The sequence below is a fragment of the Stegodyphus dumicola genome, chromosome 10 (genome assembly GCF_044657685.1).
Source record: "Stegodyphus dumicola isolate Sdum_Otavi_A_Nest chromosome 10, ASM4465768v1".
Lineage (NCBI taxonomy): Eukaryota > Metazoa > Arthropoda > Arachnida > Araneae > Eresidae > Stegodyphus > Stegodyphus dumicola.
The window spans coordinates 125,664,757-125,731,544 of record NC_140777.1 but is presented as its reverse complement, the minus strand read 5'-3'; the positions used below and the strand labels follow the sequence as shown (position 1 = coordinate 125,731,544).

Below are 66,788 nucleotides of genomic sequence, written 5' to 3'. Positions count from 1 at the left end.
TTCCTCGTGTTTAACTACAGTGAGCGGCGTTAGGCTGGTTTTAAGTGCTCTCAAGGATTTAATTTAATTTTCAGGTGCCTTCTTGACCATTAAGCGTGGACTTATTGATAGTGTAGCTAATTTCATTAAAACCGCATAATTTCTGTTTAGGATATGTTTTTTGCATATTGAATGCCAGTATTTTGGAGATCAAGTAAAATATGATTTAATATATGAAATTTTTGGTAATGGTTATATTATAATTTTTAAGTTTTTGATATTGATTAACACTAGAAGCACCAGAGCAGTCATTTTGACTGCTTTTGTCATTTGACCTTGGATTCCTTAAAAACCCTTTATCTTAAGAAGTCACAAATTTTGGTATTTTCCTAAAATATGTCGAAAATTATTGGTACCAAATATAAATCGAATGAAATTAAAATTAACGGAGATATTATTAGTTATACCTAAAAGCACCACGAACAGTCATAATGACTGCTAGTAATATTGAGTAGATTTATATGGTATTCTCGCTCAGAAAATATTTTTCTTGGAAAAACAATGGAGTTTATGCAAGAGGAGCATATGGTTGCAATGATATGGATTATGATTTTTGTGGAATAGTACATGGGGTCCTCCTTTTTTTCTTTTTCCGAGAAACAATGTCTCGCAATCGTTTTCGAGACATTATGAAATATCTAAGATTTGACTTGAAGTCAACTAGCACTCAGCACTTAGAAAGTGATAAGTTTGCACTTTTTTTCCAATATTTGGAATAAATTTATACAGATCTGTGCGATTTCCTATAAACCAAGAGAAAATCTAGTTGTGGATGAGCAGTTATTTCCATCCAAAGCCAGGTGTAAGTTTATACAGTACATGCCGAATAAACCTGGTAAATTCGGTATCAAATTTAAGGGTAGGCTGAAATTTATAATAAAATATCCTCTATTTTTTATTAAAATAATCTGTTATTCTTTAAAGTTCTTCAACAAATGTAATTAATATTCTTAAAAGCATTTACATTTGAATATATACATTAATTCGTTGAGCAGTCAATTTGACTGCCATTGGCGCTTCTAGTTAGGGAGAAAGCTTGGCGCTTCTAGTGTTAAATTTATTCATTTTGTTTTTATTTTTTTATATATTGTTAATAAATTGGTTAAGTTTAAAACCTTTTATTGTCTTCAATGTCTGCACAGCACATAACCTTAGGGAGCTTTTATTGCTACTCTTGTTAAAAGTTTATTTTTACAACTTTAAACTTTGCTTTTGCATCAAAGAGGAACACGGCAGAAGCTACATATGAAACACGTTTCACTTCGCACTCTTTTGACTGCGCATGTGCGACATTGTCTTTGTGAATTTTTCTTCTTTCTGGCACCAACAACTTTCTCCAATACGTGTTTGCGCATATCCATGGACAATCTTCCAGGAGGGTCGCATTTTGATATCGTTTGCTGTGGTTCTTCAGTACTGATTTCAGGTAGTTCATCAGTAACCCAATGTCGTGCAAAAATTTCTTATATTTTATTTTTTGCGTCTTTATCGAATTGTATACTACATATGCATTGAAAAATGCACAAATCATCATATACATAGCTAAGCGCTTTGTCCACTTCACTGTTTTACGCAAAATACTATAGTAGGACAAATACTGATCGGCCTGATCTATTCCTTTCGTGTACTCGTTGTAGTTGATCAAAGCATTTGGCTTTATAATTTTTTGCCTCTTGATACGATCAACATTACTCCTTTCTTTCATTTCCGCAGAATGGATTGAAGAGATGAGACTGACTGCTTTCTTGGATTGCCAAACTTGTACCAATATATCATTTTTTCTTCGAAAGATTGTTTCTCTTTTTTTCAAATTAGTCTTTTTCAGGCACTCTGGTAGACCTCTATTGTTCCGCAAATTCATAATTTTTTTTTGTAAAAGGGCTTCCGTGTTATCGACGCTGTTATAGTAATTGTCCATGTACAAATGGTGGCAGACATCAGTATATGGCGAAACTACTGTGAGTATCGTTTCGATCAAACGTAACCCTTGAGCTGCATAAACTTCAAAATTCCAAATATAACCAGTGTCAGATAGTGTCTTTCAGATATTATTCGTATGAGTATGGCGTATTTAAAATTTTTTCCGCCGTTATAAACTCTAAAAAACAATCGTCCTCTCTAAGATATTATGCCCTCATCTAATGATACTTCTTCTTTCGGTTTGTAAATGTTATTGAGTTTTTCAACAAAATAATTTAGTATAGGCCTGACTTTGAATAATCGATCAGAATCGTCCGTGATGTCTTCATTGTTATTGAAATGCCAGGCCTTTCATATTTGGTGAAATCTATTCCTTGACATAGTTTTTGAAAAAAACTGTGTACTTGTGCACACATCAGTTGACCAATAAACGTCTCAGGCGTCTTTACAAATTTGTCCCATGAAATTAATAAGCCCCAACATTTTTTTCATCTCCGGAATCGTAATATCTCTCCAATTCATGCTTTTGGGAGAGAGATATTTTAAACTGATTCATATTTTGATAATAGTTCCTGTTTGATTCTGCGACTAAATATGCAAAAAAGTCATCGCCTATAAATAACTGTACTGCGTCAGCTGTGGATTCAGGAACATTAGCCATGTTAGTTATCCCAGGATGATCCAAAAACTCTTCAAGGTCTGGAGGATTGTCAATCGATGACCATTCATCCGCTTCTTCATCAGAAGTTTCAGAACTACTAGAAATTCTTCTTCAGACGAACACTCGAGAACGTATCGTTGCTTTCTTTGATATCTTGACTTTCAGAATCACTATCATACGAAAAGTCTGATAATCTGTCAGCGCATATTTCTTCATTGCTATCTTTGTCACAACGGTTCATTTTATCAATTTATTTAATCAATAATAAAAAACCAAGCTTCAAATTGACAAAACATACCTTGTACGTTCTGGAGCTAAGAATTTGATTGAAGACGAAATAACTCAACAATCATAACTTGTTGAAAGAAAAAATGGAAAGCGTTGCCTAGCAACGCAAACAACACCCATATAATGTCACACATACATATAATTATACGTATTTAATAGATTTGTGGTGGTTAGCTTGTATTCACCACAAATCTACTAAATGCATATTTTTACGTGACACGCGCTCCAGTGATAGACTGCAAAAAACGTAAACATACGTTGACCGCAAGCCAAGTGTTAAGATTTTAAAAAACTCCATCGATATTCTTTTTATATATGTATGCTGTTTGCAAATTATCAAAGCTGTTAATAAAACTTACGAAATTTGCTTTTTTATTGAAAATGCTTTTGAACAAGACACGGAGTATTTATTTGATATTAATGATATATATTGGGTCAGTCCATAAATTCGTGTGCATTTTTTGATAAATTTTTAAATAATATAAAAAAACACAATTTAACACATTTATCAATTATATATTTTCCATTCTACAGTGTCTCGCCATCTTAGTGTCAGCTTTTTTATGCCATTGCTGTAGAAAGACTGGTTTTGATGCAAAAAAAAAAAACTTGAAATTTCATTGTGTATATCCTGTTTAGAATTAAATTTTTTCCCCAGTAAAAAATTTTGTAATGCACAAAATAAGTGAAAATCACTTGGGGCAGTATCTGGGGAGTAAGCAGGATGTGGCAGAAGCTCCCAATTAAATTCACTAATTTTTAGCGGCGTTGTTCGAGTTGGATGCGGTCTAGCGTTATGATGAAACAGAACTTTTGTGATATTCACCAATCGTGGGTGTTTTCTGATTAATTCCGAGTTTAGACGGCAAAGTTGTTCACTATAAACTTCTGAATTAATCGTGTGATGTGGTTCATCATCAATGCTGCTTTTTCCAACTTTGAATTTTTTAAACCATTTCTGGGCAGTCCTTACACTAATAGTGTGTTCACCATGTACACTATTAATTTTTATCACTGCAAACCCGGCAGGTTCACATAAATAAAAAATGTAGCACAGCATGTTTGTACTGATTATCTGTATTCATCTTCTATGGGTACTAAAATGCGTTTGATATTTATGAAAGTTGGCGATGAACTGAATAATATGTTAATCAAACGATGACAAGTTTTAACAGGTTCAAAATTTTATTGTTTTAGTAAATGCGCCATAGTGAATTCCACGCATACTCTTAATGCACACGAACTTATGGACTGACCCGATAAGAATCGACCAGTGAATGTCGGAGTTGTTTTGAAAATGCTTTTAATTTTTTTAACCTGTTTGAGTTTAAAGCATAGTTCTCAGTTGACGCTAAAGAATTTTATGTTCAGAACTTCAAGAAAAGTTACTTTTAAGGAATAATATCTGCAATATCAGTAAATTATGCATTTATTAGTAAAGAAAGACTAAAAAATGCATACCATCAGTAAATATGTTTAACAAATCTGTTCTGTAACACTAGAAAATTCTGTGTATGGACTTGTGTGGTATTTGTTTCTATTAAATCTAGTATTTGTGAAAAGTAACTTAAGTAGGGTTCGTACAGTCTTTAAAAGTCCTTGGGTTTTTTGGAATCGATTTGTGGTCCTTAATTTTAATCATCTAAAATTTCTGTTTGTTTTTACAACTGCCATTTTGAGTGTGAATAAGAATTTTCGAGGAATATTTGCGGCGATTCACTGACAAGTATGATTATCTTTTGAATGAGTTATAATTTGTTCCTATTTCTAATATAAACAGTGCAATATCTGAGTTTCTGGGCAAGAAATAAAAGAGAAGCATTTCATTTTTTCTAATGAAGAGCTCTTGAACAATTTTTCTCTTTTGCGGATGTAAATTCTTTTCTTAAACGGGTCTAAATTTGGGGATTTTAAGGTAAATTTCTATAGGAAATTTTTAATTCCGAGATTTTGTGAATTTTTCGATGATTTTTTTAGAACATTATAATAATAATTTTCATCAAAATAATGATAATATAGTAAATAAGTTTTTCGAGATTATTTCATTTTTTCTAATGAAGAGCTCTTGAAAAACTTTTCGCTTTTGGGTATGAGAATTATTTTATTAAATGATTCTAAATTTTGCAATTTTAAGATAAGTTCCTCTAGAAAATTTAAAATTCAGTAATCAGGGAATTTTTGACAATTTTTTTAAACATTATAACATTGATAGATTTCATTAAAATAATGGTACTGTATTGAAATTATATTTAAGAAATAGCATTAAAATGAAACATTTTTATTTTTTGCTTTAATATTATAAAGTGACGTTACTTTCCATTTTAGTGACTTATTATACAATATTTTGAATGAAAAATAATCAAGGTAATAAATGCTATAAAGCATAATTTACGAGAAAAAAAAAAAAAAAAAAAAAAAAAAAAACAGTTCTTAGCAAAAGCAAAATAGCTATGTAATTAATTAAAATGTCTTTTTAATTTCTTCATGGTAAAAGTTATTCCCATTTTATTGTCTCAGTATGCACATCAGTTTTCTGTATAAAATTAATTAAAAATGTCTTTTTAATTTTTTCATGGTTTTACTCTTAAATGGCGTTTCATTTTTCAAATTGTTGCCACCAAAATATTAGAGCCCTGCATTATATTTAAAGAAATTAAATAATGAAGAATCTGCATGAATGTATGTATCTCCTGTTGTGAAAAAACAACAGTTATTTGGAGACATCAAATTTTGAATAACATAGTTGTCCACTCGAATATTAGTATCTGGAAACCCAAATTTATAATTTGTTTTATTTTCTGTTTCATATTTCTATAAAACTTAACAAATTTTTAATTAACAAACTTGACGATTTCAAAGTGAGCAGTGGCAACACTATACGAAAAAATGCAGCATTATCTCCAGCATGCAGGGCTGTGTATCGAACATTCTAAAGATATGCTCTTTTTGAATGTTTTCGATATAGCTGTTCAGTTGAACTTTATGGTTAAGTGTGAAGAACATTATATTTAATGAATAAAGGCAACACACAAAACGTTAAAAAATACCTTTGGAGCATAATATAAAATTTTAAAACTTTCAGATTTTTCAGAATTTTTTTTTATATATTACTGTTTATAGCTATGTTGAATATAGTATAAAATGTTAGCAATGATGATTACATCAATATGGAATGGAATTCATTGCTGCTTTGTAACTGACTTTCACCTATTTCGTGCATTGAACAATTCCTTCAGTTAGAAAATCCTTGATGCTGTGAAAACTGCCATCGAAGACTTTTTTGATCGAAACTGCAAGAATTTTTTATGTTGTGGGATTCATCTCCTACCAGAAAGGTGGCAAGAGATCATAGATAACAATGGGGATTATGCACAATACAGTCAAAAGTCGTTAATTCGGACACCCATAATTCGGAATGATCTATAATCCGGACCTCAAAACTAAAAACTTTCTGCGCATGCGCCGCGTTGACACATGCGCATAGGCGTTTACGCGTGCGCGTAAGACATTTTACGACTGCGCATGTGAGTGTGCGCAAGTGCAGAATACGTTTTCGCGTGCGCGTTTTATGTATAATAGACGTATAAGCTAAAATTATCTAATTATCTATTTCAGTTAATGTTGATGATTGCGTTGTTCCTTAATTTTCGAATTGGATCCGGCTTATTATTTTTTGCAGACTGTAAGAGCAATTTTATAAAAGTAAGTTTAAACTTTCGATTTTATCAAATAGAATTTCCGATATATATTTGTTAATATGTAAAGGATCTAAAGCGAAAGTATGTTTTGAAATCCGAAATCTGTTTATCAATTTCACGCTGCTAGGCGGAGGGAACGCCGCGGCGGGCCGCGTAATGAATTGGAAGTTGATCTGCCAGCACTATCCTTATCTTCAGCGCAGATGTTTTTATTTTATTTGGCTTATAATTCCTTACCAAATGTAGTATTTCATCTCGATATGCTCCCTCTTTGATATGATTTAAATCAAATTCCTCGTCATTATAATTCGCTTCTGATAGTGAAGAAAGTGACACAGAGGTTATTGAAAACGAAAAAATTTCGATTGACAAATTAGTCGGTGTTCTCGACACAGCAATTATAGGACTTGAACAGCGGAACTTTGTAACTGAACAAGAAATTATGTCTGTTCAATAGAATTAAAGAGAAAGTATTATCACATGAAACGAAGCAAAACTTAAACAACTTACATTGAAAGAAATGTTTAATAAAGTAAACAAATAAATATTAAGCTTTTTCTTTTTGCAAATTTTGATACCCTTTAGATCATAATTGTTCTTTATTTCATAAATTAGGGTTTCATATTTTTAATTTTAGAATTTCTGCATGCCATCTTACGAGATTTAAACTGATGATCTATAATCCGGAATCGCCGAAGTCCCGACGAGTCCGGATTAACGACTTTTGACTGTAATAGGTACTGTTTATTTGCTCTCTTCTTTATGGGTAGAACTTTTGCACTTACTCAATATTTATAGCAGTAGAAAACGTCTGATGCAGTGAATGCATGAGATGATGCAATCTGTTAAAATACAGGAAAATGGCTACTGGTCTTAAACTTTTGTGTTTGACTGTAGTCTACCAGGATCAATGTATGCCCATTGCCTCTGTTGAAGGCTGTTTTATTATTTTTTCACAGACAAGTATCAGCTGAAAGGAAGTTTTCCACCTATAATGGAATATTAATTTTTTAAAAGAGTTTGTATGAGCACAAGGAAAGTTACTGGGTATGTGTCATAGGATACAGTTTTGTCAAGAATTGCATTCAAAATATAAAGCTAAAAAAGCAAGAGTTAAATCTGCCTTTTAAGAAAATAGCAAATGATAAATTTGCACTAAGGAAAGTAATTTTAAGTGCCCAATCAGTTATTATTAAAGAAACTTGACATGCAGAAAGGTTTTTAAATGAAAATGCATAAAGAAAACAGCTTATGCTCTTACAGACACTGGAAATAAGAGACTGCAAACAATGAAGAGTTTATAAAGAATTGGTGGTTTATTGAAATAGAAGGAATTATAAGAACTGGCAGATGCCAGAGCTTATGATTCATATAAAAAATATGTCTCCCATGTTTTAATGTTTAGCTTTTATTAAAAGAAAAGTTTTCCAGCAATATATGAAATTTATTGAATTGATAAAACTGAAATTGTGCAAATTCCTTTCCCTTATACTGAGTGATTTTTCAGCTTAGTTTTTGTTATTAAATTTTATTAAATAATATTTGGGAAAAAGTGGGAATCCTGCTTGCTAGGAAACATTGATACGAAGATTAGGACCACTTTTTTGGACTTCGAGTCGTTTTGAGGGGGTTAGCATTTTTCTATCTGACTTAAACAATAAGAGAAACCTCAGCTATGTTTACTTGGAGTGAGATGTTGCTCGTATTGGCTTCACTAGTTGGTACTGCAGTGGGGAAGGGTAAAGAATTGGATTCCAGAGAACTTAAATGCAGTTAATAAGCAAATAGCACCCTCTACTTTCTAATTTGATCTAGCTTCATATTACAGGTCTCTTACAAAAATTAAAAGTTTGAATTTTGGGTTATATAAAAAAAAATCCTAATTTTAATACAGCTACAACAGGATCATCAAGCAAAGAGTAGAATTTTTGCAAAAAATTTATAAAGGCATATCCATCTCAAAATTATGCATTAGAAAATCAATAGTATGAGAACATTAACCTCTTAACATCACATTTTCAAGAAAAGAGTAGAAAAAGTGTCTCTTTTTTTTTTTTAAGAAAATTTTTTATAAATAAGTGTATATGTAATATGTGTATTCATTTTTAATTTTAGGAATGTCTTTAAACTTGAAATCAAGAAAATTTATTTTTTCAGAAATAAATCAGCAATCAGTTTGTTATTTTCCCTGAATCTTGGTGTTCCAACCAGAAATTAGTTGTTTTCCTTGCATGTTGGTGCTCCAGTAAGTAGGAAAAAATATGTATTTGAAGCATATTTTTTCTACTTACTACATAACGAATTTTAAGAAACTTAATGCATAATACAAAAAGTACCTAATTTTTTCTTGTATGAGAAATTTCAAAGCATGAGATGCAAATTTCACTTAACAATCTAGACAGTAATACCGAATTTTCTCCCTTCATCTCTTCTCAAACAGTTTTGAGATTAATCAAGAAAACTTTTGCATTGATGGTTACCTTTTCTTATCAGATGAAGAATTGGTCTAAGAAAATGTCTTTCAATCAAACAGTTAAGTAACCTTAAATGTAACCTTATCATCCAAGCTTGGCCAGCCTCTTTTTGGGAGGGTGTCTGAGGGCTGATTCTTTTCAATAAGTTCATCCATCTACTAAAGATAAGTGAAACATCAGATGGGATTCAAAATAGTAGTTTGATCAATAACAGATGAAAAAATATTTTCTTATAATCTTTTTTTCAAGTAATAAAGTAATCTCCAAGATAGCTATGAGAATCATCCAGAAAATGAACGCCACTACAATAAAAACCACAAATATTTATTAAAAACAATTCCGTTATGTACCTGAAGGTTCTTTTACTTCTTTACATAACCACCTACTACATTTAAACATGTGTCATACCTGGTCACAAGTTTCAGAATTCCCATATTAAGCCAGGTGGTCACTGCATTCTCCAACTGTTCCTAACTTCCAAAACATTTATCACCCAGAAAATCTTTCACTTTAGGAATCGCTGGAAGCAACGTACGAACTTCAGGATGGATAATAAAAAGTTTGCCATTTAAATTGATCCAGCAATTCTTGAGTTGCAGCAGCAGTGTGAGTGTGGGCTTTGTGATAAATAATACAATTCCTGCAGAGAGCATTCTTCACATGTTTTGGATGGCTTGCCGTAGTTTTCTGGAGTCTCACAATAATGATTTGCATTGATCATAGTGCTTTTGGCATCAAATTCACTGAAAGAACACTTTTACGATCCCAAGGACGACTGCCATGACAGAATTTTCTTGTTTTTTGGGTGATGAGGGATGATACCACTTAAGTGATAGATGCTTGCTCTCTGGGGTGATATTACACAAACAGGTCTCATCATCAATCCCAATCTGATCAAGAAAGACGCCTCCACGTGTTAAGAATGTCAGTGCTGATCTTCGAGTGCAGTAACCATTAGGGTAGAGCGAAAAACCTTTTTTTGAAATTCATATTGCCTGAGTCATTATATGGTTTTAAATGAGCTAGAACAAATTGTGTTCAAATTTCAGTCCAAATTATGGGAGGTTTGACACCTCAAGTGAATATCTGTACTAACGTTTTGGTTGTTGTGCCCGAAAATATCGATGTTGTGCATGACTTGATAAAGCAAGATCGTCATGTGACATTCCGTGAGATTGAGACATCTTTTGGGCATTAGTATGACAAGCATCAATAAGATATTACGTGAACATTTGGGGGCCATAAAAGAGATTTGTTTGAGTTGGATCCTGAATAATCTGACTAATGTTCAAAAGAAGGCTCGTGTCGATTGGTGCAAGAAAATAGTGCAAAATTATGTTCAAGGTGCATCAAAGGCTGTGTATAACATCTACATAGGTGACAAATCATGGATCTATGCTTATGAGCCCGAAACAAAACAACAGTCGACTGTATGAGTTTTCGAAGATGAGCCAAATTCAACGAAGTTGTTTGTGGAAGAAGGATAGTGGCATAACTGGTCACATGGCATTAGAGCAATGCAGGACGGTCAATTCCAAATGGTACCCGACTATTTGTTTGCCAGAAGTCATCGGGGAAATTTTAAAAAAAGCAGAAAATGTGAATCATTCATTATCATGACAATGCAAGCTCTTACACATCGGCTCAAACAAAGGAATTTTTAATGGGTCATCCACTGTAGAGCCCGGATTTGGCACCCAATGACTTTTTTTAATTCCCCGCACATCAAAAATAAATTACATAGTCAGTGATTTGTGATAAAGCAGTTGATGCATTCAAAGCGCATGTTTTTGAGTTACCTCAATCAGAGTGGAGAAAGTGCTTCGAAAATTGGTTCATACGTATGCAAAAGTGTTTTGAGAAACAGTAAAACCAGCGTCGAGCATAAATATTTGTTTTTTCATTATTAGGCCAGATAATTCATTATAGTAACCCTTGTACTGTATTTGCTGCTCCCATATTTTTGTTGTAATTCGTTATTGTTGTAGGTTTTTCATGCTATGGCACTTTACATCTACCATGTCATTTGTATGGACAGTAAGTAACATCTTTCCACTTCATGACAAGAACTTTGCCGCAATGAAAAGCAACAATTTCACCTTTTGCGACTGACTTTTTTACCGGTTCCTGAGGCATTTCTTTTTAATTTAACAGTTCCTTAAATATCTGTTTGAAATTTTAGAAGCATGTCTGCCAATTCTGGTGAGGTATAAAATTTATCCGTTATCAGAAAATATTCTTGTTTTAGCAGTGGTTTGACGGCTGACATAACGACTTGAATTGAATGGGGTAGTTTTTTGTATTTCGAATCAAAAATCGTACCTTTTCCAGTATTAATAATTTGAAAACATTTATACCAAGTTGGTTCACATAATGAAACTTTACTCCAAAATGACATAGTATATTGTCGCCATACCAAACACCTTTGAAGAGCGTAAGTGTTTCATCAGTTACAGTATCACATTAAGGAGTACAGCTCTTTGAAATGGTTCATTCAGGGGCTCTAACACTGGCCAAATTTAATGCAGTTTTGTTATGTAGAGAATTTGTCTGATAGCGTTATAAAAATTATGTGAATGATTTTATGATTTATGGAAATCTTAATTTTTATTTGATTATGAATTATTTATTTTAAGGCTTTAATTTTGGGGAAAAACAGATGCTTCTGGAAATATTATTTAGTTTAAAAGAGTATTATTTATTTTCCTCTATTTGCAAATCTTGTACAAACTTTTATTCATTGTGAAAGAAGCAGGGAAAGGGAGGCAATTTTTGCCAAGTCATGATTTTGCGCGCTTTGTCCTTTAGAATGTTCGAGAAAGAATTTTCATTGTTAGTTGACCTTAAGAGAGGAAAGTACGTGACAGAAAGGTCAAAGGTTGCTACTTGTCTTTCAATGTAAGTCATTCAGGTTTTTGGCGATTGAGGGTCTGGTTGTTGGCTAAGTGAAGAAAGGCGCGCATGCGCGATCACCCTTATTTCCGCATTCTGGAGTTGAAAACGAAGATTTTGCCATAATTAAGGGGGCGATAAGTGAAGCCATAGTGGGAGCCCGTTTTGTGAAGGAGACGATGGAAATTCGAGTTGGATTCACACTTACTCTTGACTCACTCACTCTCGGACTGACTCGCTGATTTTCGGGCTTGCTGGACAAAATGTAATTACGAAGAGAGATGTTTTCCGGCGGGGAGCGGCAAATATGCTCCCCGGCCGCGTTTGGTTAAGAGGCGAGACACTCTCACTTCTGGGACTCACTTTTGGACTCGCGCACTTACTGGTTGGCTGGACTTGTGGATGTTACTCTTGAAAACAGGTTGAAAAGCGAGAGATGTAATTACGAAGAAAAATGTTTTCCCGGCGGGGAGCGGCAAATATGCTCCCCGGCCGCGTTTTGGTTAAGAGACTCTCTTACTGACTTACTTTTGACTGACTCGCTGATTTTTGGGCTGGCTGGACTAGTGAACGTTGCTCTTGAAAACTGGCTTGAAGGAGATAAATGTAATTGACTACGAGAGATGTTTTCCGGCGGGGAGCGGCAAATATGCTCCCCGGCCGCGTTTTGGGTTAAGAGGCGACTCTCTCTTGCTGACTGGCGGGTGGAACTTACTTGGGACGTTACTCGTGAAGCTTGCTCTTGGGATGAGTAAGAACAGGCGAGCCGTAATTGCCTAGAAAAAACGTTTCTGACCTGAAGCTGAAAACCCTCTTCCTTGCGGCGTGCTGGTAAAGAGGCGAAATTTGAACGAGTTACCTGCGTGTTGACATAGGACTTTCAGGACCAAGCAGATAGCCGTCCTGGGCAGCAGTGCTCCTGTTTCTGTTCTACAGTGGTGAAGTGGCGTCGACATCATGAGAACCAGTGTAAAGATGAGCCCGGCCGACATCAACGCTTATTAAGATACGAGTTCCCCCCACTTCAAGATGTCCTGTCCAAGATAAGTTGTATTTTTTTTTTTTTTTTGTGTTTATTCGACCCTCTCACGGCACGTCTCAATATAACATTTGGTGCCGTGACCTCTGCTTAGTGGGGGATCGGATCGAGAATTGAACTTGAAATTTGAATTTACCTATTTTTAGTAATTTACTGTTTTAATGAAGGAGTTAAGTCTATGTGCTAGGATTAATTAAAGTTTTTGATTTGTGTTTGCTTATTTGTTAATACGAGAGTGATAAATTTTGAAAATGTGTGTAAATTTCAGGAATTTTGGACTTTAACGTTAGGCAAACAGAATTGAACTTTAAAATTAGGAAAAAATATTTTTTTAATGTAGCAGAATAGGTACTGTACATTTTCACTGTTGAAAATCCTTGAGTGTTTTCTAGATGTGTATTTTTGGATTTTCGACGTACTGATTTATGATAAAAGATGGAAAATGAATTATTTCACGATAATCCTATGCTATTTGTATATCCTTGTAACAAGTTTCGAGTGCTTGTCTTTAAAAACTGGACTCATTTTTTGAGCACTTCGAAGAGAAAGAGATTAAAGACTCTAATTATTTTACTGAATGAGACAAGCCATAGCTATGCGTAGCTAGAAATTTTTTTTTGTGTGTTTTTGCTAATTATTTAACCTAGAATCTTGTGAAATGTGTAATTGTGAGGGGTAGCGTTAGAGAAATTTTGATTTTTTTGACTTAATTGAATAATATTTTGTGAAATGTATGTAATGTTTTCATGATTCTCTAGCGTAGTATATTATTGATTTTTGATTTACAATGTTTTGTTATGATTCCAGTATATTGTGTAATGTGTTAGAAAATTTAATTTAGTATTGAGCAATGAATTTTATAAGTTCTGAAGGCATAATGATACAAATGAATGAGTTAGAAAAATTGAAGGTTATTTTTTCAATTGAAAATTCTATTTTAAAGTTAACATGGGTTAGATTTGAATTTTTGCCTGAGATCAGCAATAGTGATGTTTGCATATTTAATTTTTTTTGGATTGAATTCTTCAGCTTGAGTGAAGTTCTAAGTAGTTTAATGAGTCAGAGTAATGGAGATTAGTTATCTTCTGAGTTTTAAGTTTGTGAAGAGTTGTCATGTGAGAATTGTTTAAACAGTAGAAATTGAGTTAGTCTTGTGAATTGTAGAAAGTGAATTTTAATGAGAATTTTGTGACAACGGGAATTTGTTTTGTGAAAATGTTTGAAATAAGTTTGAGAAGATTAGTTACTTTTGCTCTGTACTCATGTGTGGGAATTTCCTGTTGATTACAAGTAGTTTGTCTTGAATTTGCTAGTGAATCGTAATAGATTTGATTTGAGTTACTGAATTTTCTTTCTTGGTTGGACTTGTTGCTGAATTTGGGGTCAATTCTTGTTTTGGTTTGACTTGTTAGTATCAAGATAGTTGTATCAAGTTTTTGTTTTGTTTTTGGTGGTTACTGCCAAGGTCCGTAAAATGTAAGTTCTCTGATGTTTAGTTTCTGTGGAAGAATTGAGATTTCTGTGGTTATAGGAAAATAGTAGAATTTGAGTTATGGATTTCATTTGTGTGATTTTTAGGGATTTTGAGTTACGAGTTATGAGTAAGTACTTTTTTTAGTTTAGCACTTTTGAGAACTTTGCATTTGTTGCTTGCAGTTAGGTCTTGCGTGAAGTTGTAATGTCCTGAAAGCTCGTCTTCTTGTAAATACTTGCACTTCATGGTGGCACTTGACCTCTTACACCGGGGGCAAACAGAAACTTGTTATCTGAGAAATCTAATGTTGTATCTTTTTCATTGTGTTGGTTCAGGATTGTAACGTTTCAGTTAGCGCACTTTTCTTTCCGAGATAAGAGATCTTATGTTCTCTTTCAACGTGTCTGGGGTTTGCTTGATACGTAAAGTTTGAGTCTGTCATTTATAATACGGCGCTTTTCTCAGCTTACATGGACGCGGTAAAGAGTTACTTTGTTTCTTTTGTTTGGGTGGAGGTGTGCTGAAAGCTATTACTTAGGTTACTATACAACATTTTGGAAGAGTCTGATGCAGAATAGATCTCAGTTTTTGCCTAAAATTGGGGGGTTTGTTTTGAACACTTTTTTTGATTTGTGATATTTTATTTAGTGTTCTAGTAACGTGCTTCAGTTCAGCTTTGATTGATTTCTTTGACTAGTTGAAATTTTTTTTTGTGGGGACCTAATAGATTTTTAGAATTACTGCATTTTTTTGGTGTTGTCTTACTAAGGGGACTTAAGTTTGGTGTTATTACTCACTGGTGTTTACCTTGAGGTTTGAAAAATGTTTTTAGCGACACTTCACTCTTGCTGGTTGATTTTTTTTGGCTTGATTTGAATTACAGTGAAATATTTTTGACTTGATATGGTTTAACGTAATGATTATGTGTGTATTTGTTTAGGTAGTGCAGTTTAAAATTTTTTTTTAAGTATTACGGATCTCATTGCTCATTTGATTTATGTACGAAATTTTTACAGTTTAATTGTATTTTCATTTTTATGTGTATATGTGTATCTTGGTGGTATCTGTTTGTAAATTTTTTGGCCAGACGTATTTTGTATATGCATTAGGTTGTATTATTATTATTATTTTTTTTTTTTTGTGCGTGTCTTGGATAAAATTCTAATTGGTATTTGCACAGCGTATTCTGGATGTTATTTTCGGAATTGATTTTGGTTGGATTGAATTTTTGGACAATCACGTTTTCTTTCTTTCTTTTTTTTTTTGTGTGTGTGTGGGGTATTTTCGGCTGGTTCCGAGGTTTCTTGTGTTGTAACGTTCTTTTCTTTTCTAATGCTTGGCCCTGATCAGGCCGCTTCTGTTCTTAGACGTGATTGTTTGGGATTCATTCTGGGAAGTTATTCAATTTCGTAGTACTTAGGGGTCTTTACTCCTTATTTGAATACGTTCATGTGACATATTTTATCTGGAATTGTTTGAATTATTAGTGTGTTATTTTCTCAGGGATGTATTTTATGTATCTGCGGCGCGTTAATTATCTTATTTTTATTTATTTAATTTTTTTTTTTTTGGTGTGAACAATTGGATTAGATTATATCTTTCTTCGGGTGTGAGTATCCGAACACATTCAGTGGCTTATCTATCGTAAGGGAAAAATTGAAAGATAAAGTCTTCTTCAACTTTGAAAGAGTGATTGTTCTTCCTTGGTCGAAGGTGAGACGTAGGAGGGTGAAATCTGGTTTCTTTTAAGGTCAAGTTTCTCTACTAAAGCTATTGTGGTGCTGAGTTCACATTACTGGGTTGTTGCTTTCAGTTTCTCGCGTTGAAGGCTGCAGGGGGGAGTTGTTAACACAATGATTTCTAACTACAGGGTTTTCCCTCGCTTGCATTGACAACTCCGTACTCATTTAATGTACTCCATGATTGTGCTCAGCAGAAATTGTCACAATAGTAGAATGTGCTCGACCTCAGGTGAAATTGTTTACATTAATGGACTGAAAAGGAATGAATAGATAAATAAACGTTCAGGAATGTGGCCACACAGAGACTGCAACACTAGTGTGATGTAATGAACTGGAAGAAAAAAAAAAAAAAAAAAAGGGAGAAATTCTTTTTGTCATAAAATTATTGACTGATCTTAGACTTATCTTGTTTGTGATTAACGCCTTATTTTATATTTTTATTTTTGTATGTGTTCTGAGTATTTCTAGGTTTAATTAATTAAGTGATTTAATTGATGTTTTTGATTAATTGTTTTTGATGATCTTCCTTGAGTATTTTAATTAGTAATTGCTTTGATTAATCTTGTTGTTTTACTTGCACATTTTGGGACTTGAAATTTAATGTGTCAGTAACGTCACTGTTACCAAGGAGTCGTGTGAAATATTGTTACATTATGTTATCCTTTAGCCTTATTGCACAGTATGAGTCATGGTATTTCAAGAAGTGTCTGTCTGCTAAATTTTGGTAAACCAAAATTTAATTCCTTAGGGGAAAGGAATGTTATGTAGAGAATTTTTCTGATAGCGTTATAAAAGTTATGTGAATGATTTTATGATTTATGGAAATCTTAATTTTTATTTGATTATGAATTATTTATTTTAAGGCTTTAATTTTGGGGAAAAACAGATGCTTCTGGAAATATTATTTAGTTTAAAAGAGTATTATTTATTTTCCTCTATTTGCAAATCTTGTACAAACTTTTATTCATTGTGAAAGAAGCAGGGAAAGGGAGGCAATTTTTGCCAAGTCATGATTTTGCGCGCTTTGTCCTTTAGAATGTTCGAGAAAGAATTTTCATTGTTAGTTGACCTTAAGAGAGGAAAGTACGTGACAGAAAGGTCAAAGGTTGCTACTTGTCTTTCAATGTAAGTCATTCAGGTTTTTGGCGATTGAGGGTCTGGTTGTTGGCTAAGTGAAGAAAGGCGCGCATGCGCGATCACCCTTATTTCCGCATTCTGGAGTTGAAAACGAAGATTTTGCCATAATTAAGGGGGCGATAAGTGAAGCCATAGTGGGAGCCCGTTTTGTGAAGGAGACGATGGAAATTCGAGTTGGATTCACACTTACTCTTGACTCACTCACTCTCGGACTGACTCGCTGATTTTCGGGCTTGCTGGACAAAATGTAATTACGAAGAGAGATGTTTTCCGGCGGGGAGCGGCAAATATGCTCCCCGGCCGCGTTTGGTTAAGAGGCGAGACACTCTCACTTCTGGGACTCACTTTTGGACTCGCGCACTTACTGGTTGGCTGGACTTGTGGATGTTACTCTTGAAAACAGGTTGAAAAGCGAGAGATGTAATTACGAAGAAAAATGTTTTCCCGGCGGGGAGCGGCAAATATGCTCCCCGGCCGCGTTTTGGTTAAGAGACTCTCTTACTGACTTACTTTTGACTGACTCGCTGATTTTTGGGCTGGCTGGACTAGTGAACGTTGCTCTTGAAAACTGGCTTGAAGGAGATAAATGTAATTGACTACGAGAGATGTTTTCCGGCGGGGAGCGGCAAATATGCTCCCCGGCCGCGTTTTGGGTTAAGAGGCGACTCTCTCTTGCTGACTGGCGGGTGGAACTTACTTGGGACGTTACTCGTGAAGCTTGCTCTTGGGATGAGTAAGAACAGGCGAGCCGTAATTGCCTAGAAAAAACGTTTCTGACCTGAAGCTGAAAACCCTCTTCCTTGCGGCGTGCTGGTAAAGAGGCGAAATTTGAACGAGTTACCTGCGTGTTGACATAGGACTTTCAGGACCAAGCGGATAGCCGTCCTGGGCAGCAGTGCTCCTGTTTCTGTTCTACAGTGGGAATTGGCGCCTACATTTTTAGAACCAGTGTCAAGATGAGCCCGGCCGACATCAACGCTTGATAAGATACGAGTCCTCCACTTCAAGATGTCCCCTCAAGATAAGTTTTATTTTTTTTTGGTGTGTTTGAACTTTAGGCAAGTTTTTCAAAAACGTCCTTAGCAGTAAAAACAACGTCGAATCTAAAATTTAACTCTCAGGCCTTAAATTGTTTCCCTTTCCTTTCTTTAAATTACCAGACAACCTTAAGTTTTTTTATGAATTTAAATGAAAAGACTCTCAGATGAGGTTAAGATTTTTCTTATTGTGATGTAATTGAATAAACTGATATTTAATCTGGAACCTCTTACAGTATGTTTTCTTTATATATTTAATATGAACTTTTCCTTTATATCTTGTATATGTTTTATGTTTTCGATCCTCTCACGGCGCGGTCCCGGGATGCATTTTTTTTTTCACAACGCAAAAATGCTGTACACGTTTCACTATACGATCACTAAAAGTTTGTTAGTTGTCAAATTCTTAAGAGTTTAGTTTTCCTCCCTAAAAGTAGAAACCTTTTCACGGCAAGTAGTTTCATATTTAACCTTAACATAGAGGAATTTCAGATATAACATGGTACCTTGAAGTAAAGCTATTTAACATTGGTGCCAGGCGTCTTTACCAGATAAGAATTTTTTTTTGGATTGAATTCTCACGTTAATCTATATAACATTAGTGCCGTGAAGTAAGATTCATAACATTATTTCCCGGCGTGAACTTAAGCAATTTAACAGTTTGAGATTTGGATGTGTGTCAGTATCAAAAGTTACATTATCTACAAAGTGCAGAAACATCTGTTATCTCGTAAAATCTATTTACTAGGCATCCTGAAAAAAGGTATTGAAATTGAATTTTTTTTTTTTTTTTGTTTCAATACATTTTAGTATCTCGTTCTGTACAACACTTTGTAAGATTAAAAATGTCAAAATTTCTTCTGTGACAGGTATCTAAGGTTTTCTACTCCTGGATTGTCGAAATCATGGAGAACTTTGCACTGTTCTTCATATCTGTTATTTTCCAAAATGATACTTGCTAATCGTCATTCACAAAATATTGTAAGAAACCAGAATTTATATTTACCTTTGGTTACCTTTATATTTACTTTTGGTGTTCCCAAAAATTTAAAGCGAGAGAGTGCACAGTCTACGGAATTATATACCATTTTAGTCCATACTCATCCAGGCAACAGTAGAGCTCCATCATCCTTATCGTCAGGTTTATCTGAACTTTCATACAAATCAGTTATTTCAAAATCGCTCTCAGATCCGTGTATACTAACATTCGAATACAAGTCGCTTTCTGACTCGCTTCACAATGTACGCAATATTACAAAAATATATTTTATTACAGAACAAAAACCTGAGTAGATGTAAAGTGACATAGTAGTGTAAACCTTAAACATTACAAAATATGTATTTGGCTAATAAAAGTTTAAAATAAACAAACTATCTCCCAACAACATTAAAAATAACTTGGTACAAAAAATAAAGAAAATTTTTTTCTGGGTATAAGGTTAGGTTACGTTATTTAATTACGGCAAAGCCTCAAGGGCATCTGCCTAACGGGAGAGATGCCTTCGTGGAGGACTTCCTAAGGGAAACTGGCTCGTATACACGTTACACATGGGGAAAACCACGAAAACACCCATGCAGCCAACCCATTTGCGGGATTCGAACCTCGGACCGAACTACCAGTGTTCAGCGACTTTACTGCTCGGCTGCTGGTGGGCCATTTTTGGGGTATAAGAAATCGATTGTTTTTAATCTTTTTGGTGTTTCCTCATTTCAACAGGCAAAGGTGAGAAGGAAGGTATTAAAAGGAAACTTTTTGAAATTTGTATTTGCTGATCAGATGTTGCCACAATAGATATATATTTCTATAAGGTGAGACTTCTTTATTCCTAAAGCTAAATAGGGTCAGCATATATACAGATTAACTAATCTTGCAATTTGTCTATTACCTGGCGCAAGAGATACACGCTAAATATCACACTTTTTAATTTCCTGAATTCATGAAAAAAATTAATTTTAAAGGAAATAAATGATTTGTTTCACTTTTGAAATTGTTTATAATTCAAATTTGTTGTGTTGTAGTCAAAACAAGCTAAGTTTGTGCACAGCTTAAACTTATTTTTCATTTACAAAGAAATGCTGAGCAGCCGTAGTGTTAGAAAATCAGCAAATGCCCTACAATTTGAAATTCGCCACATATGAATTTCAGTTCCCACTAACATTTTAGACCGGAAGAAAAAAGGGTACACAGATCATATACAACAAATGAATGTGCTAGCTTCAGATAGGGTTACCAGAGTTAAAACGATCATTGCTGGCATTTTACTTTACAGTGATTTAACTGTAACTGTATTCCAACCATTTTATCCTCATGGAGACATGTTTGGACATTACATAATTTTTTTTTCCCCATTTCAGTTTACATACAGGTTTTGAACTTTGATTAATTTTTAAAAAACTAAACTCCCTTTTGCCTTATATTCGGAAGTTTCGCAATGAAGATATAAGCACAGTAACTCAATACATCAGCTTAACATCCAAAAAATTATCAAGAATTGCCAAACATAAAAAGTATATCTCCAAGCTCTCGGTCAACCAGTTCATCCAAGAAAATAGCATATCTGCATCTAAATAACAGTATGGTGAAAGGCCCAAATCATTACCGAACCCCAGCATAAAAACAGTCTCAAAACTACAGAAGCATTTGAAATCACTACCAAGCCATGCTGCAGTATCTCAACATATATCTGGAATGACTGGATACAGCAATCCTGAGGACACCAATAAGAGACTTTGATGAAGAAGATAGTCATCTACAAAAAGCATCTGTTTAAACATGGTTCCAGCGTGTCAATATAGATTATTTTCTGTCATTTTTAACAAAGGTATGGTATACTGTGAATTATTGCCACAAAATCAGATACTTAATTTGCAAAAATACTGTTCCTAAATGAGTTTTAAAAACAGAAATTGAAGCAAAGCTGCTAGCTGATCATTGGTTGAGGTATTTCATCATGACAGTGCTCAGCCCTACATATTGATGAATGTCGGACAAAACTTAATTCTGTATAGCTGAGAACTTTTCGGGTTTCCATGCCTTCAAGTCACTTTAGAAGTCTCTGAATGGCCTGGAGTTCACTTGTTTGGAGACGGTCAAACAGTACTTCGATAACATTTTTATGAATAAACCCATTGACTTTAGAGAGATGACAAAAATGTTTATGTGATGCAATGAAATTTTCTTATGATTTTGTATTCTTCATTCGTATCTATCATCAAAGAACTGCAGAACTTTCCAAACCACCAGTAACAGCATTTTGATACATGTAGAAATAAAATTTTTGTATGTTCATCATTTCCTTATTTTTTAATCTATCATTTTTATATCTGGTGTATAACGTGCACTCGTAAATCATGATTTCATTTTCTTAATTAAAAGTGTGTGTTATATGCTGTAAAATATGGGAATTACCGCCATTCAGTAGGAATTCTAGTATTGTTTATTTTTGAAATGTCATACAGTGCAATAAGTATTCAAAAAAGTTCATAAACTACTGTAATAGATGTATTCAATATATCTATTGAAGTAAAGGATTCAGTCAAAGTATGTCTGTTTAATCTAAAATTTGGAATGAATAACGTGTAGAACTTCCCATATATAGTATAGTATAATAGGCTCCTTTATTATGATAATGTAATGCAACGATTTCAAATACAAATCTTTACATGCTGTGCAAGTAGCCAGAAAGAAATGCACCTTTTGCAAAGCTTTGGCAAACAATGAACTGATTATTACTTTCATTCTTTGTTAGTTATCTTCTATATGTGTTTGTAAATGTCTGTGAACATGAAAAGTTTCAAAGAGATCAGTATTTTATACGCATTAGTTTGAAACTTAATTATTCCTTAATTGACTTCATAAGAAATTACTCATTAAATCTCTATAAAAATTTAGTTTATAAAAATCACACAAACACATACTTTTTATCTATTTCATTATTACATAAAAGTGAATTGCAATACAGTCATAAGTCTTAAATCCGGACTCGTCGAGACTTCGGCGATTCCGGATTATAGACCATCAGTTTAAATCTGGTAAGATGGCATGCAGAAATTATAAAATTAAAAATATGAAACGGTAATTTATGAAATAAGGAGCAATTATGATCTAAAGGGTATCAAAATAAATAAATAAATTAAAAGAAAAAAAAAAAAAGGGGGGGGCTAAATATTTATTTGTTTACTTTATTAAACATTTCTTTCAATGCGCGCATGCGTACAGCATACGTTACACATAGTCGAAATTAGAAAATTGCAACCAGAAAACTATTTGATGTGTATTCATGATATTTATAATGCCGAGGAATTTGATTTAAATCATATCAAAGACGGAGTACATCGAGATGAAATACTACATTTAGTAAGGAATTATAAGCCGAATAAAATAAAAACATCTTCCCTGAAGATAAGGATAGTGCTGACAGATCAACTTCTAGTTCATTGCGACCGCAACGTCCCCCCCCCCCGGCAGAGCAGCCTGAAATTGATAAACAGATTTCGGAATGGTTAGAGAAACAAAGGATATGCCTTTATCCATTTTTTGCAGCAATTCCACTTTTTGTTTGATCGACATCGAAACATGCTTTCGTTTTGTAGATCCTTTGGCAGTTCCAGAATCGAAAATTCTTTTTGACATAATTGAAAGTTCAATTTTACTTTTATAAAATTGCTCTAACAGTCTGCAAAAAATAATAAGCCAGATCCAATTAGAAGATTAAGGAACAGCACAATCTGGAACATTAACTGAAATAGATAATTAGATAATTTTAGCTTAGCTTATACCGTCTGTTATACATTAAACATGCATGCATTATGCGCAAGCGTAAACGCATATGCGCATGTGTAAAGGTATTATGCACAAGCGTCAACACATTATGCGTTGTCGCATGCGCAGAAAGTATGCAGCTTTGAGGTCCGTATTATGGATGTCCGGAATGATTAAAGACTTTTGACTGTATAATGATTTTTATGACATAGAAATGAATTGCAAAATAATGTTTTTCACAAACATTGATCTTTTTAAATAAAAAAATTTATAAAAAAATTCTAAACAAACTTATCATACAGTTTGAACAATTGAAGTTATGATTTTACTCTCTGATAGAATAAAAATACAGTTAATTTTCTTTTCAAGATTCTGTATAATTCACTTAAATTTTAAACATAATCAAATTCTACACAAAGCACAGATGGACTATACCTTATATTTTATCATATTTTAAACACCTACATAGTAATTTTCACAGAAAAAAAAAAAAAAAAAAAAAAAAAATATCAATTAACCCACTGAAATTATTTAATTTAAAGAATGCTAATCTTAACTGTGTATTTCAAAACATCATAACTGAACAACATTCTTCATTTTTATGTATTGTAGCTCATGCATCAGTCTAGTATTTCACCATCTTCTAGATCTTCTTTTGTTGGATTAACAGCATGATTGTCTAATATTGCAGAACTAAGCTTATCTGTTTCTATGGAATTGCCTACGGCATTTTGTTCTAAAAGTGATTCTTCTTCCATGTCTTTTGAATCCATATCCATTTGTTCATCAAGCATCATTTCTCCAGACTCCTCCAATTGTTTAGTATTTTTATCACCTAAATAAGTAAAAATTTATATTTTATGTACTGCATTTGTTTTAATTGATGATCAACACCTCAAATTAAATATTCTCAGTATTTTGAACCAAATGTTGTAGCCTTTTTATATGACGCATATTCAAATAGCATCTTCCTTTTTAATAAAACAAGATACATTTACAAACAAGATTTAGCATGAAATTTGACACTAAGCAATTACCTTGCCCCCCCCCAAATTTTTTTGTGACCCAGTCAGCACTTGTACCACATGTACAATAACATGCTTCGCCCCCTTAATTTTTATTTGCTTGTCAATATGGAAGTCAATGATAATTATACATCTTTCAAGTTATCACTGTTATCTAAATGCTGACAGTCTAAGACTAGGAATTTGTTGTAAAAAGTGCTGAATGTTAACAATTTGTTCGCATCTGACATAGAAATGATAGACCAAAGTCTGATCAGCAAAGTGCATCCAAATATTGTCTCAAAACAAAAGATTGTTAGCATTTAACATCATTTTTTTTAAAATAAAAATTCTATACTCGGAGTGGCTAACAAGTCGATCATAGCTGAGAGAAGATTATTTCAACATGCAAAGGCAGCTTAGTCAAGACTCACAAAAACAATGAATCATGATGAAGAGCATGGAATTTTTTATTGCAAGTCATGAGATAACTTATAATATACTAAAACAATTTTAAACAAATTTTAGGATTTTGCAATTATGTGAAATCCTAACCATCCTAAATCATATCTATTGTCTAAATCTACATCATATCTATTGTCTAAAGACACGCATGTCACCATCTAATTTATAAAGCCAGTTGTTAGAATTGATTTGTTAAATTATTTGTACAGGACAATTGACTATTTTCTCCAGAAAAGTCACTAGCCTGGATTAGAGCTATGTCAAAAGAGTTGGTGATACTGAACGAGAGCTTTTAAGAAAAGCTCTCATTCAGTATCACCAACACAAAAAGTATTCCTACATATTTTTCCTAGGTAAAACATTCAGCAATTTCTTAGGTTAAAAGTTGGAAATTAGAATGATAAAAAGAAAAAAAGTTATGATCCGAGGATTGAAATTTCAAATCTTCTTGAAGATTTGTAGGATCTAAAATTCAGATATAAAATCCTTAAAAAATAAAATGTAACTGATAATTGTGTTCACATCTAAAGAATTAAATCAGTTGTTTAGTGCCAATTTGATCTCAGTGTGTTGAATAACTATATGGGAAAAAAACTAAACTATTTTTTGTGCAAAATCCTGAAAATTTTGACAGATTATTTTAAAAGAATTTGCTTTTTCAAATAGCATATGCACAAGCCAATTTCTCTCCATAAAGCTATCCTTCTCCTTATCCTTGTGTGCTTGGTCATATTCAAATAAACAAAAAAGCAATCAAACAAACCTTTCTCGAACAGCAATTTCTCTGTAGCATATGCTGTCCCATTTTACCTGGTTTCTTGTTTCTAGAAAACTACACATGAATTAAAAATTAAGAAAAATCACTGGACCTATTTTCCAAACTAATGCTTTATTCTTCACTCAGATGAAGAACCCTATTATGTTTTCATATTCATAAAGACCATTACGATCCATTCTTTTGATTTTAGTTTATTTCTGCTAACCTATCAACAGTTTAAAAATTTGGGATGGAAATCAGAAGGAATGCTTAGTTTCTATCTGGAAAACAAATCAGTCGCATCTTAAAATCTCAGGTATAAACTTTTCCGATTACAGAGCAGGAGAAATATAAAAATTCTTATTTTTATGTAACAACAATTAATTACAACAACAACAGGGGGAAAAAAGGAAATAAGAAAAGGGAGGAAGGAAAATGCAGAATTTACTTTAAATGCTTCTTTTACATGTGTTTCCTATTAAAAAAAAAAAAAAAAAAAAAAAAAAAAAATGTAAATATGTAACTGTGGCTTTTAGAAAAATCTACTAGCGGCTCTCAAAACTTTCTACATCCTAAATATGTAGTAGAATTTTCTTACTCAGGGTTCATAGCCACATTTTAGTTAAAAAAATAAGCACCTATAAGCACTTTTCAAGCACATTTTAAGGAAAAAACAAGCACCTGTCTAATTACATTATATACAACTGCATAACCTTAAAAGAAAAATTAGACTTGTAATTTAAAATATGAGCAATGCAATATTTATTAAGAGAATGAGCATTACCTCAACAATGGAAAACAATTAACTTTTTTTTTTTTAATTTTAAATGACAGTTCAATTTACAGAATTAGTTTACAATGAGAGGAAAAAAAAACTATGCAGAACTAAACTATATTACAAAATTTAATGATGATATTTCAGTTGAAAATAAAGAAAATAAATAATAATAAGCCATATTAATTGTATTCGTTTGGCACCTAATAATAAATACAATTTATTTTTGCACTCATATTAATATTTAAATAATTTAACTTAAATCAAAATTCTGAACATTTTCTAAATTTTCATTGCATAACAGTTTTCCCTTAACATATATCCCAAGCAAAGTAATTTAAGTAAAAAAGAGGCACATTTCTGAAATAAGAAGACGGGAAATTGTTTCATTCAGTCATCCTTTAACAGTAAAATCTTAACTAACCAGCATACTCGGAAATTCCCGAATTTTCCGGATAGTAACTGGAAAAAGAGGAGTGGGGGAGATTGCAGCCATTCTTTAGATTTAAATTTAGGCTAAATAAATGATTTTGACATTTCGATATGTGCATCATATAAAAACCAACAGAACTGAGAAATATTCCGCTTAGAAAGCACAGTAAAACTCTTTTAAGTGTTCATAAACAAATCTCAGACTGAACATCAAAATTAATTATCAATGCAAAATATCGCAAACGTTATTGCGCAATACGTGCGGCGTAATTCTTCCATATGTGATATTACGCAATTGGAATCAACACCTGTCGGTATTCGGAGAAAGAAGAACTAAATAAAGGAAAAGGAAGACTTACTAATCTGGGGTGTTTCTGATTCTAATTTTCAACAGACTGTATTAAATTTCCGGAATAGAATCAATATTCGCTTGGGTTGGGTAGACCGCAAAAACTTTTAGTCCTATTCAATCCAGATTGGACAGTGACAAAAAAAAAAAAAAAAAAAAAAAAAAAAAAAAAAAAGTCTGCTGCTTCAATACCAGAGATTTTGCGGAGAAACTCCCAACCTCCGTACTGTATAATGTATTGGCAAAGAAAATGAAATTATTTTGACTATTCGATTACTTTCCTTTTATTTAAGCCATTCCGAATATTATTCCTTAGAAAGCTAATCTGTGTAAAAACACACCCATTTTTGGAAGTTTATCTATACTTCAGCAGTTACTGCAATTATATTATTATAAATATTCATAAATATGCTCATAATATAAGCGTAAGAATCATAATAAACACGAATATGAACTGACCATGCGGAACGAGAATGCAAATTTATTAAAATCTTGATAGAAATTCAAACGTGTGTAGTATTTGGGTGGGACGAAAAGAATACCGAATGTACCGGAATTTTCTACGTTTTCGCAATTCTTTGCGAAACAGACGTGCACCTGTCTGTACTCTCGCGCGCACCATAGGTTACATTAATGCAGAGGAAGGGGGGAAAAGCAATTTTCGGGAGTATGATTCACCATCTGACGCTGCATATAAGGAAAAAAAGTTGTTTATTTAGTTTTGGCTTTGGTACGGGGGAAAAAATGCGCGTTCATTAAAAACAAAGGATTAAAAAAAAGCACTAAAAGCAAAAAATAAGCACTAAAAACAAAAAAATAAGGGCTTTAAAGAAAAAGTAAGCACCTATAAGGGCCTTTATATTTTATTTTCAAATATAAGGACTTATAAGCACTTGTAAGGACCGCTACGAACCCTGTTACTGTTATGAAGTTTGGCCACCCCTGTACATACAAATTACCATCATGCTGGCAAGAGGTCATAAGTAACGTCATAAAGTACATTGTACAATAAAAATTATTTAAGATATGAAAAATATATTAATTTCTTTCATTTCCCAAATACAGTACACTCCCGATTATCCGCAGAATTGGATGGCGTGGCAGCCGCGGATAACAAAAATTGTGGATAATCCGAAAAAAGCTAAAAACAGGTGTAGCAAAAGAGAAAGCAGTCATTCCAACTTTGAAAAATCATTTCATGTACAATAAAACGTAAAATAAACAGCAGGAAATGTTTAACTAACGCTAAATATTTTAGTATATCACTCAAAACTAACCTAAAATGCATTTTGTTAATGAAAACAGAAAAGTGCTTTGTACTTACGAGAGGCGTCAAGGAGACACAGGAAAATTAATACATATGTACCATTTTAATACTGTAATGTATTATGTAATTACAAAAGCATAACTGTAAAACTACACCTTTTTGAAGAAATCAGTCATTTGTGTTTGCTTCTTGCTTTGGAAGCATTTTCTCTTGATCCGAGATTGCATTTTTCGTAGCATAAGTTTCTAGCCAACTCTGCGTCATCTTGTTCTTCCAAATGGCTCAGCAGTCCGTCGACTTGTTGTAAAGCCACTTCGTGAGTCTTCCGCATCTGCATAGTGGGCTCTTCTTCACCTTCATTCTCGGTCTCTCCCCTTGTTTTCTTCACAATTTCATCATCAAGCATTTGAAGCCAAGTTCGTTGACGTCACACTCCAACCACTCATTAATGTTTTCAGCATCAACGTTCTCACTATATTGGTAAGAGTTGCTGTAGGCGTGTCTGCATCTTCATTCTCTTCTTCATAACTTAAAGGGGTTAGGTTGTTGTTGGCTTCAATATTAGGCATGAGTTTTCTCCATGATTTTATGAGGGTTGACGGTTTCACTGAGTCCCATGCAGATGCAATATCGTAGATGCTGTCCAAGATTGTGTAGTGTTTCCAAAACTCTTTCAGATCATAATCTTCTTCAATTTTGGTCATTAGCAGCTTGGCTCAGTATGTTCTCTTCATTTTTGCAATGACTCCTTGGTCCATGGGTTGGATTCGCGCAGTAACGTTTGGGGGGAGAAACTTTGCAAAAATTTGTCCATCAGAAGACTTTAGCATGCTTGTTGCTGGATGAGAAGGTGCGTTGTCGATCAATAGCACAGATTTTCCAGGCAGGTTTTTCGATTTAAGATGTTTGCACACTTGAAGAACAAAGATTTTTTTGAACCATTCTTGAAAAATGTTTCAGTTCATCGTACCTTTTTTTTGGTTAAAGTAATCAACGGGCAAATTTTCTATCCTTGTGCCTTTGAAAGATCTCGGTTTTTTTGACTTTCCAATAACAACAAGTCCAAGTCCACTGGTAGCATTACTGCAAGACATGATAGCGATCCTTTCCTTTGCTGCTTTTATGACCCGCCGCTTTACTTTCACTTTCAAATGCTAAAGTGCGAGAGGGAAGGCATTTCCAAAAAAGTCCCAATTCGTCGGTATTGTAAATTTGTTCAAAAGATAGCTCTTCTTTTAAAACAAATTTTTCAAATTGATGGTGGAAATCGTCGACTGCTTGTTGGTCACCACTAAGTTTCTCCCCATGAAGTCCAATTTCTCGAATTCCATGTCGCTGCTTAAAACGAGTCAACCAGCCAGAAGACGCATCAAAATTTCCTTTCAGGCCTAACAACTCAAAAAAGGTTTTTTGCTTTCACCGCAATGATAGGACCTTTTACAGGAGTACACTCTTTTCAAAGTTGAGCTAACCACTCTGTCAATGCCGTGTCTAGCTCATCAAAATTTTTATAGTTTTTCACGTTTTCATTGTGGAAGCTGTGTCCGACATTGATGCAAAGTTCACCAGTTTGTCTTTTTGCTTTAGAATGTCACGCACTGTTGTTTCCGCGATTCCGTAATCCAATTGCACCTGCTGCCTTTTAGCGTCGTTTGCTACTTTAGAAATTAATTCTTTTTTTTTTTTTTTTTTTTTTTTTTTTTTGCGCAATCGTCAACACAACCTTCTTTCATTTTCCTGACATTTTAAATCGGTAACGAAAAACACAAAACCAAAAAGCGCAAGCACTGAATACAATAAAAGATAAGAAATTAACTCCGACAGGTATGAAAACACTATCAGGCTTAAACTATCAATGACGAGTGGGAGGAAGTGGACGTGTCAGTAAGATTAAGACGAGAGAGTGCGGTGGAGCGGGCACTGCAAGGATGAGTAAGAAATCGCTTACTCATCAGAGGGGAAGGTTCCGAGAAGGCCTGGGATATTTTTGCAATAAATAAGCAAGATGTTAGCAAATTTAATGTTTCGCTCAGTTTTGTGAAAACTTTTATTATCTTTGCTTTACGCTTGTAAAAAAAAAAAAAAAAAAAAAAAAAAAAAAAAAAAAAAAAAACACGTTGTGCGGCAGGTGCGTATAATCGGGAGTCTACTGTAGACAGATTTTTCTTGTAGATCTTATGTATATTTTAATTATAAGCATGAATTAGAAAACATTCCAGAAAAAATAAATGACATTCTTCATTCAGAAAAATCTTTCAAGACAAAATAAATTTATTTCCTCCTTAAAAATATTTAAATTTATTTCCTATTCCTGCATCCTGCAGATCTTATTAGATGGATAGTGAGTTATTGTTACATCTTAAGTACACACGAAGTACTGAAGAAGATTCAGTTTAGTTTAAAATAAAAAGATAGGCTTTCTTTTTTATTTTAGACTAAACTGAACATAAAGGGAAAACTTATACTAGAGATAAAATCACCACTTGTGAATACACATTCAATGGAATAAGAAATAACCTGTCTCAAAGTATTTTACTGGTATACAATTCAAAACATAGCTTAGCATGAGTGCTAAAGGCAGGATATCAATTTTTAGCAGAGCTGGCAAAAATATACTAACAGCAAATGTGATTGCAGAAGCTTTCTCAATTAAAAGATTCAAAATCCTCAGACAAACTAAATACATTCAAAGTTAAATTGCAGTCTGGTGAGGATAAGGAAAGGAGAAGCTACAATAAAGATTAAAATCATAATACTAGTTTTCACTAACAGAAACAATAAATCATATTTTTTATGAAATCTATCATAGAGAGAAAACAATATCAAGACCATATGTCAATACATCATCTTCCCTTATTACCAAGGCAGGAATGGATGCATGTACTATCAAGTCATAATATGTTAATACTACAAAAACCCTTTTTTTTGGGGGGGGTAGTCAGTTACATTTATTTATATTTTCATTTAATTTTTTATACCTTTTCAGCAGGCAATGAAGAACTAAAATTTAATCCATTCTATGTACACTGTGTGTGGGGGGGGGGAAGAGACAGTTCTTTATTTCCCGTTTCACTGGGCCAACTGACAAAATTCAAACTGTGTTTTTCATATCTCAAAAGCTCGACTTAGAATATATATGAGATTTATATAAAGCATTGTTCCAACATAGGTATTTTGACCAAAATCGGACTTTTTCTGAAATAACATACCAATTTTTTTCTATATTTCGATTCTACGACTCAAATTATGCCAGATTGCCAAGTTTTGTAAAAATCACATGAGCAGTTTTTTTTTTTTTTTTTATTTTAAAAAATTAGTTCTCAAAATTTTAGCTCCTCCATGTTAATTGAATTTGGTAAATTTATTAATATCTCTTTTTTTAGTAAACTTTTTTTATTCTTCCTTTCACATTTCGAAATTTAGGTTCATTCCAAAAAAAAATTCCCCCTTTTTATGATTTATTTTTAAAATAATTTTATAAATTTTTTGAAAAAATTTTGAATTATAACCTATAAAATTTTTACCATCATCTTAAGTAGATGTATTTCTAAGCATACCTAGGAAAAAATTAGAGTTTTTTATTCAACATTTTCTAGAATATACATGAATTTACATATTGGTGCATTTTGAAATTTGACATTTATTACAAGCGATAAAAATGCCATGTAGTTTATGCACTTTGTTAAAATTATTTGAAAGTATGAAAGATGACTTTTTTCCCGTCCCTGTATAATGAATAAAAGAAAGGCAAACAGATTGCTATAAATTAAGAAGTTTCCCAAGTGAATTTAAATTTTTAAATTTCTCACCAAAAATTACAAAATTTAATATTCAGGGATAATTTGAATGTAGAATTAAAATATGGGACAAAATGGTATGTTATTTTAGAAAAAGTCTCATTTTGTGTAAAAATACCTACATTAGAACAATTCTGTATAAAAATCTAATATATATCCTAAGCCGTGCTTTCGAGACATGAAAAACACTCGTCAATTGGTCCAGTAGAATGGGAACTGTCCTCCTCTTTTTTGCGCAGTGTACTTCTTTAGTCACAACACCACATTTTTTAAAAATATTTTAAAAAACTTTTTTTCCTTATACGAAATACAATTCATCACTAAATACAGACCGTAATACTTATAACTAAATCAACAAATTTAGAATGGTATTTTTAAGACAATAATCATAATGATGAGCTACTATGAAATTCATAAAATGGCTAAGTACATACAAGGTGCCTAGGAAAGTCGCTTTAACTTGAAAATTCTTTCGAATAGACTCAAACCGCATAATAATCTCAATGACAGACAATAACATTAACTGCTAACACAATGTGACAGTTTGCTTTCGAGCTTTTTTTTTTTTTTTTTTTTGTGTGTGTGATGTTATTAAACTGTATCGAAATAAGTATGTATTTTTTACAATAAAAAGGTGCGTATTTCTTAATATCTATGGCTATTGCTTTCAAACATTTACACAAAATGGAGTGCATCTACTGTGTCTGCAGTCAATACAGGCGACAGTTTATCTTATCCGTGTGAACCAAACGTCATTTTATACTAATTAATTGATGCTGTAAAACTCTTTAATTGAAATTTTTGCTCTATCTCTTTTCGTTTTCGATTTGCAATGCCCATCTTCCAAATTTCGCCACTAGGGGCACTGTTGTATTTTGCATTAGGTTGGCGCAGTCACTTTACTATACCAATAACCTCACTTGCATAGCTGTACCTCTCTTCATTCGCAAGAATTTTCAGTTTAAAGAAACTTTTCTATGCATTCTGCATAAATGTACACGCACACCTACAAATACTTTCTAAGCTCCTGATAAATTTTTTAGTCCAGTTACTTCTAGAGATAGACATATTTCTAAAAGCTATAATTAAATTTTTCTATACAAACCAGCTAATTACAATTAATAAAATGCCTAAAAGACAACTTTTGTTTTATTTGTTACATATTTTACTTTATGAAATTTGGATAAGAGAATTCCCATATTATTTATTATCATTCTTTACACAAAACAGTCAGTCTTGATGTTTAGGTACTGCTCTCGATAGCCATTTTTCTTTTGCAGAAAGAATGCTTAAAATTATTGGAGTTAAATATTTAAAACAAAGTCTTTAGCAGTATGTCATGTAATTAACACACATATCTTAATTTTCTTTTATTTTTCAATATGGGAGTCTAGGAGCGTGCCTATGCAATATCCAAATATTCCCGAAATATCTATGTACAAAAGAGAACTTACACTTCCAAGATACAACGGCCACTTTATAGCGAAAAAAAAAAGCATGCTACTTGAATTATAATGATCTTGCACATTGCTTTTTGTAACATATTGTTTCCGTTTTTGATATTTCCCAACTCTAGCTTATACAATTTCTTTCACAAAAATTTAAAAATTAAGGCTGTTTCATTTTTTAATGATTATGATAGAAAGTTATAATATTTTACTTTCTACTATATTATGTATTAAAATTATTATTACCTTATTAAACATTTTACATCAGATTTAAAATTTACCTTTTGTAGTCTTTGGCTTTTTTTTCTTTTTCTTCCAAGAGGACTGTTTTTTTTTCCTGTTTTGATCATAAAACTTCTTTGCTTCAAAACTTGACATTTCACCTTCAAATATTTTGTTTAGCACTTCCTTGTCTATGCTTTTATCATTTTTAATCAGTTGAAAATAAACACCTCCTGGTGTTCTTCGACGAGTATTATTCTAAAAAAAAAAAAAAAAAAAGAACAACTTCAGTAGGGTATTTTAAAATTTGGAATACTGGAATGCCTTGTTCTGTGAAAAGGAATAATATGAATATGATAAAACTACTGCACTAAATATTAGTGGATTCATATAAAGAATAGTGTAATGCTCAGTGAATGATAAAATATTGCTTTTTAAATAACTTAAATCATTTTTTTAAAAAATTTTTAACTTCGAAAAGTATTATCAGTCTAAGGGTATATTGTGATGACGAAAACATTAATGAAATGGCACATACAGCACTAAAATATACCATTGTTCAAAAAATTAGGAACACACAAATTATTGTCAATAAAATCAAACCTACATAATAGATATAACTGAAGTTACAAATTAAGTTTTTGACAACACACATGACCATAGATGGCTGAATGACACAGGGTCATGTTCTAAGATGAGTCACACTTCTGTTTCTCCAAGGATAGTCACTGTGTATGAGTGTGGCGTCGATGTGGAGACCAGTCCAAATCGGCAACAATTGTGGAAAGCCCCACAGCGCAACAACGCTGTATCATAATTTGGGGAACGATTGCGTACGATTCCAGGTCACCTCTAGTTCGTATTCAGTGCACTATAATGGCCCAACTATACATTGATGATGTGCTGTGGCCAGTGACACTCCCCTACCTTCTGGGAGTGCCCAATGTCCTTTATCAGCAGGATAACGCATGATCACACACTGCTCGCATCAGCAAATGTGCTTTGGAAGGTATACAGATGCTTTCCTGGCCACCATTCTCTCTTGATCTCTCACCAATCGAACACATTTGGGATGTGATTGGACACCATTTGCAGACCCTGCCATTGCTGTGTTCAGAACATAAACTGTGGCAAATGGTTGACAGGGAATGAAGAGCTATTCCTCAGGACACCATCTATAGTCTCACTGCCTCTGTACCTAGATGTGTTGCTTCATGCATAGCTGTCCAAGGAGTTACCTTAGTGATTGCTCCATCCAGATCATTATAGACTCAGACGTTGTCGTGCAAGAGCTACAGAGTGTGTGTCCAAGGGAGATAGAAGCAGATTCCATCCTCAAGGAATTTAACGGTCTTCCTAACTGTAGCATGTTAGCCTATGCAGATGATTTCCTCATCATAGTCAATGGGAAATCCAAATTAGAAACCACTACACAGCTTTACTTGGATAAATTCAGTTCCTGTGTACTCTCCCACAAAATAACAATCTTAGCCACCAAGACACAGGCTACCATCATCAGAGCCAATAAACTCCTACAACGCAAGCCACCCATCAAGCTTCAAGGTACTCCAGTTAAAATCGTTCTGCAACTAAAATACCTTGGCCTTGTGATTGATCATAAACTTTCATGGCACCCGCACATCAGATATGTTAAAAAACAGAACTGGCTTTTTAAATAACCATATGAAATGAACTTCAGCGCCCTCTTGCAGAGTAGCCTCAAGATTGCTCGAAGACTGGTATCTCACTGTGACTCAGCACATCAGATTACATGGAGCAGGAATATGGGCAGATAATTTGAATATGCATGAACAATGCTTACTATAATCTCTGCAATGCCCACATCTTCTACAAATTAGCACGGGACACAGGACAACCTCCACGGTGGCATTACAAGTGCTTCTGTCCCTGGATCTAGTAGCAGAATGCGAGGTCAGCCCTTTCATGTGTTCTTCGACTATGACAGACTGATAAGTTATGGGGTACCACTTACCTGGATTATGAAAAAAAAACTTTTTGATTTCCCATAGCTTTACATGATCTGAACTCTAATATCGATATCAATCTTTTTCCCCATGCGATAATTAGCTGGTGATCTATACAGATGGATCTTGAACAGAGTGTGGAATTAGAATTTTACACAAAGGTAAAGCAAGTACAAACATGGAAAAAAGAGCTTGAATCATAATAATTCAGTGTTTCAAGCAGAATTAACAGCAATTAACAAGGCACTCAACCTGCCAAAAGAGTTCAACTCCAGAGTCACAATATATAGTGATTCACTCTCGAGTCTTAAGGCAATAGGAAGCATGCCTATTTGCCATTCAGTCAACTTTGACAAACAAAAGTCTCTGTTCAATGTTCCCCAGGCTTTATATCCAGTCCTGTGTTGGGTTCCTGCTTACACAGGCATTATAGGAAACAAACAAGTGGACACAATTGCTAAATTAGCAGCAACAGTTTAAATCTTCCTGAGCATTACCTGCTACTGCCGAACTCATATCTTAAAAAGATAACTTCTGAGCAACTGATTAACAAATGGCAAGATAGATGGCATACCTCCACAACAGCTAGGAGGATCTTTAAGTTTATTCCACAAGTTATCACAACCATGCTGTCCTATTCGTCGACACTGAAAACCTTCCTGTCGGGCCACGGCTCCTTCTTAAATTATTTACAACACTTTGGACTTACGGATAATGATATGTCCAAAGTGTATCATATCCATAAGATATGATACACTTTGGACTAATGCATAATACATTTAAGCATGCGCATATTCATTTACGCATGCATGTTGAATGTATAACGGATGGTATAAGCTAAGCTAAAATTGTCTATTTCAGTTAATGTTGCAGATTGTGTTGTTCCTTAATCTTCTAATTGGATCCGACTTATTATTTTTTGCAAACTGTTAGAGCAATTTTATAAAATTAACCTTGAACTTTCGATTATGCCAAAAAGAATTTCCGATTCTTGAGCTGCCAAAGGATCTACAAAGCAAAAGCATGTTTTGATGTCCTTTAAACAAAAAGTGGTATTGCTGCAAAAGATGGATAAAGACATGAAGAAAGTGACAGAGGGGTGATTTGTTTCTCTAAGCATTCTGATATATGTTTATCAATTTCATGCTGCTCTGCGGGAGGTCGCGGCTCGCAATGAACTGGAAGTTGATCTGTCAGCATTATCCTCATCTTCAGGGCAGATGTTTTTATTTTATTCAGCTTATAATTCCTTACTAAATGTAGTGTGTCATCTCGATGTACTCCGATATGATTTAACTCAATTTCCTCATCTACGTATTTGATGTGTATTTGTGATATTTATAATGACGAGGAAATTGAGTTAAATCATATCGGAGTACATCGAGATGAAACACTACATTTAGTAAGGAATTATAAGCCAAATAAAGTTTCTGGTTGCAATTTTCTAATTTCGACTATGCGTAATGTATGTTTTACGCATGTGCATTAAAAGAAATGTTTAATAAAGTAAACAAATAAATATTAAGTTTTTTTTTGTAAATTTTGATACCCTTTAGATCATAATTGCATTTTATTTCATAAATTACGGTTTAATATTTTTAATTTTATAATTTCTGCATGCCATCTTACCAGATTTAAACTGATGATCGATAATCCGGAATCGCTGAAGTCCCGACTAGTCCGGATTAAAGACTTTTGAGTGTATAAGTTATCTTTTTGTTCAGGAAGAAACACCATTAAACAATTTTATTATCTGATACACCTCAAACCTCTTATTCTGATTTTCAACCCCTTTAGCTTCCTAAGGGCTCCTTTTTAATTTTTGGATAAATTTTAGTTTGCATCTAAAATGGGCCTTAGAAATAATTTCCCTCCTTGCACCAACAGTGAAAATTTATTTTGGAAATAACCTGTTTGTGTATCCTAACCCAGAGGGCAAATTTCACCTGCCTTCTCTAGTCTTTCATCTGAAATTAACAAAGAATTAAAAAGAATTTCCCTAAAGAAAAAAAAACAATGCTTTCAAATCAGCAGTTTTTATGATTACACTGAGAGATGGACCTTAAGTGCATTTCCATTTTAGGTGAGCTTTCCCTTTGTGTGACCTTATCACACCATACAAAGGGAAGAAGGCATGACTCCCGAATGACAAATTAGTTGTCAATCACCTCTTTTCATTTTTCTTGCATTCTAGGATTTTGGAAAACACAAAGCACTGGACGTCTTTTGGAGGCTAATATGCCACAATTAACCCCTACACTTGTGTAAATTTTTTACCCCAGACAGTAATTTTGAAATAGATGAGTCTTTCTGTTGGGAAAAGGTGAAGTGCTGAAATAAAAATTTTAGCTATACAGAGATGAATGAAACTTGAGTAGAGCAAACAAAGAATAAAAAGAAACTAGTATACTTGTATTCAGTCCTAGCGCAGGGTCAGTAAACTCCCCATCCCTTCATGAATATAATATTGAATTCTAAACAACTTATAAATTAATCATAAAAAATTATTACATCATGAACTGTTATAATATAAAGAAATTCTGTCGGTGCTGCCATCTATTGGTGCGGGCGAAAGTATATATTATATACCGTTTTTAAAATCATATAAATAATCTATTAATTATCACTTCTGACTGAAATGAAGTAAATATATAAGATTTAGCATGTGTACGTCATATATTCAGCAAATTTGAATTTTTTCTACCAGTCCAATAAAATTTATCAATCTTCAAACATAATACATTGGAACGAGGTATATTAATTTCATAACTGCAAAATATTGAACATTCATAGCATGGTGCTGCCATTTAGAATCAAAAGAAAACTCTAGAAACTTATGATTATAGCTTTTGGCATTGAAAAATTAGCATTTTTTAGGAGGTTAAAAAATTGACAAACAACTGCTATATTTTATATATCAGTGCCCTTCAAAGGGTTAAAAAAACCTGCGGAAAGGTACTGAAAGGAGTGGACACTCCACTTATTAAAATATCAAAGTGCACATCGTAAAGGTAACACAAATTTGCAAATGACATTCACATTATTGCTAATAACCCCAACTGTATTGATACATGTAATATATTACATACAATTATAGGTAATGTAACAAACATTGTTTTAAAAGTATGCCTTAGATAACGTAGTGCAAATTAAGTTAATGTACTGCCTTAATTGTAATATGCAAATTGAATGTTATATAGTATTTGTTAATGCATTTACCTCTCAATGTAGCACAACGCCAAGTCATGGTAATGGCAAATGTCAAAGTACTATAATACAAATTGAATGTAAATTATGTGATTAAGTGAACTATGTCTTTGAAAGCCAGCTAATGCAAATGCTAATACAGTACAAAGTCCGTAATCCGGACCTCAAAGCCACAAAAATTTTTTTTGTTGTATGCTTTACGCATGCGCGTAAAGAATGCGCATACATTACACGCCCTATACTTCCATAGTCATAACACCTTGGTTCTTTACTCTTATTAGGTATAGCGTGTGCTTTACTTTGTGTGTTAGTACTTGAATAACCCTTATTCTTCATATCTAAAATGCAGATTTTCTCATAAATTTTTAATTTCACTTTGAATTTAGAAATAGTTTTACACCCATACAAAATAATTTTGTTACTACTCTGATCCAGTATCCCATTGATTACATAATCAAGAATTGATGAATCATCAACAGAACCACGACTGGCTATTTCATGCATGGCAATTAAATATTCAGAAAGGCATTCACCAGGTTTTAAGTGTCGTTTAAGTTCAGACACAGTCTAAATGAACCAAATTTTTTTCTACTTAGCACGATATAACTTGCGAAATCAGAACAACTTGGCTTAATGATTTGTTTCTCTAACCATTCCGAAATCTGTTTATCAATTTCACGCTGCTCTGCGGGGAGGGAAGGGGGTACGTCATGGCACGCAATAAACTGAAAGTTGATTTGTCAGAACTATCCTCAACTTCAGGGCAGATATTTTTATTTTATTCGGCTTATAATTCCTTACTAAATGTAGTATTTCATCTCGATGTATTCCGTCTTTCATATGATTTAAATCATTTTTTCGTCATTATAAATATCACGAATACACATCAAATAGTTTCCTGGTTGCAATTTTCTAATTTCGACTACGCGTAATGTATGCTTCACGCATGTGCACGTTGAAAGAAATGTTTACTAAAGTAAACAAATAAATATTAAGCTTTTTACTTTTGTAAAATTTAATAACCTTTAGATCATAATTGCTCTTTATTTCATAAATTATGGTTTCATATTTTTAATTGTATAATTTCTGCATGCCATCTTACCAGATTTAAATTGATGATCTATAATTCAGAAACACCCTAATCCGGAATCGCTGAATTCTGGATTACGGACTTTGTACTGGATTAGTATAAGCAAATACGATTTATATTACTATGTCTTCGTAAGCCATCCAATGCAAATGTTAATATTATTATAAGCAAATAATTCTGTAACAAACAAATGTATTTGTAACTTGCCGAACATTTGTCAAAAAGATGACAAAATATATTTAAAGCTATGACTTTATAAATCTTATTATGTCCCCAAAATGCTCGTTGAACTGCCAGCTCTGTGTGCTGCAGGTTTGTAGATTTTCTATTGATCAGGTTCATAATTCCGCTTGGAACATCCTTGGGTCGGAAGCCTAGTCAGTAGTGAGCTGATGTTGTTGTCGCTCTGTATTATGCATACCATTTCAAAATAAAGATAATTTATTTTTGTATATTTTTATTGTCATTGTCTTTATTAATATTGATTTTTATTGTATTTTCTTTATTCTCATTATTATATTATTTTATTTCCTTTTCATCATCATCTTTTCTGTTTTGTTGACAATACTGTTAGAATTTACATTTAATTTTTTCACAAATTCATAAAATTTACTCCAATCCATTATAAGTTTTCTATAAGATTATGGTGCCCTACTTAATGATGCATTAAAAAGAGTATGAAACAGCAATTTTCACTCAATATTCAATCCTTTCTGCAAATGTTATTTTTCGTCTGGCTAAAGACATAAGCACTGACCCATTTTCAAGCTAAGAAGTGCAATGGTTAGAGGAAAAGATGATGTGATGAACTTATTTCAGCCACTGGAACTGTGGCTAAACTTCCACGATGGTTAATAATATGAAAGGCAGGCTTGTTATCAATGAGCATAAGGATATGAATAGGGAGGACATGACAAATTTGGAAATTTTTTTTTCTGCAAATGTATGCAGGCATTACTATACAAGACTTTTAACATACCAACTCTTTATGTTCTAATTTAAGAAAATGATTTGTTTGTTCTACTAAAAAGAGGTGCTGAAAAGTAGGGAATTTACAACCTGTATTTCTATTTTACTACTTTTTACAATGTAATAAAAATGAAGCTGTAAATTACTAACAGCTATATTAGAAACATTTTAAAGTTTTTATTATATTATATAAATTTTCATGGAAAGTTACAAGCAGAAATGATTTTGAATAGGGACTCTTTATTCACTGGTACAGCAAAGATGCATCAAAAATTAAATTTCACTGTCTCAGACTTTAAAAAAGAAAGAATTTTTAGAAATGACGTACAGATTAAATTATTGTTGTTTCACATAATAATTATATCTGATATGATTTCGAACTACAGCTATAATTGAAATTAATTATCACTTTCAATAACATATTATTAAACACTGCACAGGGAGCTAGTTTTCTTTTTTTAAAAAAAAAAAAAGTAATAAGTTCAAACTTTCTTAATGAAACCAGCCAGTTTTACTTTTTGCCGCCTCATAGTTTATTTCGATTATGATTCCACAATACATAACAATCAGAGCACTCATAACTTGATAAGAAGTGAAACATACACGAAGAAACAAAATTAGATAAACTTAAGAAAATGCTTTTAAAAGGTTACAAAATAAACATTCTAGACAAAATACTTTGAAAGCTACAAGTAGTTAGAAAAATTACAAAAAATTCCCAACAGAATGAATAGTTACAATAAACTTCCAACAAAATATTAAATTACGTCTGCATCATTCAATCTTTGAGTTTCCATTTTAAAAGAACTATAAGCCCAAACACTGAAAGCTTACCTTGATCATCATCCCACCATTGTCCTCTATCTCTTCAGTCATTTTTAGCAATTTCATAGCTTTTTCTATGCCAAGAATTTTCACAACTCGAACTAAAGTGCAAAAATATAAAATTGTAAACATTTAAGGAAAACACAATAAGTATTTGCCACTGAAATGATGAAATTTACTTCTTAAATAAGAAACAAAATTTTAAAATAAATTAAATTCAGGCTTGGGCTATATTAACTATACAAAAATACTCTATGAATTTTGAAATACTCTTACATGGAATTCTTTTTGCTGAATAGAAAGTCTATTTTGGAAGCCAAATTTAATTGCTTAAATATCAACCTGCGAATGCTACCTCAAGCCATTCAATGCACCAATACTATTCCAGTCAATTTTAGACTTCATATAAAATTAAGAGTCAAAAGATCAGATAAAAAGATTTGGATCAGAGAAGCATGGATGTCAGTTTCATATCAAGATGACACACCATCCATCATCCAAACAGTATTCTGAAAGGCATTTCAGCCATGTCTCCAATCCATACACATGTAATGGCAACTACAATAAATCATGAAGATAGCCATCAAAGTAATTAAAACCAATTCTTCTTGCCTACCTGTTCATAAATTATGGATCTGGTGAAATTTCAGTAGTCTTTCTGTAGCATCACAGTCTTTCATATAACAGCCAAACGAGTTCATCTTTGAAACTCATGCTTTTCCATGAAAAATGCAACCAGTGCTAAAATAGAAGATTATTTGCTTTGTTTTGTTCAACAGATAATTTTATTTTTCAGCTACGGTGCTATCATTTCAACTGCAAATCTAGAACAGATATTCTGCTGTGGATGTTGGCTTATTTTCTATTGTTTGAAATTTAGCATTTCCATTGCTTTTTTCTTTGATACACACAGTTCCTCCCTTTCAAGTTGTTTTTCATCTTGTAGCATCTTATGCTATTATGATATTTGCATTAGTAATTTTTGAGAATTATATAAATTGTAATCATGGTATAATATTATACCCTTTGTTAATATATCACAAATGCTTGTTATATGCTAATCTGAGGTGTCCTGAAGAAGCTGTAACAGATTCACTCACAAGGTTGTCACTAGTTAATCATCATCTACTTAAATTTTAAAGGACAAATATTACTAAATGTATATATATACAATTAAACCAACAGCAGTATTAAATAGCAAATTTGCCAAGAATTTTAATTTATTATTGCATGCAGATGGGACATGATGCAAAATTTTGATTTACAGTTACAGAGGATAAAATATTAATGCAAGCAAACAAATATAAAATATAAATCATTTAAAAAAATACCTGTAAAAATATCTACCCTTCTAATATTGAATTAACAATACTTCTTTAACTCCGATCTTCATTCTAAAAATCTTTTGTAACATAATCTTTACTTCCTGTAATTCTGAAAGAAACCCGTCATCTAATCTCTGTTGTGGAATTATTCCTAGGATGTGATGTAAACTTAGCCCAGCATCCGGACATTAATAAAATGTAATCTGCTGTAAAAGGTCTTTGCGCAGTCTCCCTCTTATTTGCTTTTACTCTTCTTCATGACCACTCTTTGGTTCGCCACCTCTTTGTTTCATCTTGCTGCTAACTATGCCATTATCTAAAATGTGATACGCTATATAAAATTATGGGGTGCATGTTGCACCCATGATGAGGTGTGAAAAAGGATATGTTTTCATAATTAGTTCATTGTCTAGCAATAAAAATTATGTTCAAGGCCACATCTATCTTCAGATATTTCTTTTGTTATGCATCATTCAAACTACACTGTGAAATAACTGCCCAAATCTGTTATAATCAAAAGATAATTACAATTTTTATTATTACAGGTAAGTCAGAGAGGATCTGATGAGATGCTAAAAACTTCAATGGAAAATTTATTCCTCAATTGGATTTCAATAAAATATCTACAAACTGCATATAAATATGCCTGTTCATCTGCAACTTCAAAAGTTCTAACATCCAATGAAATGAAATGCGACATTACTACTACAATATTCAAAAGGAAAAAAAAGTATGTTTTAAGTCTTCAGGGATTTAACACTTAAGAGATTCAACATTAGAGTGTATTCAAGGTTGCTGATCTGAGCTTAATATGTTTCAAGTATGTGTGACAGAAAATTATTTGTTGCATTTCTGTCCTAATAGCATTTTGTCACTCGAAAACTCAAAATTATCATTTCACGTAAACTTATTAAGGTTCATTTTCCAATGAAACAAAAGTGTTAAATATGCTGAAGACTTTTATATTTTATACCTAAATTTTGCTTCAAATTTCTACAATTTGATTATGCTGTTTTGAAAAAACATAAAATTATTGTTCAAGGAATAAAAGCATGATAATTCAATATTTTTAAATGCTTTTAAATGCATGAATTTTGAAAGTAATTTTAATGTTACTTAATATTGTTATCATAGTTTACAACAGTGGTTCTCAACCTTTTCACTAATGCATACCATCTAAACAAAAATTGAAAACCTTTAGTACCACCACTACATTTTCAATTTCTGAATAGAAATATTAAATAATAATAATAATAATAAAATCTGAAAGCTTTCGGATTTTACATTACGCCCAAAGGGATGCTTTTTTAACCTTTTGTGTGTTACCTTTATTAAATACCATGCTCTTCGCACTTAAACCATAAAATTCAATTCAACAGCATTATCGCAAAATAATTTAAAAAATGAGCATATCTTTAGAATTTCCGATGTCTCGTGCGCTGGATATAAAAATCTTTCTTTTTTTTCCCGTACAGTTTTGCTATTGCTTGCTTTGAAATCGTCGAGTTTGTTAATCAAAAATTCGTTGTAAATTTAGTTTCAGGTGCGACTTTCTTTATTTCAAAAATCTTTCAGGAATGTCTTCCTGTTAAAGCCCGAGCTCTGTCACTGTACTTATTTGAAGGACATTCTCAGACATAAAAACTGTCAATTACTTTGAAAATTTCACTTGCAGTGGCTCTATCACGAAGAGATTCACAAAATAAATACTCTTCAGCAATTTGTTTATCTCCTTCAAAACGTATGTAGACTAATAATTGAACAAAGCTTGTTATATCAAAATTTTCATCCAATTGCAATACGAAATATTCACTGTTTTTGTTTACTATTTTTTGAATAAGTGCCCTCTTATGGAATTTGTCATTTCATGAATTCGTCGACTTTCTGTATCATTTAATAACGGAATATTATTACGTTCATTAGCCTCTTTTTTGCTGAACAATGTTAAAACTATATCTTTAGCTGCTGGTAATATAAGGTTTTCTCCAATAGTGTGAGCATGCCTAGTCTTAGCAATTTTTAGGCTTACCAGGTAACTAGCTTCCAAAGTTTTTTCACTTGAAGTAATAAAACCTTTCATTACTTGTCTACTATTTTTGAACTCTGATAATTTCCTCTTAAAATAGCCTTCAGATATATAGTTTAAATTTGCATGCAATTCAAGATATCTTTTAAAAGACGATGGTTTCATACTTTGATTGCATAACAGTTCACCGCAAACAACACATTGAGGTTGAGGGTTCATTTCATCTCCATTCCACGTAAACCCAAATGATAAATAACTTTCATTATATTTTATAAATATTTTTCTTTTCAATATTCTTAGTGCTAGTAAATTGTCCTGGATCCGTCCCCTGTGAATCATCACTTTTCCGCTTAGTCAATCCTAGCCATTTTTCCATTTTGAAAATGTAGGTTTGTTTTACTATTTTTTCACAAATATTTAAATGCACAATACATTAAGAGTTCTTAAAAAACAGACGACGATATTCTCAAATCGAATAGAAAAGCAAGGAATACAAAGCAACAAGAAGACAAAATACCTACTATTAAAGACAGAAAACCAATGTAAAAAATTATTCTCATTGAAAATAGAGCAATATGAGCCCGGAAATGGCGACATATAAAGTGCTGATATGCTAATAAATCAATAAACTCTAACAGAATTAATGAGATACAATTATCTTTTTTATAGGAACTTCTTTATATTTCCTATTAAATACAGCATCCATTTCTATTACACCTTTTAAAAACATCATTAATGGCAAATTTTGTTATGTCCGCGGCTAAAAGATTTGTGAAACGTACAACTTGGAAGAACCACGAAAACTGCCATACAGACAGATCGTTTGCCTCTTGCTAAAGTCTATAAGCGGCTATTGACCCTGAATAAAGCCCAGATTGCATAAATTTAGGAGTGTTGGAGAAAAACATCAATCAGTATATCAGGGTTTTAATTTTTGAATTTAGTTAAAAATACTTTGCTTCTTTGCGTACCAATGTTTTATGGAATAGTAAACTGCTAATAATAATAATTATTTTGAGATTTGAACACCTAAATGCTGTTTCTTCTACTGGATTATCTGTATTGCATTACTGAAAAATTAAAAATTGTATGGTATTAGAAATTTAAATTTTTCAAATTTCGTTTAACAAATTTAAGATTTTATTAGGGAAGGTTAACTTGATTGATCTATTTTGTATTATTGTTTAACTATCTCTGAATTAATATTTTGAATTATTTTAACCCATTAGCCACTGGTGTTGCACTGACACAATGGTTGAAATAAATGCAGATAAAAATTAACCTACCAAAGATATTTTATATTAGCAGATGATTTTATGCAAGAAATATTATGAAGATTATTTCAGTAAAAACACATGTATTCAACATTTATTTTTTATAATAATTATTCATATTCAAAGCAGAATTTAAGAAAAATTTTCGACCAGGTACTTTTGCTGAAAAATTTAAGGGAAGAATCATCTTCTTTAGGGGTGAACTATTTCTAGCCAAAGTCACTGCTTATCAGAATATTCCATCAATCAGCTGTTTGCATTTGTGTGAGGACAGAAAGGAAAACAGGTGTTGTGAAGTTGCAATATCAGCAGGAAAAGGGTATTCCCCTTCTTTACTCATGCCTATGGTTGCTATGGTTGATTTTCATTCTAGGCTTTAAAAATGCCTAGAACAAGGTGCCTTACATTAGAAGAAGCCCTTCAAAGATTTTTTGATGAAGAAACAGATGATGATAATGACTAGAATGAAACCGATATTGTTGTTCTACCAGAAATTGCAGAAGCTAATGATGAAGAAGAAGCGAATTATAATTTTCTGAATAATAATCATATTTTACAAAATGATACTACTGGGGAAGTTAAAGTTCACGTTAAGAAGTAAGTTTCAGCCTTCTAGAAATAGTGCTAGTCATGTGAAAAAGTTTAAAAAATAGAAAACTGAAATGGATAAAAAGAGAATTGTCAGTTGAGTCACAAGAAAAGAATGAAGAAAAAGACAGAATAAAAACTATACAGACAAAATAAAAGGTAAAACTAGTGGAGATATTTTCAACTTTCTTTCTGGTTCCAACATTTACTTTCTTCTCGTTAAAGAGACAAATATATATGCTCTGTAAAAAAATTGCACAGAATTTTATTGCATGAGCCTACATGAGAAGATTAATTGGAACATTATTATTATTGCTTATGGGATATCATTCTTTACCCCAAGAAGAAATGTATTGGTTTCTTGATAAGGACATTTCTGTTCCTATTGATGAATTGATGTCACGTTTGCAGTACAGGAAAACAAAGCAAAATTTGCTTTTAGCTAATGACAGTCAAATTGGCATCCATGATAAATTATATATGGTGAGACCATATTTCAACTTACTAAATAAGAAATTCTAACAATTTGGTATTTCCATGATTTGAGTATTGACGATGAAATGATTCCTTATCGGGGTAAACATTTGGCAAGGACATTTTTAAAAGGGAACCATAAGACGCATTTCACTTTGATATTCTTTTAGGTAAGTCAACAGCTCCAAAATCTGAATATGAAGAATTTGATCTTGGAGAAAGTGTAGTGATAAATTTGCTCAGTGTTGTTGAAACTGTAAGAAAGGGGTTATTATGATTTCCAGTATGAAGTACGAAGAGAAAAACAAAATAATTTTTGCCCCATGGAACAACAATTTGGTTGCAACATTTGAAAAAAATTAAGCCCATAAAAAGTGTTTCCCGTTATTCAAGAACACAAAAGAAAAAGGTTTTTTTATCTCAGCCTCGTCTTAATGAACAATACAATGACAAAATGAGAGGAGTCAATTTATGCATCAATTTTGTGACCAATTACAGAATAAGAGTTCATGGCAAAAAATGGTGGTGGCAATATTTACTGATAACTTTGTATTAATTTAGAAGTTAAACAACAAAAATCAGAGTTATATTTGCAAATTTTCACAGGACTAGTTTTGATAGTTATACTGAACCACCATCCAAAGAGCAAATAAACCTGATAAGGTATAGTGATAAGATAAGAATGGTTGGACAGGAGTTAAGATACTGGTGCTATCTACTGATGAAACAAGAAAACTAAAACATAATTTCCTTAAAGGCTGATGGTAAAGATGGATTGGAATTAGGGTCTCCACTCTAAGAAAACTTTGCACGAGTACAATCATACTCACTAAACATCTGTATTCTTATTCCACTGATGTTACGCGAACAGAACACTTGAGTTTTCCACAGGTAAGAGCACTTTTTTAAAAAATATTTTCAGTGTAAATTTATGTTTTATATACTTAATTTAACACTTATTATTATTTGTATAAGAAAAAAAAATCATTCCTTATTGTTTTGACGGTTAGTGGATTAACAATGAGATTATTGTAAGACTGAAGTGATTATAAACTTTGAAAGCTCTCCTCATAAAATTTTTTCATATATAATTAGTATTTTTATAAGAGTGATTTTAATTATATATATATATATATAATGTTTTAGAACAGTTTAAAAAGGCCAGTTGTCTTTAAACAAGGAATGCTTTCATTTAGGCCTTCATAAGTAACTGCCAGAGCATCCTTAACCATGGTGAATAAACACTAATTCGTTAATGTGGATTTGCCCATTAGATGGAAATGTTTGTTATTAAGAGAAAGCTGTGGGGTCTTCCAGTTTGTGTAATACAGTACAAAGTCCGAGATCCGGACATCCAGTATCTGGAATGATCTAAAATCTGGACCTCAAAGCCACCAACATTTTTTTTTTTTATGCTTTATGCATGCGCATTTGATTCTCCCCCTCCGTGCACATAATAAAACGTTTTTGAAGAAACAATAACTTTAGCATAAACTTGTATGATCGATAATTTGGCTCTGTATGTGCATATCTGCTTGGCATACATATCAAAACATTCTACATCGATTTTATACCTACTAATATTTTATATCCCTGGCGAATTATTTATTATATTTTATCAACACATGACAACTTGAGTAATGACTTGTATAGCGATGCCTAAACAATTTTTTTATGTTAGTAATTGAATAATAGAGTATGGTATGGTTCAGTTTGATATGGTAACCTATGTTTACATTACGCTTGGCAATGATAACAGATTTAAGTTAAATGAGTCAAGAAATGTTGACGAGGAAAAATTTAATAAAAATTTCTTTCTGTATTCTAAAAATAGATTTTGTTAATGATACACGTAGGCCGAAAGATTACATTTAGTGCTATTTCAATTAAGAATAACTGATTTGTTATTCACATAACCCCAGAACTAGTGCCCATATGGCTGCACTGGGTGGCAGAATTTACTGGAGACAAAGGCGGACAAAGGGAGGCACTTGGTAAGAGAATTTAGGACCCACAGAGACTGCATCAGGCAGCAAGACATCTAGCACCGGCTCTCAATAAGTATATGTGAGAATTTATTGATTAAGGACTCAGATAAGCCATAAGCATGTGCAAGAAATAGACATAAGAATAATAAATAACAAAACTAATACAATTCAGGCTTAATTGTGTCAGTGTGTGATAGAAGCAACATAAAATTTAGCGGAAGAACTTTTCTTTAATCGCCAATCTTACCTTACATAGCCAAATATGTTTAGTGAACGATGGCTAAATTTTATGATGATAGCTGCAAATTTTAAAGGTTTTCGGATATTGCAAACCAAAGGTAAAATTTTCCGATTAACAAATTTTATAAAGAAATGTGGAGAAGCAGTAATAAATGAAGATGATATACAGAAGTTTTTCATTATAATGACAATGCTCCTCAATCATCAGTCAATTAATGGATGGCAAAATCTGTAGTATTGTTGGTTCTAAATCCATAAAATACCACTACCGATAGTAAAGAAAGTGACAGAGAGGTTACTGAAAACGAAAAAATTTCGATTCACAAGTTAGTCAGAATTCTCGACACAGCAATTAGAGAACTTCAACAATGTAACTAAACAAGAAATTCTGTCTGTCTACAGAATAAAAGAGAAAATATTAGCAGAAAAAACAAAGCAACTTACATCGAAAGAAATGTTTAATAAAGTAAACAATAAATATTAAGATTTTTTATTTTTATTTTTATTTTTTTGTAAATTTTGTTACTCTTTAGATCATAAATGCTTCATTATTTCATAAATCACAATTTCATATTTTTAATTTTATAATTTCTAAATGCCATCTTACTAGATTTAAATTGATGATCTAATATCCAGAAAAATCCCAAATTCAGAATCGTGGAAGTCCTGACGAGTCCGCATCTCGGACTTTGTACTGTATAAATAAATTACAAATGTCAATAATAGAAAGCATAATTTCAGTAATATTATTTCAAATGAAAAACTAATTAAAATTATATTTTGAAATTTCCTGCAATTTTGTAATTTAATTAAATTAGAAATGCCAATAATAGAAATCATAATTTTAGTAATATTATTTCAAATGAAATATTCATTAAAATTATATTTTGAAATTTCTTGCAATTTTGTAATGTAATTAATAGATGTATTTAAAATTTTTGTATTTGAAAAGTTTTAAGTCTTCCCTAAACAGATATAATAAAGAAATTTATTTATTTTTTTATTTTATATTTACAAAATTATATGGTCTATATTATTAGAAGCCATGTAGAACTTAGTTTACAAAATTTAAAAAACCTAACTTGAGCACAGAATTAATTGTCTTAAATTTTAATTTTTGAACATTTTTTTATTTCAAGTAACTACTTTGAAGATTTTTACTGCCATAAGTTATAAATGCAAACTTTGATAATTCTACAATACTAAAAGCTAGCTACCTTTTTTAAGGAACGAAGGTTTTTATCTCCTGTTGTACTTAAGGATACCACAGCCATCAGCAAGTTGTAATGCTGATTTGCTTTGTGAGGATCTGCTCATTTTTATCACAGACATTCTGTTGTATTGTATTTTGTAAGTTTCTTTTATTAATTTCTAAAGTATATTTTACATTGCTTTACAATTAATAAAATGTGGATTGTTTTTTAAGTGTTATATAATTTTAATACATATTTTATGAATATGTAAAAGAGAATTTTGGATTTATATTAATAACAATTTTTATGAAAGACTTTCAAGATAAGGACAGTAAAATATTATGATTATGATATTCACGCAAAGATTTTCCAGAACCATGAACTTTTTCCAATTATTTCTTGAAAAAAATTAAGACATTCTCTACTGCATTTTAACAGAAAATTGAACTTGCAGACTTTAAAAATTTCAATAGACTTTTCAATTTGCATTTATTGTTAAAAATGATATCTACAAGATTTTAAAAAATTATTTACATCAAATTTTTCCCCCTAAAATTGTATTTTTCTTTTTTTCGCTTATGTTTTAGTACTTTCTTCTAAAAAGACTTTTCTCTTCTCTGGCTTTTTTCTTGTTGAAGGGGGGGGGACATTTAAAAATATCTACCATTCTAATAATAAATTAACAATAGCCATTTAATTTCTCTCTTCATCTAAAAATAACAAAGCAATAACCTTTCTATCATCATCTTTAATCCCTGTAATTCTGAAAAAAGATCCATCATCTAATCTCTGTCGCACAATTATTCCTAGAAGGTGACAAAATCTTAACCCAGCAAAAGATCTTTGTCTTTTTCTCTTACACTTTGACTCTTCTTCCAGCCTGCTCTTTGGTTCGCCGCCTTCTTTGCTTTGTCTTGCTGCTAACTATGCCGTTATCTAAAATGTGATATGCCGTATGAAATTGTGGAGTGCATATTGTACCCAATATTATGCATGAAGAAGAATATGTTTTGATAATCAGTTCATTGTCCAGCAATAAAAATTTGTGTTCAGTTTGGCCACGTCTGTCTACAAGTCTCTCCTTCATTGTGCATTGTTCTAACTACGCCACAAAATAATTGCATAATTGCACAAATCTGTTACAGCTATGACCTAGTTACAAAGATAATTAACTTATTATTATTACATACATAATAAATAATACATAAAATTTTGCATCTTTATTCTCATATTAGAAATCAAATCTTCTTGCTTCAAATTTTTGAATTAAAAAATGTCAGGCTTATATTTTCAGGATGAAATACAAACTTAATGTAATGATTGTTGAATATGTAGTACATGATTAAAATATACTAGAAACCTAAATCTAAATTGTTGCAATATATACATATTACAACAATTAATGTGGGATAATATTAGTACTCTATTATAAAGTATGACATTTTAATAAAAAATACCACTGTTATTTCAGAAATGTATGGCATTACATCACTCAAAAATCCAACTTAACATACTTAATGAAATGGCTAGGCTACACTATTTAATATGAGATAAGGGATTCAAAAATCATTAAATATCAGTGAAATAAATACAACAATGTTTTAATGCAGGGTTTCTTAAACTTTTTGTTGTGGGGACCCCATAATATTTATGAAAATTTTATGGGACCCCCCATAAGCATTGCACAAATCCAACACACCTGCGAGTGAAACTATCAGCTTCTTCGCTTGTACTGTAATATACTATTGCAGTTTTAAGTCATTAACTTTAATTTTTAAAGTAAATTGAACGTTTCTATCATAAAAAAATGTATCGAAATGTTTTCGTTTTTGCTTTTTCTGTATTGTCTTATCTTTATCTATTTTCAGATACATTAAGTAAAGATATTTGGTAATTGTAAAAATATTATAAGTTAAAGAAATATCAAAATTGTTAAAATTTTTGGTGACTCCCTGCTGCAGGTTCCATGACCCCAATTGGGGTCGCGACCCACAGTTTAAGAAACTCTGTTTCAATGAGAAAATCAAATTCTGTTACATATAAATATTTTCCATTTCAAAAAGGAAGGAAGAAATATCGTCCAATACAAAATAACATTCTTGAAACAATGTTGCCAAATTATTATAATGCATTAGATAAAAGAATAATATAAGGAAGCATTAAAAAAACTTAGATTACTTACATATCAAATATTTTTTCTTTTCATTAAGCACATTAACTATTTTCCAAGCAGCTGAAGTTTCAGTACCATCTAATTTAGGTAAGTTTCTCATATAAATTTTTTTAAAATCACTTGATGTCCTAGAATTGGTTTCAGATTCTCCTGAGTATTCATTAGCAGATATGCGGTTGTCTAAATCACCTTTTGTTTTATGATACTGATAACCTAACGTGTAATCATAGCTTTCATGACCTCTACTTCCATATCCTTTTGGTTTGTTCTTAAGAAGGACACCTCCCAAGTCCTCAGCTATCAATTGATCTTCCAAAACATCTGACCAGATAGTGTTCCTTTTACGTTTTTGTTGTTGGGAAGTAGAATGTCCTACAGGGTTAGCAACATTTTCTAAGGATGTTGTTTCAATACAACTTTCAACAGATGGTGATATATCTGTTGAAGCCTTCTCAACAACATCTTTATTAGGTTTCCTGGAAGCTCTTTTCCAAAATGTGCATTCCTTGTCACTGTCCTCAGAATCACTGTCAGATGAACTGCTCTGTTTCACACGATAACCAACTACAGCATCCATCCTGCAGAATAAAAAAATAAATCATACACAAGTAATAAATTCTCATCTCCGCCCAAAAAATCTTCGGTTTTTTAATATTAAAGCTATACGGCGATTTTTTTTTTTGCTTTAGTGCAGTTCTTCATTCACCGGTTTGGTTTGGTTTCGTGGTGAAATTCCCTTTCTAAACATCACTCACATAGTCATATTTTTCATTTAAATAGGTTTTTTTTAAAAAACCTTTTGGTGGTCATCAAAGAGCCTAGCTCGCATCCCAGTTATGCACCACAGTGGGTCCAAATGAACATGACTTGCATTACAGGTTTCTGTTCTAATGGTAATGAACAAAACCCACTGGCGAATTAGACTTTAGTCCCAATGCGTGCAGATCAAGTGGGTTCATTCTTCAAAATAATGCAGTGCTTTCAAGTGTTATGAATGCGCTGAACATGCAAATTTGTTGATTTTACAAAGCACTGATGGCAGTTGGATAACTTCCTCCATAGTAAAAGCGAACTTAGCAGTTTTTTCAGGAATTTTTATTGCTATATTTTGAATTCACATTATAGCTAGAAACTCTAAAGTATGTTTTTTTTTTTTTTTTTTTTTTTAATAAGGAATCTCATTCTGAAAACAAAAACCTTTTTTCAGATAATAAAAGTGATTCGGATACACTTTTTGTTTTAAAAGTTCAGAATATGATTCAAAGGGAGAAGATTTTATAATGGTGCAAAATATTATATTGTGTACTATTCCATGTTTCAAGGCCTTCTTCACACAAAACTGTTTTTAAGTAAATATCTATATATATATATATATATTCAATAGTTTTTTTATTGTTATAATATTATATGCCTTATTGAATTAATTATCTAACATGGCTTGTTACATTTTAAAAAACCAGCACCAAAATATTATTATATTGACAGATTAATAACATGTGAAAATATTTAATGGCAAATAAAGTATTTTTATTAAATTTATTAGTTTATTTTCTTTTCAAAACCATCTCTATTTTTCTGGCTTACAGATGGTGACACTGAGCAAAGTATTTATGGAGAAAATAAGTGCCACCTGTTTTGACTGCGACTGATAGATATCGTATGTATTTCAGAAGAAAGAATTTTTTATTCGTGTAACTGCCAAAGTGTTAAACATTTCGTTGATCTGGACGCTAGTTATCATATCCAATCTCTTGAGTACTTATGGGGTAGTGTCAAAGAGATGCCTACCAACATTTATACCCTTATTTAATTGAATTCATGCAGGGCTGTATGCATTTCAAAGGGAAAATGTTCTCTGCCATGGCAAATGGCATTTTTAATTTAATGTCTGCTATTTAGTGTTATAAGATTCTTCTTTCTTAATGCAATATTTGAAAATTACTATTGTTGCAAATATTTTAATCTTTTTTTAATTGTGCAGTTGTTTTTGTGTACTGCTGTGCATTATTTTACTAGGTTAATTATTTGTGGCTTTCAGTTCTGAGTTCAGTAATGCTTAAATTGTAAAAGCAGCTTAAGTAAAATTTGAGATACGAGGGCCATCCAGGAAGTAGATTACGTTTCCGTCTGTGTCCGCAAGGGGCGGGGCTAGCGCGGCCATCTTAGGGTCAGAGCGTTGTGCAGCTCAGTCTGCATCTAGCCGTGCTAGTGAGAGGTTCGTGCTGTGCTCCGTTCAGATACTGTGACGGTTTGAAATGTCTGCGTTAATTGAAAATCCCGCGAGCTGCGAGGTGCGCTCAGTAATAAGGTTTCTGACTGCAAAAAACTGTAAACCGATAGAAATCTATCGGCAGCTTCGTGAAGTGTATGGGGACAACATTATCACTGAAGGTGGAGTGCGTCAGTGGGTCATAAGATTTCAAAATGGCCGAACCAATGTTCACGACGAAGATCGAAGTGGGAGACCCAGCATAGTGACCGCCGAACTTCTCGAAAAAGTCGATGCTAAAGTCCGTGAAAATCGAAATTTCACAATAACGGAACTTTCTTTGAGTTTTCCACAAATTTCGCGAAGTTTGTTGCACGAAATCATTAGCGAAAAGCTTGGTTACCACAAGTTTTGTGCAAGATGGATTCCAAAAATCTTGACAGAGGACCACAAAAATCAGCGAATGGCTGCAGCGTTGAACTTTTTGGACGCTTACCATAAGGATGGTGACTCTTTACTCGATCGCATCGTTACTGGTGACGAAACATGGGTGAAACATGTGAACTGTGAAACGAAATTGCAATCAATGCGTTTTGATGACGACGCACAGCTGCAAGAAGAGGTAACGAAGTGGTTAAAGGCGCAGGCGGCCGAATTTTTCGACGAAGGAATTTCCAAGCTCGTACATCGCTACGATAAATGCCTTAATTTGTATGGTGACTATGTAGAAAAGTAGTATTTGAGTGTGGCTTTCATCTGTATATAATAAAATTTGTTTCCTATACTTTGTTTATTTTTTTATTCCAAAACGTAATCTACTTTCTGGATAGCCCTCGTATGTGCGAATGCATTCTTAATGGGCCCAGGAGACAATTTTGTTGATTTCTACCCAACTTGTCGATTTTTTGGATGATTTCCAGAAACACATTTTCAAAGTCCTATGGCCAATTCTTCCAGAACAGTCCATGTTACAGTATATACACTGAGGTCCAAAAACTAGCGAGTTCAGTTCTTAACCAACTGTAATATAGCAGTCAGCTTAATTGTGATTTAGGTTTTATCCTGAGAATGATTTGGTTTGATAAATTATGGCAAACAGCATTCGTTCGCATTTCAGCACATGGAAAATAAGTACTTTTAAGGACCATTAATGAAAAAAATTAAGAACCTATGAGCAAATGGGAACTGAATAAATTCAGTTAAAAATAATTTTTATGCCTGAACTTCACTTTTGTAATACCATCCTAAAAGTAAAATAGATCCATAAGAAGGATGAATTATTATTATTAAACATGAATTAACAAAATTATTAATAACTTTGAGAATAAAATCAACTTTATAAAATGTATCAAGTAGCATTGAATATTTTACACTCATAATAGTTGGACATAGTTATAAGAAGATAAATGACATTTTATTTTTGTTTTAATAACAGCTTTATTTTATTATTACTATTTTATGTTTCCTTTTGTCACATACTTACTCAGTTTACAGGTTTAGTAAATTATAGGTAGATTTTATACCAAGCGGCATGGATTAAAATGAGAAGTAAGATGATAATCAGCATGATTCATAACCAAAACTGGATGTTGTCATTGCTGCTGCTTGCTTAGAGAAAGACCTGCTGATTAAAACAAACCTGAAAGGCCTGATGTAGGCACAGTTGGCAAGTTTTAAAAGTTAGTTGGATTCTGTCTGCCGCAGTTAGTGTCGTAGTTTTATGTAGAGTTCCAGGGATTGTAACCCAGTTAATATACTTTAAGGTTCCAATAAGCCACTAAAGCACCAGAGATGATAAATTGTTTGTATCATTTCAAGTCTCACTAGATGCAAAGACTAAGTTTTACATGAATTTTTACATTTCTGTGTTTTATCTTGTGACCACGTAAGAATTAATGAAAAGCAATATCTCAGTTTCATATGCAGAGATAATTTTTAAAGGTAAGCAGTAATAAATAATTAAATTAGGTAGTCCAGAAAAAGGTTAAAAAAGCCTTATTAATATAACAATCTAATAAAATTTCACATTTTAAAATACATTTAATTTACGACACTGATTCATAAACAATATTAGGATAATTACATATTAAAAGCTACAAAACATTTATGTTTTGTAACAATACTCAACAAAATATTTATGCATCTTTTTAATTTAAAGCCTTTTCAGACATTTTGGCTAATTTATATTGATTTCCTTCTCTTTAAGCATCTTTTCTAACAATCAGAAATTTGTCTCAATATGCAAACCAATGTTCTCACTAGTTTCTGTGTGCTTTATCTCCTAACTTAACAATGTACCTCTCCACAATGTACCTATGAGGGTTTACTTGATTTTGTACAAGTTAAATAGTCCAAAACCTCCCAACAGAAGTGAAGCAAATTATTGCTATATCTGAAAGTAACTACAGTCAAAAGTCGTTAATTCGGACACCCATAATCCGGACCTCAAAGCTACAAACTTTCTGCGCATGCGTCACTTTGACGCATGCGCGTAAGATCTTTACGGCTGCGAATATGCTTGTGCGTGTGCGCAAAATATGTTTACGAGTGCGCATTTAATATAATATAACGGACGGTATAAGCTAAGCTAAAATTATCTATTTCAGTTAATGTTGCAGATTGCGTTGTTCCTTAATCTTCGAATTGGATCCGGTTTATTATTTTTTGCAGACTGTTAGAGCAATTTTATAAAAGTAAGCTTGAACTTTCGATTATGTCAAATGGAATTTCTGATATATATTTACTAATATGTAAAGGATCTACAAAGCGAAAGTATGTTTCAAAGTTCATTAAAGAAAAAGTGGAATTGCTGCAAAAAATGGATAAAGGCATATCCTTTGTTTATCTTTAACGCCGCGGCGCACAATGAATTGGAAGTTGATCTGTCAGCACTATCCTTATCTTCAGGGCAGATGTTTTTATTTTATTTGGCTTATAATTCCTTACTAAATGTAGTATTTCATCTCGATGTACTCCGTCTTTGATATGATTTAAATAAAGTTCCTCGTCATTATAATTTGCTTCCGATAGCGAAGAAAGTGACAGAGGTTATCGAAAATGAAAAAATTTCGATTGACAAATTAGTCGGTAGACACAGCAATTATAGGACTTGAACAGCGGAACTTTGTAACTGAACAAGAAATTATGTCTGTTTATAGAATTATTATCACATAAAAAATGAAGCAACTTAAACAACTTACATTGAAAGAAATGTTTAATAAAGTAAACAAATAAATATTAAGCTTTTTTTTTGTAAATTTTGATACCCTTTAGATCATAATTGTTCTTTATTTCATAAATTACGGTTTCATATTTTTAATTTTATAATTTCTGCATGCCATCTTACCAGATTTAAACTGATGATCTATAATCCGGAATCGCCGAAGTCCCGACGAGTCCAGATTAACGACTTTTGACTGTACAATGTCAGATAAAGGTTTAAATAAGCCTCAGAACTTAGAACATAAAGGCATGCTCAAAATAAAGGCTAACAAAATCAATTACAGCTCATGGTGATATAATTAAACAAGAACAGTCAAATTCAAACTAAGAATGTGGATTTATGGTTAAAGTCTAAAACAATTTAATTTTAATTTAGCTGGCTTAGTAACTCTATCACATGAAGAAATAGGAATGGGAAATTATTGTAAAGGCTGAAATCATAAACAACATAAACATATAAACAAATCAAATCATAAACATATAAATTTAAACATTTTATTTTCTACATGCTAACATAAGTTACTTAAGTAAAAAGAAACACTTTAAATGAGAAATAAAAATTTGAATAATATTTACATGTACTTTTCACTGGCTAGGGCATTTTTTAAAAAATCTTTTTTTGGCTTTAATCTTGTAAATATCTTCACAAGCTAATCTGATTTTAATTTTACTGTAAAATTGGACTCGGAATATTGAACTTGCCCGGAAAGCCTCTCGCATGGTCACCATTGGCGAGACAAGACGATACGATGTGAATATTATTTATTGGCAGATCATCACTCTTCTATAGTTTTCCCCGGTCATACAGTACAGAGATAACTGACAAAGTAATTATATTATATAATACTTCACAGTTAATTATTTTTAGACTTTTGGGTCATCTATAAAATCAAATTTAAATTTTACTGAGATGAGAAGTAAACCAGCCGGGACACCGGGATTTTGTCTGCAAACCGGAACATCTGGCAAGCCTAACTATAAGCGTTTTCTTTTCATTCTTCATGCCTCATAATTTGATAATGTCGGAATATGGGATAACAGAAGGAAGAGTGAAAATAAGAGATTTATTTGAAAATTTTGTCAAGCCCTGAAAAAAATTATATCACGTAGGGGACTACGTGACTTTGAACGAAAAGCTACAAACTTTTTGAGGACAATGCTTCTTTCGGCAGTATATACCTAAGAAACCTGCAAGATATGGTATAAAGATATTTGCTGTGGTTTGTTCTAGGATCTTCTATACTTTCAACATGGAAATTTATGCAGATCAGCAGACAGATGGGCCATACAAGAAAGTCAACGATTCTAGTGAAATAGCAAAGCGCATCTTAGCTTTATTACACAAATCTGGAAAAAACTTTACAGCAGACAATTGGTATACCAGTTATGAATTGGCCAATTTCTTACAGAAAATGATTTGATGAACCACAAACAGAGGAAAAAAATTATAATGTCGGAGATGTTAAATGTGCTCAAGGCAAAAAGATGGAAAATCAAAAACTAAATGTGTGAAGTGTAAAAAAAAATGGGTTAGAGTTGACTTTAAGGTATCTCTTGTATTATCGCGAAGTTGTTGTTTCATTTATCGCCAAGTTGTTGTATCATTTATGGTAACCTGAGTAGTTGAATGTTATGGAAACCCTATTATGACGTAAGTATTTGCATTATTCTGGGAAATTTTGAATCATAGGATGTTTTGCAAAGGCTTTTGTGGTGTGTGTTGCTTATGAAGTATATTGCTTAGACGGTACAATGGCTGAATGTAGTAAGATTAATTTGAAGTTTCTGTATGATTTGGAACAAAAGGGGAAAAGTGCACTAATTGAATGAATTGTGCAAATGAAGGTTTACTTAGTAGCCATAGTATATTTTTTACTCTTATTTTTGTGAATTTCTGTGGCAATACCAATATACAGATTGTAGTTCAGATAATTTTAGGAAGTTTTTGAATGCTGTTAAGGAATTTTGTGTGCCACAGACCGAAGACGAACAAATTTCTAAATAAGGTAAAGGGATTTTTGCTTTGTGTAGTTCTAAAATGCATACCAGGTTTTTCCTTTTTTGTGTTATTTTATTGTTTGGTTTAAAATGTAGTTTATTGAGATTATGTATTTTTCGTTTGCCTCTACTGTAGAATTGGGTGCTCCTTTGACTTTTTAAGTGAAAATATATGAATGTGTACATGGACAAACTCAAGGAAATGTGTAAAGCATAGTTTGTGCAATTCGAGGATTATTTTTTATGTGTAAATTAATGTGTTCATGGATAAAGGGAGTATGTAATCGCATTTTTGTGCAATTCGGGGATTTATTTTAAAGTGAAAATAGGTCGATGTGTACATGGATACCGAGTTGGTGCAATTCTTTGACTTGTTATTTTGGCTTGTGTAGCGGCAATGTTTGCGCCAAAAATCGCCACTATGCAGACCAAAACAACAAGTCAAAGCATTGCACAATCTCGGTATCCATGTACCGCCAAAAATCGCCAATGGGTACCCCAAAATATACTTTTACCAAAAAATGTCAAGAGCACTGTGAAATAGATGCTTCATGTATAAACTGCAAAATATCTAATGCTTCCTCAGCCTAATTGATCTGATAATTAATAACTTATTGTTCATGTAATAATTCTGCATAATTTGAATTATAATTGCATTCACAAATAAAAAAAAAAAAATTCTCATGGACATCAATGATACCTAGTCATCTGAAAAAAAAAAAATATTTATTTGTTTTTAATTTTAAAATTAACATTAAGCTATTTTACATAATAAATGTTGAGTACAACTCTAATATATGCCCTAATTACATCAAATGTGGCGATATGTGTTCTGCGCTGGTTTTTGGCACGATTGCGTGTTCTATGGCAACCCTGTTGACGTTGAAAAATCTTTCGCTGGAGCTCGTTGATTCGCCTCTGTGTCTGAGAAGATGGGAGGGAAAGATAAAATGGTAGTTGTTGAATTGAAGTTCGGCAAAAGGAAATATCATTGTGGCTATCCTGTTGAGGGGTAGTGGGTATTTGGAAGTGTGGAAAGAGGGTCTGGGAGATTATTTTTAATGGCAGTGCATGATAGAAGTAGGGATTTGTAATTTTATTTATTTGTGAACCATAGTATAAATTTTCTGGATAGTGTGTCTGGCTGTCATGTAAATACGATAGTGATTACGTGGCGGCATGTTAAAGGCGGTATGAAATTCATATTTCTGCTATTCGAAAACGCATTAATTCATGGTAAGTGCATTTTATTTTATCCTTGTTCTTATTTTGTAGAATGTTATGTTCATTGGTTCTTTAGTATGAATTTCTGTCGTTATTGTTGTTTTTTTAAACTGTTTGAAATTTACTTTAGTTTATTTTGTTGTTTAGTGTCTAGACTGTGCAATTCATAGATGTTTTTTATAGTTGAAATAGAACGCTGTGTACATGGTATTATTTGAAATTTATTGTTATGTTATTTTATTAAAGCGAGGAGTGCGTAGATCGTAGATTCCTTCCTTGCCCAAATTGTGCAATTAGTAGAATTTTTTTTAAGTTTAAACAGGATGCTGTGTACATGGTATTCTTTGAAATTTATTGTTGTTATGTTAATTTATTAAAGCGAGGTGTGTGTAGTTTGTAGATTCGTTCGTTGCCTACACTGTGCCATTCGTAGATTTTTTTTTTTAAGTTAAAACATGTTGCTGTATACATGGATTCTTGTCAAATATTTTTGGTTAGAAACTTTACATTTTTGCTATCTAAATTTTTTGTTTTTGGATTTTTAGCTAAATTCTATGTTGAAAACGTAGTTTTTGGATGTGCGAAAACCGAGTTTTTGGAGACATTTTAGGCTAAAAGTTAGAAATGTAGACAAAAAATTTAGATAGTAATATGGCAGCATGAAGTTTCTTGCCAAAAATATTTGGCGACTTGAGGGCGCATATCAGAGTAGTTCCAAATGTTGCAATTAATATAGAATGCATTTTTTACTTAATTGTAATTATATGTTTAATTTGTATGTCATTTAATTGCTTGGGGTGTGTTGACACCCCATGCACGTTATCCTGTTACATAATACAGCGTGCATCCTCCCGGGTTAACATCCTAAAGCCAATGGTAAGTTAAAAAAAAAAAAAAGAAAAAATATGAATTGAGTTCACTGCCTAAATAAATATACAACTGTAGTGTAAAATTGGGTGCCCCTTTGGCGACAGATTTTGGTGATGAAGCTCCATTTCTGGTTACCATGATAGTTTTCACTTAGTTTTAAATTCCTGATTTTTTTTTTTTTTTTTAAAGTGAAAATGGATTGATGTGTACATGGAGATTCTCAAGGCAAAGCACTATGTCAAGTTTGTGGAATTCTCTGATGTTTTATTAAGTGAAAATAGATCGATGTGTACATGTACAACGTGCAATTCTTTTACTTTTTATTTTGGTTTTGTGCAGCGGCCATCTTGGCATCAAAAAACAAGGGAAACCAATTGAAAACTTGGTTGATCTTTACATTATGGTAACTTGGCGATTTTTTGGCGAAAATTTGGCAACCAACTCTCCTACAGCAACCCTCTATTTTTTTTTCCCCGCCGCCATTTTGTCTTCACGACATGTTTCTTTTCTTCTTATCTACTGAACACTTCTTCCAACAATCTACTAGCCGAATTACACTTATGCTAGAAATTTTATCAAACAAAACTGCTTAATCATGACAAATATTCACTGCAAAATTGGGAAAAAGTGCACAATACCATACACCTTACGCGTTTTTCAAAATAACACATACACATAAACCATGTACACGCCGACTTATTTTTACTTAAAAAAACACCCCAGAATTGCACAAAAATGGCATTGCGCACACTCTTCACTATATCCATGTACACTGCTTTTTTTTTTTTCATAAATTAGAAAAATTTCACGAAAATACATAACAATTTTCTCAATCTTTAAACCCGGTAAAAAGAACATATATGAAATTACCTGATCGCGAAAAAGTATTTAGCCTTTACAAATATGAACATTTCCACATATAAAATAAATAAAATATCCAAAAACTTTTACCTCTAAATCATCTATTACATTATACACGTCACCAACGAATTCATACCGCAAGCATTACAAATACTTACTATCAAATATTTAAATTATTTCCATGCACGTTTATTTTAACTTAAACGTATACCAAATTCCTACAAACATAAAATTCACAAAATAACTATCATTTAATTAAAATATCACTAAACCATGTACACGTCGACTTATTTTTACTTAAAAAAACACCCCAGAATTGCACAAAAATGGCATTGCGCACACTCTTCACTATATCCATGCACACTGCTTTTTTTTTTCATAAATTAGAAAAATTTCACGAAAATACATAACAATTTTCTCAATCTTTAAACCCGGTAAAAAGAACATATATGAAATTACCTGATCGCGAAAAAGTATTTAGCCTTTACAAATATGAACATTTCCACATATAAAATAAATAAAATATCCAAAAACGTTTACCTCTAAATCATCTATTACATTATACACGTCACCAACTAATTCATACCGCAAGTATTACAAATACTTAGTATCAAATATTTAAATTATTTCCATGCACGTTTATTTCAACTTAAACGTATACCAAATTCCTACAAACATAAAATTCACAAAATAACTATCATTTCATTAAAATATAATTAAATTCAAAAACACTACTTAAAATATAAATGAGCACATACATTAAATTAATAAAAATTACCTTACAATCCTAATTACTTTAAACTAAATCATTGCTAATAACAATTTTCCCAATAATACCAAATTCCTTTCCACCTTACATTTAGAACAATGCATAAAAATAATATCCTCAAATAATTAAAAATACTAACTTACCTAATCTTCTTCAGAATCTTGATTACGTGGCGGATACACTTTTCTAATTCATTCAATAAAATTATTGAAAGATTTTTTCTGCAAATTTTTCCTCCATACTTCCTCCGCTAAATAAAAAGCAAACTTCTCTTTATCACAATGCCTAAATACCCATTTCGAATCACTTTAGTTAGGGCCATGGGATCCAAAAATTACACAACACTGTTTCACACAACACAGAATAAAGCTAAATACAAAATTTCCACATTTTTTCCCGATTTCCCCCCTTTTCCGATTAAAGAACCGTAATTCGTCCATTAATATCACATGACATATCCCATGATCTCTCATTTCCCTCACGTAAAATAATGCGTAATCGGAACTGAGTACTGCTCACATTATTACCAAAGTCCCAGGTAGTAACCTTTATCGCCTCCAAAATGTCGTCAAACTACCAGTTACCATATTGTAAAGATCAACCGAAAACTTTTAACAAATATACATATAGTTACTAAATTACAATGAATTACCTTAAAAAGAGTGTTAAAATTGAATTTTAACAAATGTTGTATAATGCCAAACGTATAGTAACAGGCTGAATTAGTCCTAGGTAAAAAAGTAGTTTCTTATTTTAAAACAGGAAAGAGAATAATCCTACTAGCAGAATATATATTCATTATTATCAAAATAATACCTTTTTCTATTTTACACACGCCCCCCCCCCCCCCAAAAAAAAAGTCAGGTAAAATCCTAGTATACCGTGCAGCCTTGGCGCGGTTTTGAAAATTATCGCCAACACCAAAAACGACCCAAAAAATGTTTATGTATATACTATCACTATGTTTATGTATATACTACATAACTATATATATTCTTTGAAAGACCCGTTTACTACTCATCCTATATGTTTCGTTTTTACTGCTCATTATAAAGTCGCCAAATCCCGTATGCACCGGATACTAGGATTCAGGAAAAAGGGTAAGCTATTTCATTTAAATTTTAATAATAAAATTTTGATTTCAAGATAACTGTACATAAGCACAAACTATTCTTAAGTTTACTACAATGAAAAACTGTATTCAGTTTATTGCACTAAAATAAGTAGAAATCGTATTTCTCTATCGAAAATGATAGAGAAAGGGGTAAAGAAAATGTAGAAATAATTCTTAAAGAAGCCAAACTCAAAACCACGTTCTTATTTAATACTAAAAAATTTAAACAGATAACTGTAAAATGTTTTTTCAATTTCTTATCATCAGAAAAGAAACACATAATATTTTAACACATTCTTAAAGGATACAAGTAATTCGCACTTAAAATAATACCTACGTTCAAAGAATGAAAAAAACTACTTAAACACTCGTAAACAATTTTAATATGGAGCGGCAAGAAATCCGTAGTTATAGTACTTTTTCCTATTCACTTTAGTGCCATTATAGATAAAATTTTCTAGATAATTTTCTTCAATAATTTAAATTTTATGCATTATTTTAAACAAAAATTAAATTAAAAAAATTTTGGATGTTTCAGACTGAACGCTTCTGTTTAGATTTCAAAGCAAAATTCCTTTCAACCGTCAAAGATTGTCTACATTGAGCCCTTTAACGACTGACGACGCGCGCCGCCGCCCGATTATGCAACAATTTAAACACATTCCACCCCTTGAAACGGTCAATGCTAATCATATGGCTTTTAAAGACACTGAAAAGGCTGAAGCCATCGCTGACAGCCTTGCTACACAATTTAGTCCATATAACGACGCATACTGTAGCCGCCCGTTAGACAGGGGCGCATACACTCACGTGTGAACATTTTCTGGCACAATCTATCCCGCCTGATCTCAGGCCTACTGACCAAACTGAGCTGCTAGCATTACAATGAAACCCAAAAAGGCACCAGGCATAGATTCAATTTCGAATCTCATGATCAAAAACTTCCCCGGAATGCACGGTCCTGAGTAATCTAATGTTTAAAAAATTTTACTTTTCTGACTGATGGAAAATTGTCATTCCTATTCCAAAACCAAGTCAAAATTTAAGTCTCCTCGTCAACTAAAGGCCAATTACCCTATTATCGTCTCTTTCAAAAATTTGTGAATTTATTTTGCTTAAACAGCTGACTAAATTCTGCCATGATCGAAATTTAGTAATCCCGGAAAAATTTGGCTTCCGGCATGAACACTCGACGGTACACCAGTTACTCCATGTAGTAGAATTCATTCGCGAGGGCTTTCGAAAACGAATTCGTAAAATTAGAATATTTGAATTCGATTTTTTGCATACGATGTGGTTATGTATATGGAATAATACGAGAGTAAAAAAACAAATTTAATATTTTGGTTGATTTTTAGCTATTTTAAAGTCTTCCGTCTCCTTAAGGGAATTTCTCTTTAATTTATTACTATTATTTTGTTACGAATTTGATATTTAAAAAGCTAATGTTAGTTCAATTATAAATTAAATGGTTTTATTTCCCGC

At 32.3% G+C, this 66,788-nt stretch overlaps 1 protein-coding gene across 2 annotated transcripts; it reads right to left on the bottom strand.

Moving 5' to 3' along the window:
* Nucleotides 1–21,997: 21,997 nt before the first annotated feature.
* On the bottom strand, nucleotides 21,998–65,798 carry LOC118199074 (phosphorylated adapter RNA export protein-like). 2 transcript variants are annotated; one of them, XM_085825516.1, is made up of 6 exons: nucleotides 65,641–65,798; nucleotides 53,046–53,614; nucleotides 50,278–50,364; nucleotides 41,765–41,856; nucleotides 33,739–33,937; nucleotides 21,998–23,998 (listed from the first exon to the last, which is right to left on the bottom strand). In XM_085825516.1, exons 2-6 carry the CDS (start codon nucleotides 53,611–53,613, stop codon nucleotides 23,784–23,786), a joined length of 1,161 nt encoding a protein of 386 aa, XP_085681642.1. In that variant the 5' UTR covers nucleotide 53,614; nucleotides 65,641–65,798; the 3' UTR covers nucleotides 21,998–23,783. The 2 variants fall into 2 exon arrangements, with proteins under 2 accessions (XP_085681642.1, XP_035226755.1); XM_035370864.2 differs by lacking the exon at nucleotides 50,278–50,364.
* Nucleotides 65,799–66,788: the final 990 nt, after the last annotated feature.

Excerpts from the sequence above, each read along its gene's own strand:
- LOC118199074 (XM_085825516.1), bottom strand. The coding sequence starts at position 53,613 with ATGGATGCTGTAGTTGGTTATCGTGTGAAACAGAGCAGTTCATCTGAC. Across the intron at positions 50,365-53,045 it reads AAAGAAAAAATATTTGATAT|TACAAAGTCCGAGATGCGGA; the intron begins GTAAGTAATCTA and ends TTATTTATACAG. Across the intron at positions 23,999-33,738 it reads AAAGCCAAAGACTACAAAAG|GTGATAAAAATACTAAACAA; the intron begins GTAAATTTTAAA and ends TTACTTATTTAG.